Source organism: Homo sapiens, chromosome 7, assembly GCF_000001405.40.
Source record: "Homo sapiens chromosome 7, GRCh38.p14 Primary Assembly".
In the NCBI taxonomy this organism is placed as follows: domain Eukaryota; kingdom Metazoa; phylum Chordata; class Mammalia; order Primates; family Hominidae; genus Homo; species Homo sapiens.
In genome coordinates this window covers 155,048,746-155,120,645 of record NC_000007.14, presented here as the reverse complement: position 1 = coordinate 155,120,645, position 71,900 = coordinate 155,048,746, and the positions used below count along the sequence as shown (strand labels likewise).

At 44.9% G+C, this 71,900-nt stretch overlaps 1 protein-coding gene and 1 long non-coding RNA gene across 2 annotated transcripts, besides 3 other annotated features; one reads left to right on the top strand and one right to left on the bottom strand.

Annotated features, from left to right (window-relative positions):
* Positions 33,254-50,322, bottom strand: HTR5A (5-hydroxytryptamine receptor 5A). The gene is made up of 2 exons (NM_024012.4): positions 49,006-50,322; positions 33,254-36,491 (listed from the first exon to the last, which is right to left on the bottom strand). Exons 1-2 carry the CDS (start codon positions 49,744-49,746, stop codon positions 36,159-36,161), a joined length of 1,074 nt encoding a protein of 357 aa, NP_076917.1. The 5' UTR covers positions 49,747-50,322; the 3' UTR covers positions 33,254-36,158.
* Positions 48,947-49,773: an enhancer, noted in NCBI's record as "H3K27ac-H3K4me1 hESC enhancer chr7:154862583-154863409 (GRCh37/hg19 assembly coordinates)". NCBI's record gives its function as "activates a minimal SCP1, AML or CMV promoter by ChIP-STARR-seq in naive H9 embryonic stem cells {active_cell/tissue: H9 hESC(naive)}" and the evidence as "EXISTENCE:reporter gene assay evidence [ECO:0000049][PMID:30033119]".
* On the top strand, positions 49,089-53,579 carry HTR5A-AS1 (HTR5A antisense RNA 1). Its single transcript, NR_038945.1, has 2 exons — positions 49,089-49,612; positions 51,401-53,579. It is a non-coding gene; the product is annotated as an HTR5A antisense RNA 1 (long non-coding RNA).
* Positions 50,361-50,450: a silencer, noted in NCBI's record as "silent region_18843". NCBI's record gives its function as "represses an Ori minimal core promoter by ATAC-STARR-seq in GM12878 lymphoblastoid cells {active_cell/tissue: GM12878}" and the evidence as "EXISTENCE:reporter gene assay evidence [ECO:0000049][PMID:35858748]".
* Positions 50,561-50,630: an enhancer, noted in NCBI's record as "active region_26890". NCBI's record gives its function as "activates an Ori minimal core promoter by ATAC-STARR-seq in GM12878 lymphoblastoid cells {active_cell/tissue: GM12878}" and the evidence as "EXISTENCE:reporter gene assay evidence [ECO:0000049][PMID:35858748]".

The following is a 71,900-nucleotide window of genomic DNA, read 5'->3' as shown; positions in this document are numbered from 1 at the left end:
TGACCTCACCTGGCGGGAGGCTGATTAGTCTCAACCCCCTACAGGCAAACGATTGGTTCAGAAACAGGCATCTGATGGAATTGAGGTCAGTAAGGAGGGATGATGGGTTTGGAGGTGTCTTCAAATTCAGAGAAATTCATTCTTCTCTCTTTTCTAAGAAACGCTCTGGAAATTCTTCTTTCCATAAAAACCACTGTAGCTGAAAAGGCAAAAAAGAAAGTAATTTCTACTTTGTACACAAAAGAAAGAGACTCTAAAATCACATTAATACTGAATTTACTCTATGTTTGTATTAGTTGCATCAAACAAAAAATCGAATGTGCTGTCCCATAGCGTCCAGACATTAGCTTCAACACTACTATTGACAATTTCCAGGTTTGCTCAAGAGTAACTTCAAGTATTACAGGACTGCCAGGTCCATACCCCTGCTGCACAGTAACAGCCAATACACCAAGACAGTAGGGTTTACAGCAGAGAAAGAGTATAGTGATTGCAGGGTGGCCAGATGAGGAGATGGGAGAAGACCCTCAAATTTGTCTCCCTGAGGAGTTCTGGCTGGGGGGTTTTAAAGGGATCATGGAGGGCGAGGAGTTGGAAAAGTGGGTTCGTTGATTGGTCAGGGTACGGGGGATGAAGTCATCGGGATGTGGAAGTTGCATTCTTGGATGAGTCAGCTCCTTGTGGAGTCCTTCACGGCAGCTGGTCTCAGTAGTTTCACTGGTATGCAGGATCTGAAAGAATATCTCAAAGGCAAGCCTTAATGTTTTATAATGTTCAAGATGTTATGTATAGAGCAATTAAGGGGAATGATAATCTGTGACAGAGTCTATGTGATTCTGGGGCAATAGGCACCAAACAGCTATGAGGAAGGGGCCCAGGGAGCCTGCTGACTTCATGATGGATACTGAGTGTGCTCCAAGCTTGGCTTATTTTCATTTCTTCCCCTTCCTTTTTCTCTGATTAATTTTGTAAAATGTATAGGGGCAGTTTCACAAGCTGAACAGTGTAAATATTTAAGGGAGGCCAGAGCCCTCAGATAATAGCCACATGGAAAGCCCTAGATTGTCACTGTACACGTTCACCTGGTGCAGTCAGTTCACTGCTTCCTTTTCTCCCAGGAACAACTTTCTTTAGGTGAAATCACTGCATCCAGGAAGAAAAACAACACGGATTTACAAAACAATCTACAGCTTTTGAAGACTAAGATGCATTTATGGCCACTCCCCTGAGTTCCAACCTGTCCAGGTTTGTAGCAGATGGTGTTTTAAACCAGCAGTTTTAAACCACAGGTTCACAAATAGAATGGAAAGGTGGCTTTTCACTCTTTCCTTCTTCTGGATGGAGCTCTTCTGGTACATTGCCATTCTCACTGCACAGCCTCTGAGCGGCTGCAGCTCGTTGCTGCAGTGGCTCCACAGTGATCACCATTGGTGACAGCCACCTGCCCCTCTGTTAGTTGGGGCATCCCTGTGTCTACTGTGAACTCCAGTTGCTGGAAGCCCCTACCTTCTGCCACTGCTGGTCTCAAGTCTACACCTTAGCCCCTACCTAACCAGGTCCCAGAAACAGCCCCAAATCCTTGGCACTTTTGGTTGTCCCAAGTCTCACAGCTGCCACTTCATGATGACAAGTGAGCCCAGTCGTGTTGGTGCCCATCTGACTCCTAGGGCCTGCTGGCTCTTGCTAGAGGGTCCAATTCTCCATCCCCAAGGGAAGGGTCTCCACCAGAGGGTACTGCAGCCCGAGGACACAGTTGAGGATTTGCCCATGCCAGCAACCACACTGAACTCTTCATATTCATGGTCTTCAGCTTCATTGTGAATTCGAATGACCTGCGGCTGCAGTGAGAAATGACTGTCTGTAGCCAGCAGGTCCATGCCCTGCCCATCTCTCCCAAAGCCTGCCCTCCACATCACCGCATGCACCATCTGCTAAACATCTCTCCCAAAGCCTGCCCTCCACATCACCATGCACCATCTCCTAAACATCTCTCCCAAAACCTGCCCTCCACATCACCGCATGTACCATCTCCTAAAAATCTCTCCCAAAGCCTGCCCTCCACATCACCACATGCACCATCTGCTAAACATCTCTCCCAAAGCCTGCCCTCCACATCACCATGCACCATCTCCTAAACATCTCTCCCAAAGCCTGCCCTCCACATCACCATGCACCATCTCCTAAACATCTCTCCCAAAGCCTGCCCTCCACATCACCATGCACCATCTCCTAAACATCTCTCCCAAAGCCTGCCCTCCACATCATCGCATGTGCCATCTCCTAAACACATTCATATAATAATCTCTAGGGTGAGCCTCTAGACCAACGGTTGGCAAACTTTTTAAAAAGGGACAGATAGTAACTATTTAAGGCTTTGAGTGCCAGGAGGGCAAAACTGAGTCTACTGGGTAATTCCCTATAGAACCATTTAAAATGGAAACATTTTCAAATGTAAAAACCATGCTCAGCTCACAGCTCATTCCTGGCCCTGACGACAAGCCGCCCAGCTTGCTAACTCCTGGCCCCCAGGCGAGAAAGTGGAAGTAGCAGGTCTAATAACTGTCTCCAGTCCCTCCCCAATGTTTGCTCTAAGGATTGGAAGAAGCACAAAAGTGATGAGATGCTGAAACTCTTTTTTGACTTTTTAAAATTTAAGTATCAGTGTACATGATTCAAAATTCAAATAGATAGTTGCTTTTGATAAAAATCTATGCTCCTCCACTTCTCCCCAGCTCTGGCTTTATGGCCCAGAAATAACCATTACGAGCTGTGAGCTGCCCCGCCCCCAACCCCATGAGTGTTTTGTCTTCATCTCTATGGACCGGCTTTTATTATTTCTCCATTGCTCCATTTCACATTTACAGACTTCCTTCTCATCAAGGATGAGAATTTGGTTCACTGTTAGCTCCTTATTGGATGCCTAACTCTTAGGTTACCAACTACAGATGATGTCTCTCTAGCCTCTTGTACAGAAGCATGAGGGTTGTCATACTCTGTCTTACATCTTCCTCCCCTTCCTCCTTACCAGAGTTGTTAAGGTTGGCAGGTCACATTCAATTCTGCAGCCATCATGGTCTTCTCTCTGCTGCCTGTTAGTTGATTCTAAAAGCTGAAAATCAGTAAGTTGAGTTTGCATCCTGAGTACAAGAAAGTACTGTTCCACGCCAGATCAAACAGTAAACTGTGATTGTATTAACAGTTTTATTTTTCCTGGAGTCTGATGGAGTTTCCCCCTTCCTTTGTGTTCTTTTAGTCTCATCTTTAAATCCTTCCAACCTGCTCAGGATCCCACCATCTGCATAACCCTCCCCACTCTTTCTAATAGAAACGTGAAGTCATACTGTTCCCACATGGACTTACTGATTTCTTGTCACTCTCCATAACATTATCCTGCAACCCCCCTTCACGGCTTCCTTTTAGATTGGATCCACCCTTTATTCCAATAGAGGAGTTCTTATTTTTCCTTGTTTTGTTCAACAGATAGCCTCCCAAGGTATTTGAATATAAGAGAAATAAACTTTGATTTTGTTTCAAGATTATTTCTTCTGTTTTCACATTTAACTTCCTTATGTAGCCAAACTCATTTCAGATTAAAACAGATTCTCCTAAGGGTTTAAGGAACTGCTTCCCAGTCTTCCAGGATCCAGTGGTGCAACTGAGAAATTGAATGACAGCCCGATGTTTGTTTCTTAAATGTTATTTCTGCTCTGGAAAATGTTGGGATCGTTCTTATGTTTGGGGCTCTAATTTTATGAGGATTATGTTTGTATAACTCAGTATTGACGTATTTTTGGCCCTCCTTGGCCCTTTCATTCTGAAGGTTGTGCTAGTTAAACTCTGGAAATTTCTTTGTCATTTCTGATGGTTTACTGCGGTTTTTAGTTCCCGCTTCCTGGAGTGCAAATTCGTGGATTCACCATCTATAAAGCTTTCTTTTAATCTCATTTTCCTTCTTTCTGTTCTCCTTCCTGGGAGACTTGATGTCATTTTCCATTCCTTCCAATCCTTCTGTAAGTTTATAGTTTCAAGAATCTTAATTTCTAAGAGCTCTTTCTCATGCTAGCTGTCTTTTCTCAGTATGCCATTCTTGTGGCATAGATGCAATATTTCCACACAAGTGTGAGGATACGAGTTAATATTGAGTTTTGTTTTCCAAAGATGCCATCTATTCTTGGAATTACTTCTCTGCTGGATATTTTTTGCTTGTTTATCTCGGCCTCACTGTCTCACCGCTAGCTCTCTGAGTGCCTGCTGATTGTCAGTTGTCTGTCAGGAGCTGCACAGGCTGTGTGGCACTGGCAGCCACTCCGTGTAAGCATGCAGGACTTCCTGACTGGCCAGTTCCACTTTAGGGTAAAAGGTGAGGACCTGGCCATTACATGCGGGGAATGCTTAAATGTTAGAATGCGGAGAGAATGTGATTTCCAAAATGGATTTAGATACAGTAGAGGTTGGAGAATCACCTGAGGCCAGGAGTTTGAGACCAGCCTGGGCAACATAGTGAGACCCTGTCTCTATTTTTTTTTTAAATTTAAGATTAAGTGAAAACTAAAAGTAAGAGCTAGCTTTAATGTTGATATGGTTTGGATGTGCCACCACCCAAATCTTGTCTTGAATTGTAGCTCCCATAATTCCCACATGTTGTGGGAGGGACCCAGTGGGAGATATTTGAATCAAGGGGGCGGTTCCCCCATACTGTTCTCGTGGTAGTGAATGAGTCTCACGAGATCTGATGGTTTTATAAGGGGAAACCCCTTTCGCTTGGTTCTCATTCTCTCTTGCCTGCCACCATGTAAGATGTGCCTTTCACCCTCTACCATGATTGTGAGGCCTCCCCAGCCACGTGGAACTGTGAGTCCATTAAACCTCTTTCTCTTTATAAATTACCCAGTCTCAGGTATGTCTTTATCAGCAGCATGAAAACAGACTAATACAAATGTGCTAATTTAATAAATGGAATATTAACTTATAAACTTCTGAGTAGTGTTTTCTGTGCACAAATGCTACCCTTGAGAGTGCCCTGAAAGTCACATTTAAATTATTTGTTGTTATTAACCCCATTCTACAAGTGGGAAGACAGACTAGATGGGTAACTTAGACAGAGATCAAGTACCTGGGACGTGGAGGAGCCAGGATGCAAACCTGATCTGTCCCACCCACGCCTGGGCTCTGCAAGGCTGTGCTGTGCCAGGCGGCTGCTGGGAGCCCTGGAGAGCCGTGAAAGCCATAAAATCAACAAAACCCACCTTCCATGGAAACAACAATAACAGCAATCAAAGCCCGCTGGAAATATTCCCCAAATGCAGACCTCCCTTCCTTACACTTGAGCCTATTTTGCCCATCCTGTTTTAATTTTTCTAAAAGCTTCCTAGTAGACACACTACAACAGAAAGAGAGGAAAACTACAGCCATTATAAAGAAAAGTGGCCAGACATGGTGGCCCACACCTGTAATCCCAGCTACTGTAGATGCTGAGGTGGGAGGATCGCTTGAGCCCAGGAGTTAGAGTCCAGCTTGGGCAACATTGGGAGACCTCTTCTCTTTAAATTAAAAAAAAAAAAAAAAAAAAGCAAGCAAGAAAGAAAAAAATAAAAATATTGATTGAGGATGCTTTTTATAAGTGAGTAGAATAATACACCAAGTATACTGTAAAGTAGAAAATGGACAATAAGGGGGGAAAAGTACCTACATTTCTATTTGCTCATAAATTCATAAAATATTCCCAGGTAAATATGAGCAATTTATTTGAGGTTAGGAGTTCGAGACCAGCCTGGCCAACATGGTGAAACCCTGTAGCTACTAAAAATACAAAAATTAGCCAGGCGTGATGGTGCACGCCTGTAGCTACTTGGGAGGCTGAGGCAGGAGAATTGCTTGAACCCGGGAAGTGGACTTGCAGTGAGCTGAGATCGCGCCACTGCACTCCAGCTTGGGCGGCAGAGGGAGACTCCATCTCAAAAGAAAAAAAAGAAAGTGAAACTTAAAAGCTGTACTATAAGTCAGAGATGAGGTAAGTGGGACAAAAAGACAGATCCCTTTAGCCCTGACAGTCTCTGGGCACACAGAAAAGCCAGGAGCAGGGGACGCACAGAGCCTGGTGCTGGAGATGAACTCCTCCCAGCTGGAGACCCCAAGTTCTGCACAGAGGAAGGGCAGGGGCAGAGGCAGCTGCCCTTCAGGCCTATCAGCACCACAGCAGAGGGGACCCACTGTTCGAAGGACAGGCTGCCTCTCCAGGGACAGATGCGCAGAGCAGACAGGAGTGGAGACCAGCAGAAAGCTGAATGTATACATCAAGCTTTTCTACTCTTTCCTCTAATAATTTTAGGCCTGATTTCAACTTGCCAGAAGAGAAATCGCTATAGACAAGAGACTTCATGGAAAACTAACTGGTCATCGGGGTCCCAGCTCAGCCTGAGCGGCTGCTAGATCCGCTCACCCATCCCTCTCCTAAGTTGGGAGTGCTCTGTTGCAGTACAGGGTACTGCCAAGCTGGCCTGCAGAGGGGGTCTCCGTGCCCAGTCTAGACAGACATGATATTCTCTGCACACACCCAAGGTGGGGTCAGATCAGTCGCCCCTGGGACAGTGGGGTTTCTTTCACTAAATACACACAGCATCATCATAAAATTTTACACAGAAAAGGGGTCAACATAGCTGGCTGGCATTGAGTCCCTAGGTTCTATTCAGTAAAATGTGTAACTGGGTTTTTTTCTTTGATTTTTGAGACAGGATCTCATTCTGTCACCCAGGCTGGAGTGCAATGGCACAATCTCATCTTACTGCAACCTCTGCCTCCTAGGTTCAAGTGATTCTCCTGCCTCAGCCTCTCAAGTAGCTGAGACTATAGGTTCCCATCGCCATGCCCGGCTAATTTTTGTATTTTTAGTAGAGACGGGGTTTTACCATGTTGGCCAGACTGGTCTCAAACTCCTGACCTCAGGTGATATGCCCACCTCAGCCACCCAAAAGTGCAGGGATTACAGGCATGAGCCACTGTGCCTGACCTGTGTTTTTAACATATCTCTAATAACACCCTAGTCATACAACACCCCCAGGTAGTCAGTCCTCTTAAAGTGAATACGGGTCTCCATCCAGACTTTCAATAAGCAGAATGAGATCTAATTAATAATATCTAAGAGTTCTGGAGGAAAAAAAAAAGTCTTTAACTTCTTATGTGCAATCATTAGAAAAGGTGTAACACTCCCATATACTCTGTGTTTATGTTAACAAGATACACTTCAATCTGTCTTTCAGGGGTGAGGCTCTCTGGTTAAGAGGGCAGGGTGCTGCTGTCGAGAATATCACCCACAGCATCATTTAGAGAAAGGGGAAAAGCTAGACCCACAGTGCACCTGCAGCCAATGCCCTCAGTCCTCATACCAACCTCCGAATCCTGGGTGAACGTTTCTGAGTTTGTCCCCAATTAAGGGTCAAGAGCCCCTTCCTGACAGCTGGGAGTGCTCTGTCCTTCCACTGTCTGCAGTTTTCTGGGACAGTGCACTTGACTTGAGGGAGATGGCTCCCCAGCCACTTCCCTGCCTCTCCTGGCTGCTGCGGTGGACTCCCTGGCCTGGCTGCCACAGAGACAGCCAGTTATAGGGGCTTGATGTCTGCCCTCCTTGGGCGCTGGGGGCCTCCACCTCCAATCTTGTGTGTGAGACCCTCATTGCTACCATTTCTTCCTCATACTTCACTGATGGCCACCCAGAGTTCTATCCCGAACACAGTGAGATTCGCCACCATACACACCACAAGAAACAAAAAAGGAATGAGGGAAAGAAAAGTATGAGGCTAATGGGCTTGTACCATATGACTTAGTGAGTTGATAAAAATTTAATAGTTGGTCATTTGGTTTTCTGTCATTAATAAGCCACATGGAGAAATCAACGGGGCAGTTTGGCAGTGGCCTTTAAACATCTAGTTCTAGAAAAGAACTTTCACCTTTTGGTAACTTATGATAATGTTCATTAGCATGTTTTTCCCCTAGACTTGAAAGTATGTGAAAACATCACCCAGTGAGCAGTACAGAGATCATTAACTGTACATGAATTCCAGTGTAAACTTGTTTCTCTGCCTTCAAAACCAGTTGACTGAGAACAGATTTAAAAGCTTAAAAAGGAAGATAGATCACAAAGATTTAAAATAAAGGCTGCATTTTCAACTGAATTATTAAGTGTAAACCCACCTTATGGGAATGCCCCCCAGAGACATTTGGAATTCCTGGAGAAAAATGTTGGGGAAACAGTTGCTTCTTCAGAATCTTAGCGTGGTTTCATATTTCTGTGCTTAAATGGCTTCAAAATAACCTGGGATAGAAATAAAGTATCAAGACACTATGATCTACTATTTATATTAATTCAGGTCAGCCCATAGGACAGGTTTAGTCTTGTACAGCAAAGTCCTATTAACCCCTTTTTCATTTTCTTAAGTCAAGAATATTTGTGTTTAAAAAAGTATTGGGCGAAAATAATGTTTGCAAGCAACTAGAGCTAAATATTTGTTCTCTGCTGTCTTTTCCCCCAGTCGTATCTGCTGAGACTCCCCTGAGTAGTGCATCTTTCGCATACAGGTGCTGATTTGTGGACTCACCTGTGTCTCAGGTGAACTTCCTCCTCTCCTGATCAGGACACCCCAACCCTCCCTCACACTGGGGCGAGCATCAATCTCACAGCATCCATACAGGTCTGCAGTGACCTCAATTATTGCCTCCTCCTCAGAAGGAGTTCGACTGAGGAAGCAGAAGGCAGGAGAGACCAACCAAGGCAAGGTTTAGAGCAGGAGTGAAAGTTAATTAAAGAGCTTTAGAGGGCCAGACGCAGTGGCTCACACCTGTAATCCCAGCACTTTGGGAGGCTGAGGTGGGCAGATCACAAGGTCACAAGTTCGAGACCGGCCTGGCCAACATGGTGAAACCCTGTCTCTACTAAAAATACAAAAATTAACCAGGTGTGGTGGCATGCACCTGTAATCCCAGCTACTCAGGAGGCTGAGGCAGGAGAATCGCTTGGACCAGGGAGGCGGAGGTTGCAGTGAGCCGAGATCATGCCATTGCACTCCAGCCTGGATGACAGAGAGAGACTCCATCGCAAAAAAAAAAAAAAAAAAAAAAAGCTTTAGAGCAGGAAGGAAAGCACACTTAGAAGAGGGCCAGGCAGGCAACCTGAGAGAGAAGTGCACGGCTTGACCTTTTGACTTGGGGTTTTAGACACTGGCATACTTCCAGGGTCTTGTGCTACTTCTCCCGCCTCGCCCAACTCCTGAGACCTTATCAGGAAGCTGCTGATGAGTTTCAGGTGTTTTCTATCTATTAGGAGACTGCCTTTCCCTGGTGCTGGCTGCAACCAGTTATCAGTTTAGAGAAACAGTTAACAACTGCCTGACCCTCACTTGATGGTGGCCCAACATCCCGGGTGTGTGGAGGGGAGCCCTCACCTGCCCCGCTCCCACCCGACTAGCTACCTACTGTGAACATTCTCTTCTTCCAGTCTCTTCCACACACAGAACTCCTCCCCTTCTTCAAGCACAGTCCCTCGCCTACCAGTTGGTTTTGTTTTGTTTTGAGGATATGGGGCATTGAGTTATGAGATCTTGTGTTCTGCAACCCTTAATACCTGCTTAACCAGTTGTTAGGTTTCATCAGAATTCGTTGCTATGCCTTCTCCAAATCCTTCAGGGCTCAGAGCCTCATTCACATATTTGGAGGTGAAGTCTTCACTGCATGCCGGTGAGATGGAGAGGGCAGGAGCTACGTCTTTGAGAAAGCTCACGGACTGAGGAAATGGTGCTACCACAGGGGCTTGATGATGTTTCGGAAGCATGGAGGAGGATCCCAGAGAGGAGCCTGCTGGGGAGAAGGTGATTCCCCGGTGGTCTTGAGGGAAGATTTGCCCACGCAGACACTTTACATATTTCACACTACACTGGCATGTTCTCATCCCCTTCAGAGCTGAGTGCAAAGGCAGCGTTTCCCTACCTGTGCATTGCAGGACACCATTGAGATGCCTAAAGGGGGAGGGTCCGGGGTGGGATGGAGGTTTTGTCTCCAATACACTTAGGCCAGGGTTTCTCAGCCTCTGCACTGCTGACCTATAGGGCCAGATGGTTCTTTGCTCTGGGGGCTGTACTGTGCACTGTGCAATGGTCTTTGGTTTCCCCGGCTTACACCCACTAGACGTCAGTGAAGCACACCCACCTTCCCTTCCAGTCACTGCCCTCCACTTGCCCTCAATTTTGACAATAAAAAATGTTTCCAGGCCTTCCAAGGTCCCCTGGGGCCATTCCATTAGGGTCTTATTAGCAGTCCTTCAAGACTCACAAGGTAAGCTTTTGTAGGTCTTCTCAGAGACGTACGAAGGTCTTTTTACTCTGCACCTCTTTCTGTTCACATAATATGTATTAGCGTTCTTGCAAGTTGGGGTTTTATGGAACATGCCTTGGAAAGGCTGCCACTCCTTTTGTGGGGGGTCCTTCTGGAGGGGTCCCACGCTGAGAAACAGAATTGTGCGCGTTCCGTGAGCAGCACCAGTCAGAGACTTCCTGAAGCAGGTGCAGCCGGGAGCGCTTCTCTTCCGCTCTAAGCTCACTTTCCTACTCACTCTGTTTCTTTGATTATCTGCTTCTGAAGGTGAGTGTTGGAAGCAGAAATACGCCCCGGAGATGGAGACATTGACATCTGCATAGGTTTTAATCTTCCCGGGGCAGAAAACATGGGAGGAACTGGTCTTGGCAAAGTCCTGGTGGGTCCCAAGCCCCCAACTCTACACCTGCTGCTCTCCTCCACCTGCAAACTCCCTTAGGGACGCTTCTATCTCCTTTGTCCTCTTCTAAGTCTTCAAATGGTGTTCTGAAATGCCGTATTTCTCTTGGAAAAAATGTGGGGCCATTCCCCTCCCCTAAGTCCCAGCAGACAGCCTCACATCCATTAAGGAAACATGGCGACATTGTCAGCTCACATGGTCTCTTCCAGGCTGAACCCTGCACATTCCTCACACACAGTGTGTCCCAGCTGGACTTTTATGTGCAGTGTCAGAAGATGCTTTTCCTCTCCTTGTAGTGCTTGGGTCCAGGCAAGCAAGAGATTTGGGGCTGACAAGTTGTTCCACTTGGTAAAAATGTACTTTTTCTGCCTTACATGAAACATCAGTGAAACCAGATGCATCCCCTTGAATATTTATGGTCTCACAGCTTCTTCTATTAATAATTCATCACACACGGTAGTGTCTACCCATCAACAAGCGCTACACAGGCAAAGAGAAGGAACAGAGAAAGTCCCCCTCCTCCCCTCACCCTGGAAGTCCCTGAACCCTAACCGGACAGATGGGGAGCCACATGTCTTGCTGGGCTCACCCTGTGAAAGATAATAAAACACACTTTGTTGGAATTTTCCATAACAAGCCTTTATTACTTTAATAAATCACGGGGGGAAATCAACAGGAAAAAGCACTGCTTTTCCAGCCAAATGCCTAAGAGGAACATTAGGCTTCTTTTGTCATTATGGGGCCAAATATTGTTGCTAAATTAGCCTGTTTGAAATACAAAAAGAAGCTTTTAGCCTCATACAAGTCAGCTTTGTCTTCAGCTCATAGAACTTTCAGGATTATAAACGCCTTTGTTTCGGATTATGTTATATTCACCGTAAGAGTGGCAGACAATATTGAACTGAACAGATAAAGTCACCTGGAATCTTAACGCGTAGAGACAAGCTTTGTCACCTTCATGTCTTGCTTTGTAACCCAGGACTGGCGAGCCTGCCTGTATAAATATGTACTGAAAAGCAAAAACGGTCTCATGCTCTAAGTTCTTGTTTTATGAATTGCTTTTAGTACAAATAAATTATAGTCCTCATTTCTTATCATGTATACACACGCACACACACGCACGCACACACGCTCACGCACGCACATGCATGCACAGGCATGCACAGACACATGCACTTGCACTCATGCACGCACACACACACTTACACACGCACACACACACGCACACACACACACAACGATGACTTCATGGCATTTCATTGTACGTATTATTCTGTGACAGCTCACCTAATTCTCTACTGGTTAATATTAAAGTCACTTCTACCTTTTTCCTATTATTTAAAACAAATGCTGTGATGAGCGTTCTTGTATTGCCATGGCTTGTGGCTAATTTCCTTTTTATCTCCTCCCTCCCTCCCCTGTCCTGCCAGGAGAAGGTCTGTGCACACAGATCTCTCCTTGTCGCACAACCTCACTCCAGTCAGTGTGGAGCAGCAGGTGACAGAGTCTCAGGCGTTCTGCCGACACTTCAAGTTTTTCCTTCTCTGCTCAGACACAGCATCGGGAGCCATCAGTATGGACTGCAGGAGAGCCGTCCCCAGACTGATCCCTGCGGGGCAGTCTCCTGCTCAAAGAAACAATTGGGAAATTAGTCACAGAATCAACCTGCAGGGGACTCAAAGCCTCTGTGATGGGATTTATTGCACTGGAGATTTGAAAGCTCAAAAACCTAGTGCATGAACATTGGATTTTGACGTTATAATAAAATAACCGCCGGGTTTTCCCGAGGTTAGAGGCTCTCCAGGTTGTTTTCTCGGGGATCTGTCACAAGGGGAGTGTTGGAGCATTCAACAGCAGAGGCAAGCCGCACAGCAGGGTCACACAAGCCCAAGGAAGGGCTTGGCATGCAGCTGGCTGCCCCTGCCCTCCTGCACCACACTCCCCACTGTGGCATCTGTTGCCCCCAGGGACACTGGGCCATCCTTGGTTCCTCAAGTCACAGTCAACCGGCTCTGGCAAGCTCTCTGGTATCTCTTCTTATAAGGACACTAATCATAACTCAATCATATTAGGACTTCTTCTTAACCCTAATCACTCCCAAAGACCCCTCTCCAACTACCATCACATGGGGGTTAGGGTGTCAATGTATGAATTCTCAGGGGAGCATGGTTCCTAACAGTGGGGTTTGCACCTTAGGAGAAATCAGTGTTCACACAGACTACGGGATATAGACACAGAAGAGATGAAGGAAAAGCTGTATTTGGGTAAATTTTGATTCTGTCTTTCCTTGGAGCCAGCTCTAATGACCTCTAACACAAAACAGTTTTCAGTTTGTTGTTGAATATCAGTAGATCAGGTTCTTTCCTTTTACTTCTTTAAATTGTTGGCTTTTATTGTCTTAAAGACCCCTGTGCAGATGTGATTAGTTCAAAAACAACAAACCCAACATTTTAAAAACAAAGATTCAATGTGTTAAATTCTGATTCATTAAGAGCTCCTTTAGCTCTGCAAACCCTGTGAGCTAGGCCGTTGATAAGCTATTTGTTAGAACAATGGGTCTGTAAGGCGTGTCCTAATCTCTAATTAGGGCCTCAGCCAGCAAGGATGTTCTCAGTTTTTGGAGAACATTATCTCAGCTTCGGTGCCTGGGGCATAAACAGGACCTACCGCCATATTGTTTGTTGTCCTCCTACCTGCAGGAGGGAACTCAGAAAATAGAAGCCATTTAGTTCCCAAGCAGAAACCAACCTACTTTTTCCATACCAGGAGTGAGCTGCTTTTTCCATACCAGGAGTGAACACTGGCTTCCCATGGTCATGAGGAATATACAATTATGGTTCTTTTAGACCAAAATGGGTTTCCTGGAGTTAGGCACCCCGACGTGGGCGTGGCCAGAACGCAGCACCTCTAGGTGACCAGCAATGGCAATAACAGCCCCTTCAGCACAGTATGGGCTCCTGCTGTTCACAGGGTCTGCTTGGACGCCCCTGACCTTATTTCCTTTGTACTTCTTAGCGTGGGGAGGAGTTATCAGGTTTCTTGGAACTTGGGAAGAGAAGTAACCGTGGCGGTGAGTTGAAAAAATAATTATATTTTCAGAAAAGCAATTATTCCTCCCAGACATTCTGATAAGTCTCCTGAAGCATGTACAGGTTTTATTACAACGATTATTTTATTGTCTTGTTTTCTGAGAAGCTGCCTCAAAATCTTCCAAGGACCAAGGAGGGAACTGGTTAGCACCCTGAGGCAAAAGGTTAGGGTTGGCAAGGTGCACAGTCTTTGGCATGAGTTTGGTGTTGGCCAGGCTGGATGCTGGCAGCACGACAGTTTGCTGTTGGATGGCATTGGTGGCTTTAATGTTGGCTCTGCTGGAGCTCTGGACAGAGGCAGCAGATATGACCATGGCTTTCATCGTGCTGTTGTTAGCGAGCTTCAAATTAATGACTTAGGATCCTGCCGTCTTCACAGAAGACACTGGGAGGAAAGCAGCTCCACAAACAGATCCCTCAGCACAAATCAGATGGTTCTTCCTACCAGTGTTGGGAGTGTGGCCTCTGCTACACGTCTCATGTCTCGCTGTCCAGGCACTTCTTCATTGTACGCAAGTTAAAGGAACCTCAGCCAATGTCCAGGCAAAATGGGACTGGGGAAGATAACTAACAGAAAACAAACCCAGCCATGAGGATGAATCCCCCAATGGTGCCGTGTCAGACAGAAAGTGCAAAATGTGCACAAAAATTTGAAACTGAAGCTGCCTTAAATACTCACATGCGGACACACGGCATGGCCTTCATCAAATCCAAAGGGATGAGCTCAGCCTAGAAAGAGCCACAGATGCTCCATGAGGAAAATCCCTGTCCACACTGGAATAAAAAAGACATTTTTGTTGCAAAAAGTTTGCAGTATAATAGAGTTAACAGTACTGCCTAGGCTGTTGCAATATATTCTCTTTCAACTTACCTTCCTTCTTCACCTCGTCGTATATATCCTCGATAAGTATTAAAACAGTATTTGAGTTTAAAAGAGTTTGTACATATTTAAATGAATAACTTTTTATACTCTTTGTTACATGTTTGTATCAGTATTTAGTGGAAAACGATTTGAGTTGTTTTGGGTTAGAATTTTTCTTTTCGTACTGTTTCTTTAAAACAGAATTCTTAGTAACAGGGGCAGTTCCTAAATTTAAATAAACCATTTTGTATGTTTGGATTCTGAATGGGTTAACTACATACAGGCTAAAATAATGCCTTTTTTAGTGTTTTTAATTTTTAGAATTCACTACATAAATTGTAAGTAATTGTGGGTCTCAAAAACACTAGGAACTTTTTTTAATTTTTATTTTATTATTATTATTATTATTTTTTTGAGATGGAGTCTCGCTCTGTCGCCCAGGCTGGAGTGCAGTGGCGCGATCTCGGCTCACTGCAAGATCTGCCTCCCGGGTTCACACCGTTCTCCTGCCTCAGCCTCCCGAGTAGCTGGGACTACAGGCACCTGCCACCATGCCTGGCTAATTTTTTTTTTTTTTTTTTTTTTGTATTTTTAGTAGAGACAGGGTTTCACCATGTTAGCCAGGATGGTCTCGATCTCCTGACCTCATGATCCGCCCACCTCAGCCTCCCAAAGTGCTGGGATTACAGGCTTGAGCCACCGCACCTGGCCAGCACTAGGAACTTTTAAGTGTCTTAGCACTTCCTGGATGTGCCTGCCCTGAGGGAGTGAGTTCTCATTTGAGACAACTGCACTCCAGTGTGGGTGCGGCTTTGATTTCAGGCCACGCCAAAGGGTGTTTAAAGCAGCCTTGCAGGTCACTCCTTTCCCAGCCGTGGATAAAAACTGAAGCCAGGAATCTACTAAGGAATGCTGATTTCCTCAATTCCATTTTGAGGAATGGGGAAGGCTGTTCTAAAGGAAAAAAAATGGGGCTGGGTTTCTGCACAGATCTGCAAGGCTGGCTTTAAGAGCACGATGGGGCAAAGTAACAAAAGGGCTTGACTACTGTGCAAGTTACAAATACGTAGTTAGACCAATAGATTTATATAGTCAGGTTTTTGTTGTGTAATTTATTAACTATTACAGAAACACAACTAAGAATATCAAGTATTTCTCTGGCTCTTGACAGAAAAAACATAATCAGTTGACTTAACCCTTTGCTGTCAAAAGAGTTGGCGTTTCCTGTTCTGTGTGCTACTGCCAAACGTTGTGTGTCATGCGCGTCCAGACCCCTTAGAAAGGAATTTGGGCAAGATAAAAAAATCAGAGCTTAGTCCTCAGGTCTCATGGCTCAATGAGTTTGAAAGCAGCCCACCTGGGATATTGGTGTTCGGTCTAGTAAGGCCACACTGAAATCACCCCAGAAAGAGAAGCTGCCTTCCCTGCGAAGGGACAGCCCCTCAGTCGATGGTCCCTTCACATTCCACTCAGCCTGGACTTCAGGAAAACTCTGGGCTGGGGGCTGTGAGTGGAATAAAACCTTTTCCTGTACACATGCTTCACCTCCTGCCCTCTTCAAGTCCACGAATAGTTGATTTTGGGTGAAATTGCTGGGGATGTTTTTAAAATGGCTTTTATTTCTATTTGTATAAACAAGCAGAAGTCAGGTTCCTATTCCCTATCCAAGCCTTTTTGGGAAGTTTTCCTCAAGCCCCAAGTCTTCATGTGTTCTCCAAGGTCAGAGTCACCATTTCTTTGGAGCAGACCCAGAAGAGTGAAGTCTCCACCTACCTGGTCTTTTCCCCCCGAGGGATAAACCTGGGCCTAGCACCCAGCTGCTGTCAGGGCAGAGTGATTATGAGCCAAGGGGAGGCGGGTCCCTGTAATACTGCATGACTATGTCTTCGTGGGTGGGGGGGCCTCTGGCCCTGCCCATCACACACAGCTGCTGGGAACGCTCTGGCCAGCATTTCCTCACTGCAGTGAATTACTTTGTTGATTTCCAAATTCAGTCAGCCTTCAGGCTGACTGGCCTATGTGCCCACTAAGCCACATGTTAAGTCCCATGTTCTCACTGCATGGACACTTACCACCACAACTTTGGAACTCTGAAGTGCTTTCCAAAAGCAGTCCCAGGAGGAGACACCAATCCTGGGCGGGTTTGTTTGGCCTGGCGCTAAGCTGTCCTCTCTACCCACGCTGTAGTGGGGGAGGTCCTGGCATCGGTGAGGCTAGTGCCCTGCCCCACATCCCCTCAGCCACCTTGAGTCCACCCCATGCTATAGCAGACAGTCCACGTGCACACCAGCAGCTTCCCTGTCTAAGTCCTGCCTCTGTCTGTGGCTCTGCCTATTTTTATCACACTGGGGTGCGGTGGGGTGGGGGCAGTTTGATTAGCCTGCCCTGGAAGTGACAAGGATTAAATGCCTTAAGGGTACAGAGTTATGGATAAATAGCCCATATTCCATGTGTCTTGGCAGGTCAGTTCTGAGCCATATTCTACACAGTTCCTCACAGGGTCCCCAGGGAGACACCCAGCTGCCCACATGGGCAACGTGCTCCTGAGTGCACCCTGTAATAGGTCTGCCTCCCTCCCTCAATCTTTCTTCCTAGGATCACTTCCCAAAAGCATCTAGAGGCCAGGCACTGTAGCTCCTGCCTGTAATGCCAGCACTTTGAGAGGCTGAGGCGGGCAGATCACCTGAGGTCAGGAGCTCAAGACCAGTCTGTCCAACATGGCAAAACTTTGTCTCTACTAAAAATACAAAAAATTAGCTGGGCATGGTGGCATGCACCTGTAGTCCCAGCTACTTGGGAGTCTGAAGCAGGAGAATCACTTGAACCCAGGAGGCAGAAGTTGCAGTGAGTTGAGATTGCACCACTGCACTCCAGCCTAGGCAACAGAGCAAGACTCCGTTAAAAAAAAAAAAAAAGTGCATATGGCAGCCAAGCCCTTGTCTCGTGGTCTAAGACAAAGACAATTATCAAGCCAAGCATAGCAATCACTTTTCTTTGATGGTGATTGGCTTAGTAATGGGCATGTGACCCCCATCCAGCCAGTCAGGGGAAGTCTGCTGAGCAGTGGGAAGAGATGTGGGGAGAGTTTTCTCACTTCTGAAAGAGATTGTCCCACTTTTCTTGTTCAAGTCGCTGTTGAGGGGACTCCAGCAATGCTGCAGCCACCTTGGTACCTCAAAGGGAAGCAGTGTCCGGATTCAGCAGAGGTGGAGAATGTGTGAAAGAACAAAGCTCTCTCGGCATTCCAGGCTTAGGGAAGAACAGAGGCTTCCTAACTCCAGTGTGGGGAAGACAGCAGAACTCCCACTACTTCAGAACACCAGAGGCTGCAGTGACTCTTTCAGTCTCAGAGAATGGCAAGGTTTAGCTTGAAGAAGGGACGGAGGTGGAGGGGATGCAGAAGCCTTGGTGAATTTGTGTCCAGTTCAGTTACGTCTGGACTGAGCAAGCACTCCTGGAGAATCCGAGCTTGGGCTGTGACTTTTCACAATGACTGAAAACATGTCTTACAAACCTTGATGTCCTCATGAGTGAAGATTATAGTTGAATGGGTAAATGAGGCAGGCAGAATCATGGCCTCCCAAAGATGTCCAGTCCTAATCTCCAGAATTTGGGATTATGTTACAGGTGAAGGGGAATGGAGGTTGCCAATATGAACATAGGGAGATGATCATGGGTTATCTGGATGGGCCCAATCTAATACACAGATCCTTACAAGTGGGGCAGGATGCAGTGGCTCATGCCTGTCATCCTAGCACTTTGGGAGGTGGAGGCAGGTAGATTGCTTGAGCTCAGGAGTTCGAGACCAGCCTGGGCAATATGGTGAAACCCCCTCTCTACAAAAAAATACAAAAATTAGCTGAGAATGGTGGTGCATGGGCCTTTAGTCCCAGCTACTGGGGAGGCTGAGGTGGGAGGATTGCCTGAGCCTGGGAAGTCAAGGCTACAGTGAGCCTTGATTGTGCCACTGCACTCCAGCTGGGGCAACAGAGTGAGATTCTGTCTCAGAAACAAACCAACCAACAAACAAACAAGAAGTGGATGAGGGAGGAGATGAGAGCCAAACAGGTGTGACTGTGGACAAAGGCAGAGGGAGGCAGTGCCACCGGCTTGGGAGATGGAGGAAGGGCACCAGCCAAGGAATGTGGGCAGCCTCTGGACCCTAAAAGTGTCACAGGGACAGATTCTCCCCCAGAGCCTCCAGAAAGGCATGCAGCCCTGCAGAAAACTCCATTTTAATCTAGTGAGGCCTGTGCTGGACTCCAGAACTGTCAGGTAATCCGTGTGTGTTTTGAAGGCACCAAGTTTACTGTAATTTGTTATGGCAGCCTTGGGAAACTGACACAGCGCACATGTCCTGCAGTGAAATGATTGGAAAATCCTCTCGTCTTTTCGTCATATGGAGGACACCATAGGACGGACTAGATCCAAGACACATCACATATGTCTTGAGCCCTCTGCTGCAGACTGAATGGTGGGCCTGCCAAAGTTTTGTTCGGTTCACTAGGTTGTGGAGTTAGCCTCTTGTGTTAGCATACACACAAGCTTTAGATAATTGTAAGGCTGGGCGGCTTCCTTCCTTGCTTCACCTTGACTAGAAGGTGGTTCCCACCTTCAGGGAGGGGACCATGTTTCTGATCCATGGTTTTCTTTCTCAAAGAGGGGACTGATTTTACTCTGTTTTCATGGATGGAACAAACTGAACCATGATTCTCATGCCTGAGGCCGACTTTATCTCCCAAATTTGCATTCAGAGATCCTATATTTTCCCCACTTTTTAAGTGAAAGTTCGCATATTGATATTTGCAGTCGAAAGCATTGTTCAGTGAAGTGGCAGCTTTCATAATTCCTGATTCACAGTAGAACTCCAGATTTCTCATGTAATGATTTGTCTTCCTTTTAAAAACCACGTAAAAGGATTTTTTTCATGAATTCTACTTCCTTTGCCATCAATGTTTATGAAGCTACAGTAGGGTAGGCCCTATAGGAAATGTGATTTGTCACATAAAGAAAACCAAGAACACGTCCTGCATGGGCAGCAGAAGCGGAATTACACAGGGGCCCTCCCCGATAGGTCTTCCATCAGAAACTCAGCTGAGCAGAGAGCTTTCATAAGGGTCTCATTTTTACCTATTCCTAATGGGCTTTGATGCCTCAGTCAGCATCCAAGTTCCATAGCAGCCCAACCCCTCGCTGTGGTAGATGCAGCCGCAGAACCTGATTCAAGAGAGGACTGACAGCCCACTGCGAGGGATGCAGGCAGCAGGCAGTCTGCACCGTCAGCATCCCCAGGGTCTTCCCAGCTGTGAGGTCCTCAGCCTCTAAGGTCATGGCTATCCCTGGGCAGCCTCTATTTGCTGACCAGGTCAGCTGTGGGGGTAAACAACGGCTGAGCCATATTGACCCAACACTGCACACTTTCATAGGGGCAGCTGCCATCCCTTCATGCAAAACTGAGGGGACACTAGGGGCATGCTGGTTGTGTCTTCAAACACACCATCCCCTTATAACCAGCAAGGACTGCTGGGCAATCTTGCCAGAGACCAAGTCCAAGTTGACCCACCCACCAACATTGGCATAATAGGTACATTAGCCTGAGAGTCACAAGGATTCATTCATCAGATGTTCAGCTTTAATAAGAGCTCAGTAGAAGGCTAATGGCTGCCCCCCTTTTAAAGAGGGGTGCACTTAGTAGCTATGTCAGGAAATCAATGAATCCAAAGTATCAATGCATGCCTCTGAGTGGAGGCTGCCTCCCTTCCCCAGAGAATTCGATCAGCAAGACCAGCAGTCACACAAACTTGTAGCTTACTAAAGAGGACATTAGAGTTGTATAGACCCAAAGGTATGGAGGGGTGCCACAGCTCGCCAGACAGCTTCACTATACCACTCACTGGATTGGACCCCACTTAGAGGTGCTGGTTTATGAGTTAGCCAATATAAAGAACCAAATAGAATGCCCAAGAGAGGCATATTTCTGTCTCCAGTTCAAAGAATCCCCCCACAAAGCACTGGGCTTTTTTGGAGGTGGGTGTGAGAGACACAGAAGTTTTCCTTAAGGGCTAGAAGGCTCGAAAGCTGTGGATATGCACACACAGTCCTGGGAAACTTTACGTGTAGGTAATTATCAGCCACCCCTGTTGGTAGAGGAATGACAACATCACAACTGGGTTCTTTTAGAAGGAGCTTCTGTCTCTTGACCTGCAGGGCAGCATCTGTACAGTGGGAAGTATGGGCATGAGAGGGCATGGAGGCTCCTGCTGGATCCTAATGCATCCCCCAGCCCCTAGGGGCAAGTGGCAGCGCAGCTTGTCTCACTCGCAGCCTTCCACCTGGAGCTCCTCCCCAGCTGGGAGGATCCCCTCTGGCACTGTAGGGATTGGGATGTTCAAGCATATACTACATTGATTATTTCCACCTCCTCCTCCTCCTTTTCTTCCTCCTCCTCCTCTTCCTCCTTCTCCTCCTCTTCTTCCTCCTCCTCCTCCTCCTTCTTCTTCTTCTTCTTCTTCTTCTTCTTCTTCTTCTTCTTCTTCTTCTTCTTCTTCTTCTTCTTCTTCTTCTTCTTCTTCTTCCTTGAGACAAGGTCTTGCTCTGTTGCCCAGGCTGGTGTACAATGGCACCATTATGGCTCACTCTATCCTTGACCTCCCGGGATCAAGCAATCCTCTGACTTCAGCCTCCCAAGGAGCTGGGACTACAGGCACATACCACCACACCTGCCTAATGTTTGTGGGTTTTTGGTTTTGTTTTGTTTTGTTTTTGTAGAGACAAGGCTTTGCCACATTGCCCAGCCTGTTCTGGAACTCTTGGGCTCAAGCAATCCTCCCACCTTGGCCTTGCCACCTCAATTTCTACCATAGATTTAAGTCTAGAAGCAACAAGAGTGGTACATCGAATTGGCACAAAAGGTACACCCACAGGTCCCTTTAGCTCCCCTTCCTACAGAGGGTTTTGGCCAGGCCCATTTCCTCCTGTGGGAACACAGGCAGAGGAGTTTAATATGCACACCTGGGATGTGTCAACAGTCATGGGGACCTGGAGCTCAGGGAGGGAAGATGCCAGCCCGTGGGGCTGCTGTGGTGAGTGGGGGGGGCTGCTTTTCTTTGGTTTCTCACTCTGGGGTGGGCATCGCCCCATCTCCCTTGTCTCTCCCAGTGCAACCCCAGCATCTGGCAAGTCCATGAGCTCAGGGTGGGGACCTCCTGACTCCACAGTCACATGGCCTTTGTTTGGGACCTTGAGGCTTACTGTTCATGGACACAATAGCATCTCTTTCTCCTCCCTCCAGAAGAGACAGCAACCCCTGAGCACCATTTGAGCAGCTTATCACAATCCTAGTTCCCACTGCTCAGTCTTAATCTGTAATAGGCAGGCAGTGGAGGACCTCCTTCAGCCCCAGCCTAGCCCATCATTTGTTACCAGATCCTGGGGAGTCTTCTCACATCCCCTAACCCATGTCACAATGGCCCTTGTCCCCTCTCTTCAGAAAGCCACCTCTGTATCCTCACTGTAAACACTATATCCTCACCTCCCATCCTCACTGCCCAAACTATCAGCAACCAGAAAGGGTCTTATTATACCCCAGGAAGCCAGCTGGGGACTGTTTCTGGCTGCTGGCAGAAGACATGAGACTTGTGTGTCACAGACAAATGAAGTTTTTTGCTTTTTTTTTTTTTAAAAGAAGTAATCAATGTGGTATATTGCAAAAGTAGTAGCCAGAATTTTATGTTTCTGTCTTCTTCTGCAGCTCTAATACATTCCTAACATAAACTTACTAGCTTAAAGAGTGAATATCTGGCAGCTTTTATATATCCCATAAGTAGAATGATGATAATTTTCAGTGTTTTGTGGTGTTTAATATAAATCATACTGGCTTATGTTTTACAATAAGGGTTGTCTAGTAGTAAGGAGATATTATCTTAAATATGTTTTAGGTTTTCTACAGTCGTCTTTGAACTATTGCTATGGTTGAATGTGTCCTCCTGTAAACTCAGGTGTTGCCAGTGTGATGGTATTAAGAGGTGGGGCCTTTGAGAAGGGATTAGGCCATGGGGGCTTCTTCCTTGTAAATAAGATTAAGGCCCTTGTAAAAGGGGCATTATGCAACGTTCATCTCAGAAGGCACCATTTTGGAAGCAGAGAGCAGACAGTAAACCCACTGGTGTCTTGATCTTGAATTTCCCAGCCTCCAGAACTGTGAAAAATAGATTTCTGTTCTTTATAAATTAACCAGTCTGTGGTGTTTTGTTATAGCAGCACAAACCAAGACAACCACTAATGCAGCTGATTTGTATAAACAGTTTACAGTCAAGATTATTTAAATTTATATGTTAGGGTGTGTCTTAAAGCAGGTGCAGTATTTGCTGTTGAGATACACTTGTTTACTTAGTGTTGTAAATTGTATTGTGACTCAGGGGTTGTAAAGTCCTTGCTGCTCTGTAAAAATGAACACTAGCAGTATGACAAAATAAATAATTTGCCCTCTCCCTCTCCCACTCCCTCTCCCTTTCCCTCTCCCTTCTCTCTCTCTCCCTCTCTTTCTTCGGTCTCCCTCTGTTGCCGAGGCTGGACTGTACTGCTGTGATCTCAGCTCGCTGCAACATCCTTGCCTCGGGCTCCCATGATTCTCCTGCCTCAGCCTGCCCAGTGCCTCGGATTGCAGGCACATGCCGCCACGCCTGACTGGTTTTTGTATTTTTTGGTGCAGATGGGGTTTCGCCGTGTTGGCCAGGCTGGTCTCCAGGTCCTGACATCGAGTGATCTGCCCGCCTTGGCCTCCCGAGGTGCCGGGATTGCAGACGGAGTCTCGCTCACTCAATGCTCAATGTTGCCCAGGCTGGAGAGCAGTGGCGTGATCTCTGCTCGCTACAACCTCCACCTCCCAGCCGCCTGCCTTGGCCTCCCAAAGTGCTAAGATTACAGCCTCTGCCCGGCCGCCACCCTGTCTAGGATGTGAGGAGTGTCTCTGCCTGGCCGCCCATCGTCTGGGGTGTGAGGAGCCCCTCTGCCCGGCCGCCCCGTCTGGGATGTGAGGAGCCCCTCTGCCCGGCCGCCCCGTCTGGGAAGTGAGGAGCGCCTCTGCCCAGCCGCCACCCCGTCTGGGAAGTGTACCCAACAGCTCCGAAGAGATAGCGACCATCCAGAATGGGCCACGATGATGACGGCGGTTTTGTCGAAAAGAAAAGGGGGAAATGTGGGGAAAAGAAAGAGAGATCAGATTGTTACTGTGTCTGTGTGGAAAGAAGTAGACATAGGAGACTCCATTTTGTTCTGTACTAAGAAAAATTCTTCTGCCTTGGGATGCTGTTGATCTATGACCTTACCCCCAACCCGGTGCTCTCTGTAACATGTGCTGTGTCCACTCAGGGTTAAATGGATTAAGGGCGGTGGAAGATGTGCTTTGTTAAACAGATGCTTGAAGGCAGCATGCTCCTTAAGAGTCATCACCACTCCCTAATCTCAAGTACCCAGGGACACAAACACTGCGGAAGGCTGCACGCAGGGTCCTCTGCCTAGCAAAACCAGAGACCTTTGTTCACGTGTTTATCTGCTGACCTTCTCTCCACTATTATCCTATGACCCTGCCACATCCCCCTCTCTGAGAAACACCCAAGAATGATCAATAAATACTAAAAATAAAAAATAAAAAACTAAAAAAATAAATAAATAATTTGCATGTGTCCTATCCATAAAATTGTATCTAATGTATACTATGATATTTTTAATTTGCATTATCTAGAAAAGTTTAAAAGTCATATTAATTTACAGATTAATGTGAATTCAAATGTATAATTTATATGCATTCAGCCAAAATCAATAAAATGGGTAATAGATTGTTTTAAAGTTCCACGGGAGCAACAAGTGAGCTTGGGTGGATGCTGCCCATGCAAGAGATTGGGTTAGAGGAGAGGATTATTGAGCTTGGAGAATCAACTGCCTTTGTGTCAAGTGGAAGCAAGCCTGCTCCTTGTCCAGGGGCCAGTGTTATCTTTTCTCTCAAGGTTGTTCACTGCACATGCTACCTTGAGAAATGGCCCAAGTAAAGAGCATAAGAGTTAAAGAAAGAGGAAAGAAAAACTAAAAATGGCTCGACAGTCAAAGACAGGTTGATTTCAGAGAATAAACCTGAGAGGGACTTCTGGCCAATCTAGGTCAGGACCGTTCTCTCTTACAGACTAAGGATATTTAAGGGTTTTGGAAGGTGGTAGCTTATCGTAGGTTCAGAATGTTTCTACATGAGGGAAAGTCTATTGCGAGGTTGGAATATCTCTGGTCGGAGGGAGGCATCTCGGGGTTGGCGTGTTTCTGGCCGGAGAGGAGTTTATCTTAGGGTTGGGATGTTTCTGGTTATGTTGACATTAGCCATTAGGCTGATGTTTGGGGGCTGGATTTAGGCAGTTTTTAAATCAAGGGGAACTTAGAACAGTGGTGTTTGTCCAAGATGGCGGTGCTCATGCTTTGTCAAAGAGAAAGAAGGGTCTTGCATTCCTGGCATGGTCAGCAAGCATGTGCAGGTGGCTCAGGGACCATGGCACATTGCCTTGCCCAACAGGCAGTAAAGTACAAGACAAAACTGGCACAGGAGTGGCTAAGACGACAGTGGAGGAACAGGGACCTGCAGGTTGGGGGAGAGGTTGTGCCACCACCACGAGGCAAGATGACAGCCTCTGACTCTCAGGATGGAGAAGGAAGATACCCAACCCGTGGCTCCCCGGTGAGCACATTGAAAAGGTGGCCAAAGCAGGAGCAACCCCAGGCCAGGATGCTGTGCTCCAGGGGAAGCACTCTGATGGCTCCAAATACCAGTCACGGAACTAGATACCTTGTTTTGGGTTAAGTTTCATTCTGTGCCTGTAGTCCACATGCAAGCTTGCTATGCAGGAAGTCTACCTGGTTTAATGTAGTAAATCTTACCAACATCAGCACTGATCTCAACCCCATCCCCACATCTGTAGAAGTTTCAAGATCACCAGGTGGCATAATAACAACATATGAATGTGCTCCCAGAATCTTAGACTCATCTTTCAGAATGTGGTCACCATGGTCATGTAAGTGAACTGAAGTTATTTGAAGTCGCAATACTTCAGATAGCTCTCGCATTCCCACAGAACCATAACTACTCACATCATTAAAAGCAGTGGGGGATGGGAGAAGAAAATTCCTAGTGTTGGGGTAGGAGCATGGGGACTGCATGCTTGCGCATAGTAGCAGCCAGACGGCACTGAGGCCTCGGGAGCTTGAGTCCTCTCCAAACCACTAGGTGCAAAGAACTCTGCTCAGAACACCACAGTTCCCTAATGCAAAGAGAAGCGAACCTCAGGATTACAGAGCTAACACCTTGCCCAGTTCACAAAAACAATGACTGTTTGCCTTTTGATGATATGAAAGGATGCAGGATTTAGCAGAAGGGCACCCGCTGTCTCTATTAATTTCCTGTGGCTGCTGTGATAAACTGCCACAAGCTGGGCACAGAAATTCATTCTCTTCCAGCTACATAGAATTTGTGTCTCTGACTTTTTAGGGCAAAAGCAACAATTTCTACAGTGCATTTTTGGAGCAAGAAGCCTTGCAGAGAGCCTGGAGTCCATCTTATACTGTTGTCGTCCTAAGAAAGCCTGAGCCAGTGTACAATTATATAATGCTCCCTAAAGCTGTAAGGGAAAATCTCAGTGACACTAACCCCGTCAGGAAAGTTCTGGGTATAGCAAAACAAACTCTGAGGGAAAAGAGGCAGGGTCTCACTCTGTCACGCAGGCTGGAGTGCAGTAGTGACATCACAGCTCTCTGCAGCCTCCATCTCCTGGGCTCAAGCAATCCTCCTGCCTCAGCCTCCTGAGCAGCTGGGACTGCAGGCAAAAGGAGAAAACTTCCTCTAGAAATAGTTCCTACATTGACAGCTGCCCGTGATAGGGGACTTCATTGGCTCTCGGGCTCTTCTAAGCAAGGCTGGCCAGGGTGGCACCCAGCTGGGGATTCGTTCAGTCTTAGATTCCATTTATTCTTCTGCTTCTACTGGAAAAGATTTAAGGTAAGAGAAGCCAGTATGAGGTGGAAACCTGTGTTCTTTGAGAAGGCTTTGTTCTAGGAAATAAATGCTTGCTGGAAGATTTGACCTGAGCACTGCGGTTAGAACTCTCTGTTCTCCTAAACCACAAGACATGTGAGTAGCCTGACTGCACATTTGAGACCCTTGACTCATTTTTCATAGGCAGCTGAGACAAGATAAGCTGGCTTAGGGAGTGATAAAGAATGAGAGTATTAAAATCTAATAAAAGACAGCCCTGATTCTTGGATAAGACTATCCAAAAGTTTACAGTTTGATTTAGGCATTGAGGCATTTAATACAATCCCAATAAAAATGCCACCAGTATTGTACCTGGAGCTAGACAAGCTGATGATGTTTAATTGGAAAATATTATTTAACAATATTAGAAAAGCCATGCCATGAAGAACAATGAGGATGATTATATGAGATGTTTAATTTCATGTGTTGACCTGACTGGGCCACAGGATGCCCACATATCAGGTTAGGCATTATTCTGGACGTGTCTGTGAAGATGTTTTCTGATGAAATTAACATTTAAATTTGTAGATACATGAAGCAGGTCACCTTCCTCAATGTGACTGGGCCTCATCCAGACTGTTAAGGGCCTCAGTAGAACAAAAAGGTGGAATAAAGGAGAGTTCCCACCTCTGCCTGACTGTCTTCAAGCTGGGGCATTGGTCTTTTTGTGACTTCAGTCTCAGACTAAGATGGAACTTACACTATCAGCTCTCTAAGTTCTCCAGTTTGCCAGCTGAACCTCTTAATCTCTCTAGTTGTTTAAGCCAATCTCTTATAATAAATCTCATAGATAGGTAGATAGATAGATACATACATGCGTAGGTAGATAATATAGCCATAGCTATAGATATATTAAGACATAAATATGTAATATGATACGTATAATTTTGATTCTGTTTCTTTGGTGAACACTGAAGTCTTATCCATTCCTGCTGCTGTAACAAAATCTCAGACTGAGTAATTTACAAGGAATAGAAGCTTATTTCTCACAGTTACAGAGGCTGAGAAGTCCGAGATCAAGGTGCTAGCAAATTCAGTGTCTGGTGAGAGCTGCTCTTGGCTTCCAAGATGGCGCCTTGAACGCTCTGTTCTCACATGGCAGAAGGCAAAGGGGCAAAAGAGACAAACATGGTGGTAGAAGAGATGGAAAGGCAAAAGGGCCTGGCAATTCACTGAAGCCTGTATTATCAGGACACAAATTTCACTCATGAGGGCTGCACCCTCGTGACCTCATTGCCCAAAGACCCCACTTCCTGGCAATATCACCTGGGTTATTAGTTTTCAAAGTATGAATTTTGGAGGGACCCAAATATTCAAACCGTAGCACCTGACTAACACAAAGATCAACTAAGTATCATAAAAAACTCTAAAGCCTCTGTTGGTATTTTTTTAAAGTGTCATAATTGTGCATGAATAGGCAAACAGCCGAGTGGAGGGGAATACAGAAATCCAGAAACGGAGAGAACGTTATGATGTTAGTGACCATAAGCTGATGATGTTGTGTGACAGGGGCTGAAGCTACTCTGCTGTAATGAGAGCTCCTGTGTATTCTACCTTTTGGTTCATTTTATTTATTTATTTATATACATATTTTTTGAGATGGAGTCTCACTCTGTCTCCCAGGCTGAAGTGCAGTGGCACGATCTCAGCTCACTGCAACTTCTGCCTCCCAGATTCAAGCAATTCTCCCGCCTCAGCCTTCTGAGTAGCTGGGATTACAGGTGCCCACCACCATGCCCGGCTAATTTTTGTATTTTTAGTAGGGACAGAGTTTCTCTATGTTGGCCAGGTTGGTCTCGAACTCCTGACCTCAAGTTATCTGCCTATCTTGGCCTCCCAAAGTGCTGGGATTACAGGCGTGAGCCACAGTGCTGGCCCTACTTTTTGGTTCATTTTAAACTCACAGAGTCTAGGGTACACACACACACACACACACACACACACACACACACACACACAGAGTGATCTCCAAGCTGGTTTTTGTTTTTTTTTAGCATATTTTCTGGACACTAAGAACCCATTGACCCAGTTCTCTCATATGCACCTGTTGGTCCTATTTAAATGGATCAAAGAGCTGGGCTGTTATTCTTGTTCTATCAAATGTGGTTTTGGTTGCACTGACAGGCACTTTCCTCCAGCTGCACTTGCAAAGCATCACAGGGCACAGCCAGAGTTATTCCTCTAGCCCTTCCCCCTTCTCAGCCTCAATTAAACATTAACTTGGATCTAGAATACATAAAAAAAAATTAAGCTCAACAAGATAAACTGAACCCTGTCAAAAAGATTCTAAAATGCCATATTTGGTTATATCAAAAGGCAATCCCTTTTGTTGTAAAATAATAAGGGAACATACTGGTGTCAATGGTGTGGGTTATCATTGCTGCCAGGCCAGGGGAGTCTTTTTACGCTTTGTTTGTTTTGCCTGTCTTCCTTTTCCTGTAGGCCAATTGTAGGAATAACTTTACCAAGTGGGAAAAACATCCAACTATCTTAAGGAGCAGGAAGGATGAAGAAAGCGAAGTGAGAGTCAGGCCCTTTTATTTAACTCCATCCCCCCATCTTCATCCCATCGTCTTCACTCCTAGACCAAGGACCCATTGCACCTTAACGGTGCTGGGACAGGACAGAGGCACCCTCGGTGAGGTGACAGTGAGCCCGTCGGTGGCCAAACAGGAAGCTGGGGGCTCATCTGTCTTTGTAAATCAGACCACCTCCTCTTTCATCTACGTGGAAACTGACTTGTCGCATGTTGGGAAGGTAACAAACCAATGGGGCACCGACTCTCTTCCCTTCTAACCCCCGAAGTTCAGTTTCCAACTGAGCTGAAGGTGGAGATGGGATCACTGGAGCAGCTGTTGCTGTAAATGCCACAGTCTCAAAGTTTGTTCACCTGCACACAGAGGGCTCGATATTCTTCCTTCCTGCTAACAGAAACCTTTGGGATACAGCCTGAGGTGATAGCTCTGTGCACAAAATATGACTCACTCAGTGAGTTGTGGGGGAGGAAGCCTCAAATTAGGTGGCTTCCGGGGTCTCAGCAGCTGTGGGCAGGGCCCTTCACATTAGGTGATGTGTAAAGGCCTTGTAATGAGTTGTACCTTCCACTCCTGAGTCAGGAAAGCTCCTGTTATGCCATAGGCTGAGACATGCGGGGCTGTGCCACTTAGGCCTCATTTTGATGATGACCCCTGGCTGATTTGTTTGCAGCTTTGTTATTACTACTGAATGTTTGATTAATGGAAATCTTCTGTATGCATACATACATATGTGTATATGTGTATGTGTGTGTGTGTGCATGTATACACACACACACACTCTCTTCCTTTTAACCAGGGAGAGACACCCAGGTTAGTGGCACCAAATAGGGGAGCAGGAGTGGCACCAAAGAGTGGAGCAGGAAGGAATGAGAGAAGCAGTCTGTTTCCATGTGGCCACTAATGCTTTGTGTGTCTGTGCTCCAGGCAGCAGCCTGATCCAGGGTAGGCAGCCAAGGGCTGAGTTCCTCCTGCCTTGCCCTCCCACCCATCACACATGTTGGCGAAAACTCTCAGCAAATAGAGTTCCAAGTGCTCTCCAGATACATGAATTGAGTTTTTATAAACAGAAGTGTATTTTAAATCTGCTACCTTAGTACTAAAGTGATGCCTTATAATTTGATGAATTATATTTGTGTATTAAATTAAATTAACCCAGTTTATATAAATCCATATCTAGTTTGCATGAAACAGAATATAGCAAAATGGAATTCTATATCCTTTCTTTTGTATTGAATTTATCCTCTCTTTTTAGTATTAGATTCGAGTTTCATATTTAGTTTGTTTTACATTAAAACAGCAATAATCCTTCGTTATCTGATAGTTTCTGTGATTTAGAAATTTGGGAGTGGCTTAGTTGGGTTCTGACTCGGGATCTCCCATGTAGTCAAGTGTAGTCAAGACACCAGCTGGGGCTGCAGTCATCTGAAGGTTTGACTGAGGCTGGAAGACTCGCTTCCAAGATGAAGCACTCAATGGCTGGCAAGTTACAGACTCACTTCAATTTGCTGCCGTGTTTCTCCTCAGCTCAATATCCCCTCCTCATCCTTTTTTTCTCATGCAAAGCCCCATTCCCCCTCAGCCTATTCTTACCACATGTAGATGTCATTCTAAATACCCAAGATGACCCCCAGGAAGACATCTGTTTGTTATCAAAATTCTTACTATTTTAATTTGAAGTATTTCCATTTAAGGTTCTAAGCACAAGAACCAAGAGAGGTTTTTTTATTTAAATCTTCACAACTATGGGGCTTGCCAAATGTCAAATTCTGTCCCAAATTCTAGCTCCCACCCATTCCTAGTTAATTACTGGGAATGTTAATTGTAGTTAATTCCAGCTCCCACCCGTTCCTAGTTAATTACTAGGAATGTTAATTCTAGTTAATTCCAGCTCCCACCCATTCCTAGCTAATTACTAGGGTAATTAACATTGGTCATTTAAAAATTGCTTCCCTTCAGCAGGGCACGGTGGCTCATGCCTGTAATCCCAGCACTTAGAGAGGCCGAGGTGGGCGGATCACAAGGTCAGGAGATCGAGACCATCCTGGCTAACACGGTGAAACCCTGTGTCTACTAAAAATACAAAAAAAAATCCGGACATGGTGGCGGGCGCCTGTAGTCTCAGCTACTCGGCAGGCTGAGGTGGGAGAATTGCTTGAACCTGGGAGGTGGTGGAGGTTGCAGTGAGCCGAGGTCACGCCATTGCACTCCAGCCTGGGCAACAGAGCGAGACTCTGTCTCAAAAAAAAAAAAAGAAAGAAGAAGTTGAGTGTAGCCTTAGTGAACATTGTTTACAAAGTCTGCGGTAGTGTACAGGAATGTCCTAGGTGTCCTAGGTCCTCACATTCACTCTCCACTCACTCCCTCGCTGATTCACCTGGAGCTACTTCCACTGCAGCAAGCTCCATTCATGGCAAGTACCCTGTACAGGTGCACCATTTTCAATCATTTTTTACTGTACCTTTTCTACATTTAGATATGTTTAGATACACAAACCCATTACCATCGTGTTACAGCTGCCTACAGCATTCAGTACAGTAACAGCCTTCACAGGTGTGCAGCCTAGGACCACGAGGCTACACCGAACAGCCTCACATGTATAGCGGGCTGTCCCCTCTAGATGTGTGTAAGTGCACTCTGCGACGTTTGCATAATGTCGAAATTGCCTAATGATGCATTTCTCAGCACATCCTCATGGTTATGCGTCCTGCGACTGTACATTAATCTCAGACCCTCCCCTTATTTGCACCAGTGGGCAGAGTCGTCATCTCCCCTACTTCCCATCTGCCATCGCTAATCCACCGGGGATTGCTTGTTAGGTCACCTGGGATTGGTGCAGTGTAGATCACGGTTAGGTTGTTCCTGATCTCTGGGGCAGATTTGGTCTGGGAACTGGTGCCACACGAGGTTGACCTCCAGTCACCAAATATCATAAAGGAAAAGGACACTGTTCCAAAGGTGTCCTGCGAAAGCTGGTGCTTTTGCAGCTCTATGTGGGCTGTACTTGGTGGAGATGCCAGAGGGGAGGAAGGGGTTGTTTTAAGTCCCTGCCATCATCTGGCTCCTGCCAATCATTTCTTATCCTTTAGGGGCTGTTTCTGTGTTAAAGTACGAAGACCAAGAGCTGGAGTTTGGAGTCAGGTCCTAGGGTTCTGATCCTGGCTCTAATTTTCTAGCCATTTCATCTTGGATGAATAATTTAATTTTTACAAGACCCAAATGACTTTTGTGTTAAATCTCCATAGTGCCTCCAAGGGTTATTGTTAGGACCAAATAGGGGTGGCTTTGAAGGGCATGGCACAGTGCCCTGTATGGGGTCAGGGCTTAATAAACATTGACGATTATTTGCTTGGTTGTGGGGAAGCTGATTAAATTTGCTGCACGTTGTGGTGCATCTTCCTTGATTCCTTCCTCTTGCTTGCGGAGCCTTGAGCCAGATCTCAATGAACACAGCTAGCAGCCAACCCAAGCTATCGCAAAGGAGGCCATGACAGAAGGGATAATGAGTTTGAAAGATACACCTGATGGAAAGGCAAATCCCTTTCAGGAGGAGAAAGAGGAAGATGGAAGGCTGGGTGCAGCTGGACCACAGCACCCGAGACTGCTAGAAAAGAACTACCTGGGGCTGGCAGTCCTGACAGAGCCATTTAATCAGCTGACAGTGGCCAGGCTGGACCTTCATCCTCCTGAAGCTGGCCCCCCCACCCCCGGCACAGTGGGGACGGTGGGCACCAATGTCCTGACAGGGGTGCCTCATGAAGGCAGGAAAGACAGCTACAGACCACAGACGGCCCCAGTGAACCATCAGTGCCCAGCCCATGAGCAGCCCAGAGCAGGAGAATCTCTTTCCTGATACAGGACAGAGGCTTTGAGAAGGCCACCCATTCCCCTTTTCCCGGATGCCAACCAAATCCCTGCTTGGCAATCACTTTCACTCAGCACTTGAGCTGTGGACTCAATCTTTATTTTCTCTTTAATAGAAATATGGCAAAGTGTTGTCTCTACAGCCTCTTTGGCTGTGAGCAGGGAACTGCAAATCCAACAGACAAACACGGAAGCAAAAATGCTCCTCATGAAAAGAAGAGAGAAATAACAAGCTTTTTTTTTATCAAGAATTAATCCCTACAATATGGTCTGATGTCAATACAGACTCAGGGACATCTTCCACTTGTCTTTCACTACCGCACAATGAAAATATAAAACTGATAGTGACCTCAAGAGGGCTAAGATCACTCATAAGGAGAGGATTATCTCCTTTGTACTTTGTCTTTAGGCAGGAGGGCAGAACTGTGCGTTTTGTTCGACATATTCTACAAGAGCTGAAAGGAGGGCTTTGGATTGGTTCACCTCAGTCACCCTACAGAGAGGGCTTGCAGGAAACCCTCCAGCCTTCTCTAGGTGCACCATCTAATAAAGGTGGTTGTTGCAATCTGGCACGGGAACACAATTAGTTATTTTGAGCAATTACTTCTGTTTATGATTCATATAAATTTCTAACCTGATAAAATATTAGCAGTCAAGCATAAATGAGAGTGTTTCACAAATATTTGATTTGCATAGTAGAGACTCAAAGTCAATGAATGTCTACATTTCTTACCAGGGTATAAACAACTTTTACTATTGAAATGGAAGCAAAATAATTCATTAATTGCCACTTCTTCCTTCTCTTATGTGGAATGTTTCTTGCTCTAGATAGTGTATGTGGAGTATGTTGTATATAATGTATAATTTAAGTGACACCTGAGAGGTGTTAAATACATATTGAGTGATAAGAATAATGAGGCTTATCCATCTTATGAAAACATTAATAAAACCCTCAGCTGGAGATTGAATTAATATTATAATAACATCGTTCTCCAACTGGGGTATACAGAATCCTTGGAGAGTTGGGGAGTGTTTGAAGCCACCAGAAAAATGTGGCACATCTTCCTCAAGCTTCGCTTTACTGAAGAGTATGAACTTTTTTAAACAGTAAGACACTCACGATTTATGGATTAAAAGTTTTCACATGGATTTTCAGGTAGAATAGACTTAAGCGTTTACCCTTGATTCTAGTGTTACCTCTCCAGACTCCTCATGTCTGAATTTTTCTTCTCTGCCATGGGGTACTTAATAAGGTTTTTCAAACACTTCCCTTCCCTTATTCAAACACTTCCCTTATTCAAAACACTAGAAAACAATAGCATTTGTTATTCTCTCTGATTTCGAGTAATAATGGGGAAAAGTAACTTGAGTAAGTGAAGAGTCTGTATTTTAAATACTTGTGGGTTTAGCACTTCAAGTGATATATACAGATGAAAAATCTAAGGACGTTTCTAAATAAATTCTTCAATTCTTATCACTAAATTTCTCAATGAATCTGCTTGAATGCATAAAGATCTGCATTTAGCATATTAATTGTGACTTCACAGGTGTCTAACATTTCTTTATCTGCTCACATTCTTTTGATAAAGCTAGTCTTTGCAATAAAGACAAGACTAAACTTCAAGCCAAGACCACATATAAATTATCACAAATTTCCTATGTTTGAACTCTTAATTGATATAATTTATTATATACAATATACTACATGAATTACAATAATTCAGAGATTATTATATCATTCTTTAATTCATGCATTTGAAGAGTCAGAGACATAGCAGACCACAGGCAGTTTTATTGCCTAGGATTTTTTTTTAAGTTTTGTGTAATGACACTGGTTTTACATGATCATCCAAATGCTGCATCATCACTTAACTGCCTCACCTCATAAATTATACTGTCAATTTGTAGAGGACTGGGGCTGCATTTTACCATTGTTCTGTCTTTTTCATTGCCTACTAGCCTCGGCCTCCTAGCAGGAATTCACATACCAACAAAAAATAGCAATTAGCAAATTAATCAAGGATGCCCTTAAAGTGCCTGTGTTTGGTGAATGTGCCTTCATAGTCATTGGTCATGAAATGCTCAACCTTACAGCAGTTGTTTTACTCTAATCTCATGATTTGAGGATAAAGGTCTTTGACTAGAAACACTGGAATATAGTCCACGCGCGTGAAACCAGTAGCAAATAAACAAATCTGACAGATTCTATGAAACCAGTAGACTTTCCTGTTTATAAACTGTTGCTTCAAAATGAAAGGAAGTAGTTACCCTCAGTGCCTGTTTCATGTCAACGGATTGCATTTTGGAGTAAACTAGCTAGCTAGAACACCTGCCTCTTTCATAGTTGTGTGTGTGTGTGTGTGTATGTTCGTGTGTGGTTGCCACAAACAAAACCTTAAAGCTAAGATTCCCTGCTCTCATGGATAGGACTATATACTTTAATATATTTGGAGACAGTGTTTTGTGGTCAACTCTTGGGTCATACCCCATCAGTATTAGGATATATGTACTAGGACCACAGAGAATATTTGAAATGGGGACTGTGCCAGAAAGCCTGGAACTATGGTCTCCTACCCTCAGAGGTCTACATCATGACTTGTTCATTCTTTTCTATTCAATCTCAACCTGCCCATATTGTTTTACCTCCTCCTTCTTATTTGCCTTGACTTCTTTAAGACAATGTCGATCACCATGCCAGAGTGAATTTGGGGAGGAAAGGACACTTTGCGGGCAAAGACCATGACTGTCAGCACAGAGAAAGGGATAGTAGATAAGTTAGATACATCATGTCACCGTAACTCTATGAGGAGTCATATTCCTACTGAGGAGGTGGAAAAGAGGCCAGTGCAGTTCTGAAGATGACCCTGGAGAATGGTGAGGATTCATCCCGTCCACATGGCTGTTGGGTGGGGATGGGAAATGGATGAACTGGGAATTCCACTGAATTATGGGAAGAAACTTTTTTCAATCCTGGTCCTCTCCCTCAGTGTTGCCTAGAAAAGAAGTTCTTGAAGGCGCTGTTGTAGTTCTTGTTGAAAGCCGTATAGATCAGGGGGTTAAAGAAGGAGTTGGAGTAGCCAAGCCACAGGAAGATGCTTTTCCAGATGGCGGGGATGTCACAGGAGCAGAGGGGACTGATGAGCTCGGTGAGAAAGAAGGGGATCCAGCAGAGCACGAACACGCCAATGAGGATGCCCACCATGAGGGCGGCCCGCTGCTCCTTCTGCTCCCGCCACGTGTCCCCTTCTGGCTGGAAGGTGACGGTGGCGTGGCGGACCGTGAACACCATCTGGGGCTGTTTGGCAGAGTCCTTCACCTGTAAAAGACAAGCAGGAGCTTTATGAGGAGCCACCTCAGTCTACCTGCTAGGCTGAGCCTGGACACTGACAGGCCTGGATTCCGCACATCCACTCAAGGGAAAGTCTTCGATGGATAGGTGTGGGAACCTGAAGGCCTGTGGCACTCGCTCTCAGATATGGAAACCAGGCAACAGAGCTGAGGTGTTTGCTTACCTCTTAGAAATGAAAGGACCAGATGTGATGAAATTGACATCATGAAGATGGACTCCCTATTGCTGTCTGTTCAACAGAGGCAGTGGCAGAAACGAGCAGGCAACATGGCATGCACAACTTAGTGGCAGAGGTGCACACTTCATCAAAAGTGTCCTAAGTTCCTATCAAAATCCTGTACACTTAGGACCACATTTTCTACCATCTTTATAACCTTCTGGGCTCACGTAAGTCCCCTCTATAATGTTAGAACTTTTCCTCTGGCATAAAGCTCCTACTGCTGTGCCCCATAGCATATTCTACTGTTTGAGGCGGTCCAGTAACAAGGACACCTCTCTCTGGGTCTATTCTGTGTCTTCCTCTACCCCTATATTTATGTAAAACTGAGACCCTAGTCTTTTAGTCTCCTGTGGGGTGCCCCCAAGGCCTCCACAGGGCAGGTTCCCACAGAATCAGGCTCTCCAGTTCACTTCCTTCTCTCAAGGAGTGGAATTCCTGGGAAAGGAAGCTCTTCCTCCCTTCTGGTCCTATTTTTAGCTCTTGGGAGAACTGATATAATGAGTGTCTACTGATGAGGCAGCCTAAATATGAAGCAATCATAAATTTACTGAATTAGCAAATTAATTGATCCAATCAAAATGTGCGACAGTTTCTGAGTCATTCATTCTCTGGTGAGTGAGACTGCATTAACATTAAATAGTATTCTTCCCCTCTCCAGCATACTGTGACTCTAGTACATTTAAAAAATATTTACTCAGTTTGTTCTCAAAGAGCATACGATCTTTGAGGCAAAGAATTGTCAGGTTAATCTAACCCACTTAACTAATTCTTGGCAGCATTTATAAAGTGGACTCGAAAGGAACTGACTTACTATCACATGGAATAACAGGTGAAAATAGGAACACTATGGTTAAGGCAATGTTAGTTGATGAATAAATTACCAAATTTGTAGAAGAGCTTTGCTGACATTTATTTGCAAAACAGTATAACATCAAGTCTGTACACTAGATTAAATTTAAAAGAAGATAATAAATAATGAAACCAATGGTCCATAATAGTCCAAACTTTAAAAACACATATAAAATAAGCATTGAAAATCTCACTTTCTGTACCTCTAGATGAAACCAGAGTTACCTTTGGTTACTGATTTATCAAGGCATATCTGGAAATGCATTTGAGGGGATTCATTTATAGAAATCCAAACCATATTTAGCTTAATTTTTCAGCATAAAGGAAAGAGGGAAAGCTACCAGTTTCCTTAACAGAATTCAACCCCCTAATAATATCAGGGAAGCTGTTTTCCATATTGTCCCAAGACGGCAATAAAACAAGAATTCTAGCTGGACTCTTCAACCCTCTGGAAAGTCTCCTTCCCCTTGGCACATTTTTATGAGTGACAATGGGGACACTGGTAACACTGGTCATACTTGAGACATGGTCACACTGTGGAGGCTTATCACACTGGTCACATAAAGGATGCTGGTAACACTGGAGATGCTGGTTATACTGGAAACACCATGGATTCTGATCATACTAGAGATGCTGTTCACACTGGGGATGCTGGTCACACTGGAGATGCTGGTCACGCTGAAGATTCTGTTCACACTGTGAATGCTGGTCACCCTGATGACACCATGGATGCCATTCACACTGTGGATGCTGGTAACACTGGTAACACCATGGATGCTGTTCACACTGTGGATGCTGGTCACATTGGTGACCCCATGGATGCCATTCACACTGTGGATGCTGGCCACACTGGTGACACCATGGATGCTGTTCACAGTGTGGATGTCGTTCACACTGTGGATGCTGGTCACGCTGGAGATGCTGTTCACAATGGGGATGCTGGTCCCACTGGAGACACCACGGATGCTGATTATACTGGAGATGCTGGTCACACTGAAGATACTGTTCACAGTGGTGATGATCACACTGGTGATATCAATGACACTTAGGGCTTAGAATTTTTTTAGAGTTTAGTCATAGAACTCCACGTTGTTCAGAAAAGCATATTTTTCTATTACCTTGTGAAATGTTGATTATTTTACTGGGCCATCTTTGGTGCTGCATTCAATGCCAACTCACTTGACAGAAGAAAGAGTGACACTGATTTAAAATGGTACCCCTGGGACAATAGAGTCTCCAGCTGCTAGGAGGGTCTTGGTTGTTTGTGGAGTTTCAGGTTTCTAATGCCCTCAAATGGTGGAATTGTTTTCTTACTCTATGGCCCTTGGACTTATGTACTCCTTAGCTCTTTGCTCTCTTCTAATCCATGATTGCAATAAAGCACTTAATTGAATCTGGACAATAACGCTCTATTAATTACTACATTCAACCTGATCATTAGTAAACTCACAGAAAGAGAGGAAATAGGGTTAAAAAGTGAATAGTTAAGCCAAATTAATTTTTCCTAATAATCTCTGAAATGCACATAAAGTACATAGCTCACAATTTAAGATTCATATATAAATTTTTTTCTAAATGAACACTTAGCCTCATCTCCCCCAATAAACAAATTCTTTGGGGACAGGTACATATGTGTTAGAGCTTTCATCCTTCCAAAATGATTGCATGCTAAATAATTATTTACTGGTTAATCACAAATCTGGTATGTTCTTTTATTTCATCCAACCACTCTGCTTTGCCTGTCTAATAATGTCCTAGATAGTCAATGGATTACCTTCAATAATGGGTATTGAAGTTAAGGTATAGACTCTTACCTTGGAAGTGTGGTTTCAGGTGATTTGCAAGTTAGACCACATCACTGTCAGAATGAGAGATGGGTCACAGGAGCTCAATGGAACAATAAAAATGTTTAAGCTAAAAATGGCCTTACACATCAAGGAAGCCTCCACGAGGGTATGAATCAAAACCCTCCACAAACTTAGGACAAGACTGATTGTTCTATAACTGATAACAAGCAGACGTTTTTCTTGTTTAAACCTCTTCAGTCAATCAAGGATGATGCAGTTTGGGAATATACACTTGTAAACCAACTAATCTGTGTCAGCCCTCACTTCTGAAAGTCAGCCAATTAAGGTCAGACTCACCCCAATAAACACACTTCTGAGCACCAATCATCCAACAGAAAACCCCATTCCAGCAGAAAATCCCATTCCAACAGAAAACGCCATCCAACAGAAAACCCCATTCCATCAGAAAACCCCATCCAACAGAAAGCCTCATTCTGAGTAAACTCCGTTCTGCAGCTGATGTCAGCCTGCTGCTACTCTGAGTGTCCTCCAGTCTCTGAACCCCACACTGCCCCGAATCATGGATGATGGGCATTCCGCTCTGCTCTGGGAGACTGCTGACAAGCATAGCTTCCTCTCGCTATTCTGAGTCAAAGATTCAGCTTTGTCTTTCTATCTCAGACTCTGAGCAGTAGTGGCATCGCCCCTGGACAGTTCTGGAGGCTCCATTGAAGTCATTTTGAAGACTCTCCGTGGGATCCTTGGGCCACAAGTGCATTCACTGGGCCCCAAACTCAATTGCCCTTTGTGTCCACAGCCAAGCACATCAGTCTCAACAAGGATTTGAGTTCTGCCTAGTTTCACTGGGCTCTTATTGCTCAATGTATTTTGTTATCCTAGGATTTGTGACCAACTATGTCCTTGGATAAGTTCGCAAGGCTGAGGTGTTTGTATCATGTAACTAGATCTTTGATTGAGAGATCTACCTATCTACCATTAGGTAATTGTCTTAGATCTATGTAGAAAGCTTTAAACCTCTTGCCATGAAGGTGTATCATCTGGCAAATATTGTCATGCCATTAATCTACTTATCCTATGGCCTCTTGCCTTGCTTGTGTGTTGTCTACATGTGCAAAGTCTTGTTGCATGGGTTTTTGTTTTGTCCTGGAACTCCTTCTTCTGTTGAATACAGAAGGAACTATTCTATAAGGCATTGGCTTGATAAGTTTCCAATCTAATTCAAGCTGGACCTGAGGGCTAATGATTTGAAGACCATTATTAGGCCAGTGACCAATTTATGAAAAAGCAATTGATCAAACTTTGCTTGGGGTCCCCTACAAAGCTCGTATGAGGGCATTCCTGACTTGTCGACTTGTGAAAATATATCACTTTGTCCTGTTGTTTTCCAGCTTAATGATAGTTGTGCGGACAATCATGTGTCCCCTTCTCCATCTGTTTGGTCCAGGACCCTGAGACACTATTCACAAGCATGAACTGTTGACCAACCACAGTTGCCTCTTCCTCATGTGCCACGGCTTGTTTATGTCCAAATCTCAATCCTCTTTTTTAAGAATTTCTATTTCCTATTTAAAATTGCATTATGATCCTAAGTCTTGCAATTTTCTTCACAAATGCCAAACTTTTTTTACTTAATGAAAAACATCTGATGAATGAAAAATTAGTGAGTTAAGATATTTAAGAGAAGCTCTAGAAAAATTAGGAGACAAACATCAAATGGCTAAAAGTCAGCCTCTTTAATTGGTATTTTGAGTCCTTAAAAGAAAATCCTAACTAAGATAGTCTCAAAGATTTTGTAACCTTCCCAAACCTATCCTCTTTGCAGATCTCTATCTTGTATTTTTCTATTCAGCTTTATCTGACTTCCTAAATGAACCAGGGTTTTCTCAGGAAAAACACAATCACATTATAAAATTACCAGAAGAAAAATCAGATTTATAGAATTTAATTAAAACCTTTGTCTAAAGCTAAGAGCTATAATTAAGAAATTTTCTAGGCCAGGCATGGGGGCTCATGCCTGTAATCCCAGCCCTTTGAGAGGCCAAGGTGGGAAAATCATTTGAGGTCAAGAGTTTGAGACCAGCCTGTGCAATAGAGAGACCCCATCTCCACAAAAATTTTAAAAATTAGCCAGGTGTGGTGGCATATCCCTGTGGTCCCAGCTACTCAGAGGCTGAGGTGTGAGGACTGCATGAGCCCAGGGTTTCAAGGCTGCAGTGAGCTACGGTTGTGCCACTGCACTCTAGCCTGGGCAACAGAGCAAGACCCTGCCTCAAAAAAAGAAAGAAAAGAAAAGAAGGAAGGAAAAGAAAGGAAAGGAAGGAAAAGAAAGGAAAGGAAGAAAAAGAAAGAAAAATTTTCTAAACTTTTGTTATAGAATTTATAATTTTGTTAGAATATCAAACAAAATTTTTATTTTCTTGAACTATAGATGTGTACTAATTAGTTAAATTAACTAAAATCCTCTTAGATAAGAAAAAATGGTAAAAAAAAAAAGAAGCACAGAAAATAGAAGAGTTATATAACCCAGTTGTGAAAATTTAAATATAAAAATAGAAAATATATTATGTAAAGTAATTTTAGAAGGCTTTCTTTTAAGGAGAGGTTGAATAAAGATTCAAAGTAAACTAAATGAATCTGGGCATGGTGGCTCACGCCTGTAATCCCAGCACTTTGGGAGGCCAAGGCAGGAGGATTACTTGAGCTTGGGAGTTTGAGACCATCATGGGCAACATGGTGAGACCCTATTTCTATAAAAAATACAAAAATTAGCCAGGTGTGATGGAACACACTTGCAGTCCCAGCTACTCGGGAGGCTGAATAAAGATAGAAAATAGACTTCAGAAAACCTTCAAGCAGCATATTTGTGTATACCCAACAGCTGAAGTATAGTCTTGTCATATCTTTCTATAAATGGGCTTAAACCTGAATTTGGGAATTTAATAAGAAAAAATAAACTGAAATGTGAAATTGCCAATTTGCAAAATATCCAATATGGGGCTAGACATTTCCAGATAGGCTTAGAAAGTAAATGCTATAAATCAATACAAGATATGGCTTTCTAGATAAGGCATCCAAAAGGGCCTCTGTTCTCAAAGATTTGAGAGCTGAGATAAGGATCCCTGTATATATTAATATATTGCTAGCAGGAGGACCCTTGAAAGAATGAACATCTCGTGTTGGCCAAAAAGCAAAATGACAACTATATACAATCTATCTAATAAAGCCACTCCAAGGAAGTTATTGTCACTCAACAATTTCTTTGTCTTTTTAAACTTCCAAGGAGAATTTTCTGTAACTAGATATACAACTATATAATGTTTTTGTTTATGTGGGTGTCAATATAACTACCAGTAACCCCACTATTACAGAACAACAGATCATTCCATGTACATTTTTAAAGTTGTCTGAAAAGCAAAAAAGAAAATTGTAGCAAGTTTTTAAAAATTAAAAACAAACAAAAAATTCAATAAAGCTATTGGTGGCTGGGCACAGTGGCTCACACCTGTAATCTCAGCACTTTGGGAGGCTGAGGTGGGCAGATCACCTGAGGTCAGGAGTTCGGGACCAGCCTGGCCAACATGGTGAAACCCCTGTCTGTACTAAAAATACAAAAATTAGCCAGGCATGGTGGCACACACCTATAATCCCAGCTACTTGGGAGGCTGAGGCAGGAGAATGATTTGAACCTGGGAGGTGGAGATTGCAGTGAGCTGAGATTATGCCACTGCACTCTGGCCTAGACAACAGTGTGAGACTCTGTCTCAAAAAAAAAAAAAAACAAAAAAAAAACCTATTGGTTATAGGTTATACCAGATAGTGAAACAAGATAATGAATGACAAATTGACAAATTTCTGGCTATATAGTAAATTTTTCAAAGGCTTGAGAGAAAATCAACTTTACTTAATGGAAGAATTCAAGTAGTAACAATCTTTAACAATTCTGTGTGCCAACTTATAACTGATATTTTCAGATCATTATCAAAAGAATACTTCTTTAATCTATGACATACCTGCAATAAGTAGGATCTGCTTCCAAATAAAATGTGCTGCAGCCCTTGTTCATGATGAGATTATACCTGATCTGACGTGAGAATGCCTACACTGCATGTAATTTTAAAAATTACTATAGAAATACTGATGGTTCTAGAATCTCTATGGACAAGAGACTCCACAACTAGAAAATTTAATTGAAGTAGAATGCATAAGAGTTAAGAATGATTCTTCCTAGGTTATCATGAACATTCCTTTTCATGCGAATATGAAAATATGGGGCCATGCTCTGGGTGGATTAAGGTGACAGCATAGCACCTGTCAAAGAACATTGCTTATTTTAAGTTCACCGCTTAGTTCAGTAACCTGGAGGCTTTGCCTTCTTGTCTCAGAGAAATTACAGGCATCAATTCAACTAGTCAACACATCTTCAGAACATTTGGTATTAGGCCTTTAAATCTTATATACCACATGTAATAAGCCCCAATTGCTAACAGAAACTATCCAATATTTTTCTACTCATTGATTGATAATGGTTCATGGTTACTTTCTCCTTCTCCTGGTGTAACATGCATCACCCCGCAGCTAGGAAACCCTTAGACAAGGAAGGGGAATCCCATAACTGCATTTCTATAATTAAAGTGTCCTGGCTCCAGACAGAACTTGGATCCTCTAGTACCAAATTCCAATGAAATATTGTTTGTTGATGGTATGCTAAAAAACAAAAATAACAATACCATGTTTGATATATAATAAGTAGTCCAGTCTCTCCCATAAAATTTAATTTCTTACCCAAAGCCAAGTTGTTCAATGCTTAAATTATGGACCTTTCCAGTAGGTCCATATTAAGTTAAAAAAATGAAACAGAATGTATGTAGACTAATAATTAGTATACCTCCAGAATAATTCACTAATTTAACATACTATAGAAACATCTCCTTCAGGTACTCTAAAAATGGACAACAAATGTGAATTATTTGATGACTTGATGCTACCCCAAACCATTCTAAACTGAGGTCCTCCAGGGAACCTCCAGAAAGAGAAGTGTGGACATTGCCATTAAACCAAGAACCTCGGGACAAACAGATGACCATGTGAATTAGTGACCATCTTGGCAATACTTACAGATAACGTACCTACAGCTTCACTAAGATTGATCACCTCTCTTCTATAGTTCCTGGGTCCTTTATCCTATGCTGACGTTAAGTGTCTCAATGTCAACTGAGAAGAAAAGTTAATTGCTCCATAGGGCCATAGGTTAGGCCATTCCAAAATCTGGCTCGCCAATGCCCTCAATGGACTATACCTCCTTATGAAGAGTCCAAAGGGACAAAACTCTCTCAGAGAAGGCTCCTGAAGATAATGACCCCATTTAAACAGTTGGATAACTAGAGGGTTTTTTTTTAAAGTTGTCATAGTAAATAATGCCTGCATTAGCTGACATAAAATATTATATAGCCTAAGCTCCCAGGCCACAACAATTAACCCAAATAGTCATGATGAATAGAATAGCCTTCAGTTTCCTTGTGGCCAGTCATGGAAGAGTTTACCCTATAGCTACCATTTCTTGTTGTACCTGGATTAAGACAGAGGCAAAACAATCTATATTTAAGCTAGAAGAAAAAGGAACATAGCTACCTAACAGATACACAAGAAACTTTTGGGACTTGCTTTCCTGATCAAAGCTGGGAAGTCTTGGGTCAAGGACAGCTCCTCAACAAAGAATTGACTAAGAAGGCACTGGAACTAAGAAGAAGAACTTGGGAGATTTTCCAGTCTCTTCTTACAATATTTATAATTATTCTTGTTTATCTGGTAGTCCTTCAGCATCTGTTGTTCGGAACTTTACATGCTTCTGCAGAGCTCTGTCCTGACAGATGATTCAACAGATGATCTAAAAAATAGCATAAACTCATGTTGATCAACGTGCAATGTGAACATCACATCTCCACAGATGAAACTTCATCATTAAGAGGACCAAAAACAGTGGTGACAATCTGGATAATCACGGAGATCTCTCCTGCAGCTTTGGCTGAATGAGGACCAACACAGACAGACTGAGAAGAAAATGTTCCCACGCACTTAGGAAAAGACTGAGTGCTCTTTAGCCCGGAACAAGTTTTAGACTTAGTCTACTGATCAAGGGCAACTCATCTCAATCAATATATTTTAAAATTTTCTTCTCTTAGGATTTGTAACCAAGTATGTTCTCATATAAGGTCACAAGGCTGAGGTGTTTGTGTCAAGTAACTAGATCTTTGATTAAGAGACCTACCATTAGGGAATTGTCTTAGATCTGTGTAAAAGGCTTCAAACCTCTTGACATGAAGGTGTACTGTTTGGCAAATGGTGTCATGCTATTCATCTACGTATCCTACTGATGCTTGCTTTGCTTTTGCTGTTGTTTGTCTACATGTATAGAGTCTTTTTGCATAGGTTTCTCTTCTAGGTGTAGGTCGCTGCAAGGATCATACAGGAATCAAATATATGAATAGCTTCAGTATCATTGGTAGCCTATAATTTTGAGAGTCAGAGGATTATTAATTTTGTTAATTATATATAGAATGAATAAGGATGGGAGGGCAATTAGGGTTAGAATAATAGAAGGTAAAATAGTTCACACTGTCTCTACCTCCTGGATGTCTATAGTACCTGTGTAGATTATTGGTGTTAGCCCCTCAGTTCTGAAAGTCAGGCCACCAGAGATGGACTCATTTCAGTAAATACGCATTGGAGGAACAACCAATCAGCAATAGCTTCTCATACAGAGGGTGTCATCTACCCACATCTCAAAAATCCACCAATCCGTGAGGCTCCATACCTCCCAAAAGCGCAGTTTCAGGTCAGCATTCTGCTCTTCTTAGGCAAACTGTGCCTAGACAGCACAGCCCCCGCTCACTCTAGTAAGGAAGGCATTTTTCTTTGTCATTTTATTTCAGATCTCTAGCAGTGGCTTCCTCTTCCTTTGACAAGGGCAAGTCTTATCTATCTTGTGTTGCCAGATCCCAGCTCAATGTCTGACCTAGGTTAGGATTTCATGGCATGTATTTGAATAAAACTCAGCAGATAAAGAAACAAGAGAGAAGTGTTGTGGTTTCCCCAGGGAACAGCTAGCTAGTGGTAGAACTCATTTAGAAACTTTGACACCCACTCCCATTATCACAGAACAATCAGGAGGCCTGGTTTGTAATTAACCCTTCAACATAACATAAGGACAGAGGCAGCCCCATATTATATTTAGAGTACTGGATTATTTTGGGTCCTTTTGCTAAGCCAAGGGGCCCATTTAAAAAACTGATCTGGGAAAAGTAGAGAGAGAAGAGAGTATATATATATACATATATATATATATATATATATATATACATATATATATACATATATATATACACACACACACATATGTATATATATGTGTGTGTGTATCTATATAAAAAGCACAAAGATGTTATAATGCTTTGCTTCTGCTATCACCAAAGCAGAGAAATGAGAGTGCCCTTCATCCTTTTACAGGAAGCCTTGGGATGGAATTGTAATTAACTTTCTCCTTCTAAAGCTGTGTTTAGGGCTGACTGTAAATTATATTTGCCTGAATAAACATCAGGGGAGAGGAAGATTCATAAAAGGAGGGCCCTTGGAGGTGACCAGTCTTCTTGTTCCTGGTCTGGAATTTGAGTGGACCCTCATACACATGGAACCTCACTTCAGGTAGTTTGATGGAAGCTTCAGTGTTCTTACCCATCAGCACTCTTTGTTCAGCTTAGAAATCTAATAGATCAGAGTTACCCAAATTCAGTACGATTGACATTTTGGTCTGAACAATTCTCTGTTGAGGGGCTGTCCTGTGCATTGTGCAATATTTAGCAGCATTTCTGACCTCTCTATACTACATGCCATTAACACCCCATCCTCAATTCTTTTTTTTTTTTTTCTTGAGACAGAGTCTCACTCTGTCGCCCAGGCTGGAGTGCAGTGGCGCAATCTCGGCTAGCTGCCAGCTCCGCCTCCCGGGTTCACTCCGTTCTCCTGCCTCAGCCTCCCGAGTAGCTGGGACTACAGGCGCCTGCCACCACGCCTGGCTAATTTTTTTGTATATTTAGTAGAGACGGGGTTTCACCATGTTAGCCAGAATGGTCTCGATCTCCTGACCTTGTGATCTGCCCGCCTCGGCCTCCCAAAGTGCTGGGATTACAGGCGTGAGCCACCGCACCTGGCCCTCAATTCTTAATCATCCAAAATGTCTCCAGACAGCCCAAATGTTTCCTGGAGGGCAGTATTACCCTTCGCTGAGAAATGCTGATATAGGTAAAAGAACAGGTAGCCTCTGACCCCTCGTTTTCTTCTTTCCTCTAGGATGATGCCCTCTCCCCTTTTTCCCTAGCTACACCTCTGGTCCCTCTAAGTTTGACTGACTGGGGATGGTTAGAGTTAGCTACTGACTCTAGAAAGCATATACAGAGCTCAGGGTGGATGTCTATTTCCCTCCCTAGACCACACTCTTCATGGGCAAAGACAACATCTCTATCATTCGCTTACCTCTTGCACCAAACCCATAGTATGCACTCCATATGCTTCCTTAAACTACTTTCTTGTTTCAGAGCCAACAACAGAAAATGGGGACTGTGTAGACTTCTGGTCTAACCTAAATGTGTGAATTAGATTCAAGGAATCTTCCTTGGTAATGAAGGGGGAGCAGCCTGCAGAATCATGAGTCGTAGGGTCAGATTATTAAGAGTTAACAAAAAAACAGGAGTGGGAGAAGATGAGAAAAGCTCCCTCGCTGTTGCTATAGTGGTTGTCATGCAGTAAATACCTCTCATAGAGAGCTAGGGAATTCTCTTTCCTGGATTTTTAATTTCCTTCCGCAGCTTTACTCATGTTCAGGAAGGCAGACAAGTGGTCCTCAGTCACACCTACAACCTAATAGGGCTGTGGGGGATAGACCCATAAAGTAACACCCTAAGGCAGTGGAAGCAGATAACAAATGCAGGCTCCGGGACTAGTGCAGTCAACATCTTCAGTCTTACGTCAGGACGGGAGGATGCCACAGAATGACAGTAACCTAGGTGATACCATATTTTTAATAAACCGGCTGCTGTAATTTGCAAAGAAAAAGAATAGACTAGGATGAAATGCTAACCTGCATCACCTGACTCATGGCAGTCTTCTTATCAAATCATGCTCCCATCCCTGCCTCCCCTCCTCCTGGAACACCCCCATTCTAAGTGCTGGAAGCTGCTAGTTTTTTCCAGTGTACTGAATCAGCGTACCCCAGATACCAGCTTATTCAGATGTTCTAAAGGGTGTTATAGATCCATAGAATTTGGGGGCCAAAGGGGACCCTGCAGAATGACGCAGTCTGAACTCCTCGTGTTCTGTATATTTAACAAACAACCCATTAGAGAAGGAACATGATATGATTAGCCCTGTGAGAGGGAACATGTCAGAGCAAAGTACATCTCTGATGCTTTCTTCCACTCTCCCAGTTTACTCCCCCCACTCCCAAACACAAAAAGTTCCATTTTCTACAAGTGTGGGGGTGGGGCAGGTGGCCTGGGGATATAGCCTGTACAGATGCAAGTCGAGTATTTTTAAGGATTGCTGAGATACCCACCTCCACAGCTTCGGATATGGGTGAGACGCTATTGGTCTTCCTGGAGCCCACGCGGAACTTGGCAGCCTTGTAGATCTTCCAGTACACGAAGAGCACCACACAGAGCGGCAGGTAGAAGGCGCCTACGGTGGAGAACACGGCGTAGGAAGGCTCGCGGCTTACCTGGCACTCCTCGCTGCCCTCAGAGTACGTCTCTCCCCAGCCAAAAAGCAGCGGGGCCAGAGAGATGACAGCGGAGAGTGCCCAGGTGAGCGCGATCATGACGTTGGAGACGCACTTGCGGGTGCGGAGCGTGTATTCCATGTGGCGCGTGATGGACCAGTAGCGGTCCAGGGCTATGGCCGTCACGTTCCAGATGCTGGCCGTGCAGCAAAGCACGTCGCACGCGATCCAAAGCTGGCACAGCCTCCGACCTAGCTGCCAGCGGCGCCCGGACAGCTCGTGCACCAGGCTCAGCGGCATGACCAGCGCGGCCACCAGGACATCCGAGACGGCCATGGATGCCACCAGGTTGTGGGGCACGCGGTGGAAGGTGCGTACACGGAGGATGGTCGCCAGCACCAGCAGGTTCCAGGCGAACGTCGCCGCCACCAGAAAGCCCAGCAAGGTGAGAATAAGCACTCCGAAGACCGAGAGCAGGGGCGAGCTGGGGCGCAGGTCGTCTTTGCCGAGGCTGTGGTTGGTCTCCAAAGGGGAGGGGGTGGAGAGGGAAAAGGAGGTTAGGTTCACAGGTAAATCCATCTCTGGGTCAGGAGACCGCCCTGGGGTACTTGCAGAAGGGGTGTTCAGGAGGACTTAAGGCGGCCACTGTGCCCAGAGCCAATCCGGATGTTTGCAACCTCTGGCCAGTGGGGGAGTTTCTGGAAAGTGCCTGTGAATTTGGCCCCAATTTCCTGCTAGTGAGCATCCGTTGGAGATGGTGTGGCTGCAAGCGCGGCAGGTCTGAAGCCCTCAGAGGCTAAGGAAGCAGAGGCGAGGGGCTGCGTGTCGCAGCCAGGGCCCGCCTAAGCTGTCAGGAGCCCAGGGCTCCTCGCCTTGGTGGAAAGGCTGTTTGGCCGCCCAGAGCCGAGCATCTCCCAGATCGGGGAGAAGCTGGGCGGCCAGCAGCGTGTGGGTGCAGGAGAGGGGCTGGTGCGTCAGAGCAGTCGCTCTCACCGCGTTGTCTCCCTGCCCACCCTTCTCTCTAGGCAGCCGGCTGCAGCCTTAACTCCGTGCTAGGGAAGCCAGTTTTGGGGGAACCTGCTTTCTGGGACCTGCCTTCTGTCCCTGTTGCCCCCGCCACCCCTTCGGAGGCTGCAGCTCCGGAGAGCGAATGCTGGCGCGCCCACCGAGACCTGCCTTATCCAAGTGGAGATCTAGCCCTACGTAAGCCATCAGCTGATAAGGCCATCTCTCCCCGCCTCCTGGCTCAGAGCGCGCGGCTTTGGGGCTGTCCGCGGTGCTGCTGCGCTCCCCGCGCCTGGCGGCTCCCAGTGTGCGCCACCACATGTGGTGCTGTCCGCGGTGCTGCCACCTCGCCCCGCCCGGGAGCAGGAGGGTTGGCGCTGTCCACGGTGCTGCCTCTCTTGCCTGAAATGAGTTTGCCACGTTGAACAAGTTGACCAATGAACTTTCCTCAAAACGTTCCCCTAGCCACCCCCACACGTCCCTCTAGGGGTGGACTGGAGGCCCTAGACACTGCTTTCTCAGCTTTCCATAAGTATTTACTCTTCCTGCAAGAGTTCTGAATTAGGGGTCTAAGATAGTTTCACTAACTTTTGTTCTCCGGAAGATTTTAGCACGTGATTGCTTTCTTCTTACCCAGCTCTCAGTTGCTTCCCTTAAGGGTTGTTTTCCTTAAAGGAGGAGAGGCGAGATAGCAGTTGCTGCTGTTCCTAGAGATGGTTGAGGTGTTGGAGCTAGAATGCTTCACCTGGCTCCAACAGGAATGGCTGAAGAATGCTTTATCTCCTCAGAGTCATAAGGCAGATGGGTAGTCTCCAGTGGTCCCTACTAAATTTGCTTCCTGAGAAGGAAAAATTGGGATACAAGTTATTATAAGAGCTCCATCTCACTCAAAAGAAAGAGGTAATTTAACTCTCCCCTCACACATGCACACAAAACAACCACAAACACATCCACAGAAACTGAGAAAATATCAGAAGCTTCTAACCAGAAATTATGATTGAAAGCACCTCATAAAGAGGCACATGATATAGCAATATAAAAGAAGTTGAAATTTTAAAAATGATGGACAGAAATGGCAGGAAAAAAGTAAGGTGTTAATAAGCTTTGTTTTTAAGTATATAAAATGAGTGTCGTGAAATCCTGTGCATTTACAAGTAAATTTAGTCAGAAAGTTTTAACTATTTAAAGATTAGCAACATGTTTTCATATAAGATTTTGTTTCTTGCAGAGTAAAACAAGTATCAGGAGAATGCACTGAGAAAAGAGAAAGTCCTCCACTGGAACCTAGAGGACGGGACAACATCATTAAATACCGGATTATTCACAGGGCTGTTTCAAACACCACTTAAAAACAGCTGATGGTGACTGCCTGCATGCAGAGCAACTGTGCATGGCCCCAATCTGGAAGCAAGCTTGTGCTTCTTTAAGGCAAATCACCTTCTTGAGGTCATGGAACTAATGGGAATGAGATGTAAACTATGAATCCTCTTCTTTGGAAAAAGTTCTGCATCTAGTCTCAGGGCCTGTTATCTGGAGGAATGGATGAACTGTGTTGCCCACAGGCGGGCCTCAATGGATCTCTATGAATCTTGAAAGGCATTATGGGCTTGTGATTATATTCCCTACTGATTCCCCAGGCCACAGCTGTCTGTATTGATAGCTAAGTGAGCAGCAGAATAGTTAATAAGGACAAAGCCAAGGATGACTGAGGATAATTTGTGAAAAATAGAGTGTCATAAATTTAGGGACTGAATAGAATATTCCCACAAAGGAGAGATCCAATGGAGCATTTCCAGAAGGGACAAACCCTGTTCAGAAAGTCTGGCTTATCTCTTAAAAATACACAAATAAAAAATCATAATATTTCAGCTTCATCTTAAAGCATAGCCCCAATTTTATCTTGAAAAACACTGAAAAGGAAAAGAATCTGAAAAGGTATAAAACTCCCGTCTGCCATATGGTACCTCTGAAATGGCAGTATTGGGAAATATACCTTCCTGGGTTGTCACCTCTTATGGGTTAAACTGTGTCTCTCCTTCCCCCCTCCCTTACCCCCTGCCAGATTTATATATGGAAGTCCTAACCCCTAGAACCTCATAGTGTGACTATATTTAGAAATAAGATCTTTAAAGGGATGATTAAGTTAAAATGAGGCCATAGGATAGGGCCTCATTCAATCTGACTGACATCCTTATGAAAAGAGGAAATTTAGACATGCAAAGAGACACCAAGGATGTGTGTGTGCATAGGATAGACCACGTGAGAATAAAGCAAGAAGGTGGCCATCTACAAGCCAAGGAGAGAGACATTAGAAGATACCAGTATTGGAAGATTAGAAGATATCAAGATTGGATTTCCAGCTGCCAGAACTAGGAAAAAATAAATTTCTAGTATGAGCCACTCAGTCTGTGGTATTTTGTTATGGCAGCCCTAGCAAGCTAATATACCATCCGACAAAAGATACTAGCAAAAGATACAACCACATAACTGAACGAGGTGCTATACTGGAGAAGAGGGAATTATAGACATATAAACAAATCATGGGACATCTACTAAAACCTTTCCAAAAGGTAGTTTGCAGCCATCTAGCAATCATTCGAGTGCAGACTCAGTTGTCTATTGAGGTTACTTACGGTTTGTAATCAAGTCATGTCACTGGCTTATAGAAAAATACTTATTTTAGATTTTTCTATAATGGGAAGGTATGAATCTATTTCATTCAAGTAGGAGCTGATTTTTTGGTTTGTTTTTGCTTCTGTTTTTTGAGACAGAGTCTCACTCTGTCATCCAGGCTGGAGTGCAGTGGCACAATCTTGGCTCACTGCAACTTCCATCTTCCGGGTTCAAGCGATTCCCAGCTAAGTTTTTTGTATTTGTAGTAGAGATGGGGATTTTACCATGTTGTCCAGGCTGGTCTCGAACTCCTGACCTCAATTGATCCATCCCCATCAGCCTCCCAAATTGTTGGAATTACAGGCCTAAGCCACCACACCCGGCCAAGACCAACGAATTTTAATGTAACAGCATAATAAACATGCATGATACAATTTCAGATTCCACATCACAACAAATCTTTAAGGTGCTACCACTCATTGAGTTTTAATATAGCATCACAGAAAAAATATCCATAATTATCTGAAAATAGTATTAAAGTACTCTATTGTCTGCTGTATATCTGTATGAAAGTGGATGTTCTTCACAATCTTAAACTAAAATAACATATCCCAACAGATGGAATGTAGAAACATATGATGTTCTAGCTGTCTTGAAGAGATTTGCAAAAATGTTAATGCTATTCAGAAATATTTTATGAAAAATAATTATTTTTCATAATGAGGTATCACTTATATAGACATGTAATGGGTTTATTTTATTTTTAATAAACAAATACACAAATATGTTGAAAATGTCTCTAGTTTATTTTCCAGTAAATATTAATATATATAACCCATGTAAACAAAAGCTCTTTGGGGTACTCAATTTTAAAGAATATGAAGGGGTCCTGAGACCACAGTGTTTGAAAACTGCTGTCATCAGAACATCACGCTGCTCCACTGTGTTGATGTGGGATGTCAATAAGACAAGACAAGCAAGAAAAGAAGTCTCAAGTTTGTTAGAGTCCTCTGTAAAATACGTGTGCTCCAAGATGTGAGAAATAATTTTGTCTTTGAAGAATCGGACCCCAACAACGTCATTGATGATGTTAGGGCTTCAGTGGCCTGGAGTGTAACAGGGTATTCCTTTCATTATAAAAATATACGTATTGCATCTGGTACCTCCCCCGCTGGAAAGGAAACCTAATACTTGGTCAGCACTTTGAATGCCAGAGGCAGCTGCTCTGATTCACATCCTGGTGATGTGGAAAGGCTGCCAGGTTCGGTTGGGGCTAAGAGCAGGAAATGGCTCTAGCAGAAGTCCTGGCTGCAGTGAAAGCAGCCCAACTGCTTGGGCTTTATGATTTGCAAAGCTTATGTTACTAGGAGTACCTGTAATGGGAAAAAACTCCATGAGGATTTTATGATAAACACCAGTAAAAGAGTCACAGTATAGACCCTGAGGGTTCTGGAGGAAAGTCACTCCGTCTACAACAGGAAACATTACACTGTTGGAAAAGCAGTTTGTGTGAGCCAGGGCTCTGGCAGAAATAGAGCATCTGAGCATGAGACATTAAGTGACACTGGAACAAAATATAACCATCAAGATGTGGAATTTTGCAGACCCACCTACAAGATTGGGTGGGCTCAGCAGCAAAACAGCATAAAACAGAAGTGGTGCAGAGCAGAGCTGGAGGGTGCAAGCCAGCTCCACAAGAGGTGGCCCAGACCACCCTGCTGTCTGTCATCACTGTACAAGCACCTACCCCTCAGCTCAAAGCCCTGGCCACATGTCCAGCTGATGCGGCACCAGCAGGGCCAAGGGGAATTCACAGGTGGGTCAGCCTGATGTGTTGGTGCAAGTCAGCAAGAAGACTGCTGCTGTCTCATGTCTACTCTGGGTGGCCTTGGGAGACAGCAGTCAGGGGAGACCCTTCCAAGGGGCAGAGCTCTAGGTGCTGCACTTGATCTTCCATTTTGTTTGGAAAGGGGAGCAGCCTGAAAGAAGATGATACAGACTCATGAACAGTGGCTAAAGGTCTGGAAGGTGAATGACTGGAAGGAAGGATGTCTGTGAAAGAGGCTTGTAGATGAACCACAGGGAATAAGGACAAAGTGTGGATATGTTTTTATCACTTTTAACATCCTCCAGAAAGCATACACTGCAGCATAGAGCACTGGAAGGGGATCACCAGCCACCTTGAAGAGCGGCTATTCATCAGCAGGGATGGATTTGCCTCTCCTGCCTGCAGGGTCTCAGCCAGGTCACTGTCCAAGGACCTTTGTAAGTTTCCATCCTCTGATACAGGATTGCATTTAGCATCCTTGTGAACCAATGGCCCCACTTTACAGCAATGAGCACATGGCCTCGGGTCCCATCACAGACCACTTGTTGCAAGTCGAGCTGCACTTCTCCCCGATTGAGAAAAAAGAAGTGTTGAAGTCCTCACCCCTGGTATCCGTGAATGTGACCTTCTTTGGAAATAGGGTCTTGGCTAATGTAATCAAGTTAAAATTGCACTGGATTAATGTGGGCCCTAAATCCAATGACAGTGACCTCATAAGAGAGGGATGTGTGAAGACACAGACACAGAGAGAAAAGGCCATGTGAAGACAGAGCCGAGTGATGCCACCACACGCCAACGAACACTGAGGATTGCCAGCAACACCAGGAACAAGAGAGGCAAGGAAGGACTCTTCCCTGGAGCCCTCAGGGAGCATAGCCCTATCTGCTGACACCTTGATTTCAGATTTGTAGCTTCCACACTGTGGGAAAATTGATTTCTGTTGTTTTAAGCCCCACAGTTTGTGGCACATTGTTAACAGCCACCCTAGGAAATTAAGACACTATTTTACCCAGAAACTGCCAGCCTGATGGAGAGGGGGGATGGCCTCTCAAATGTGCTAGGGAGATACTACTAGGAGACTCTACTCTGCAACACCATCCCTCTATAGATAGCGATACCATCAATCAATGTCTTTTTATGGGGCTGTCCTTAAGGTAGACTATACGGACAGGCCTGGAAATCATGAAATAGAAGCACATCGTCATGCTTCCTGTCACATCAGTGACCACCTGGCAACGTTGTCCTTCTTGTCCATGCGACTTTAGGCTCTGTGAGTCTAGAGGTTCTGGTTCCTAGAGAGACAGAGCTCCCATCAGGTGCCATAGCAATAGTTCAATGTAACTTGTTCACTTTGGGCTGCTCATGCCAAGAGACTAGCAGGCAAGGACAAGAGTCAGCAACGTGATAGGGGTAACTGATTATGAGGAGGTGGCAGGTTGTGGCTACGGAGGGAGCAGAGAAGGATACTGCATTAGTCCATTCTCACGTTGCTATGAAGAAATACCTAAACTGGTAATTTATAAAGAAAATAGGCTTAATTGATTCACAGTTCCACATGCCTGCAGAGGCCTCAGGAAATGCATAATCATGGCAGAAGGGAAAGCAAACACAACCTTCATCACAAGGCGGCAGGAGAGAGAAGTGCCAGCAGGGAAAATGCCAGATGCTTATAAAACCATCAAATCTTGCGAGACTCACTCACTGTCACAGGAACAGCATGGGAGAAACCTCCCCCATGATCCAATCACTTCCCACTGGCTCCCTTCCACAACATGTGGGGATTATGGGAGCTACAATTCAAGATGAGATTTGGGTAGAGACACAGCCAAACCGTGTCAGATGTGTTTGGCAGCAAAGTGATTAGCATGGACATGTTATTCTCCAGAATGTAAATACATAGATGTGGCAATCATGGCATGAAAAGATCTTGGTAACCAGTGGGTCAGATCCCTCCGGGATGAGGGCCTTACCTCATGGATGATTCTGACATCAAGGTCAACAGAGATGCTAGCACAGGTGCAAGAAAACACAGGCAGCTAGTGGAGAAGGGAGATGATGAGTATCTGTCACAGACTTGAGACCAGCTGCAACAGTGAGGGTCGTGCCTTGTCCCAACAACCAGAACCCTGGATGGAAAGAACTCACTGTGAGAAGCAAGTGGGCTTGGAGGTATAAGGAGTGGACTGCAGTGGATGCTATGGTAATTTGTCCAGGTCCCTCCCTCTGCACCGATTCTTCCTTCCCTAGATTCTGAGTATCAGCTGTTGATGGCTTATAGCTATGTCCCTCATTGGGAATTGAGCTCTGCTGCATAAAACAGCCTTGCCGATGTTGTCTCAGTGTTGTCTCATCCCAGCAGGTGACCTGAAGCCAATGACAGACTGATGCAGGGATACAGAGTCCCAGCTCCCTTGCCAATCTGGGACAGTTCTGATAGGCAACTCCTGCTCAAAGCCCCTGAAGGATCGGTTGAGGTCTCAATTGTAAACACAATGAACACCTATTGCAGTATTCAGCAAGTCCAAATGCTTAGACGAACACAAAATATGTAGCCTAGGAGAGCTCATCTTCTGAAGAAGAAAATCAAAATGCATGTGCCACAAAATAACGTTTCAGTCAACAACAGACCACATACACAATGATAGTCCCATAAGATCATGATGGAGCTAAAAAAATTCCTATCACCTAATGAGTCATAATAGCACAACATGTTACTCAGCTGTAATGCTGATGTAAGTAGTAACATTGTATAGCTTCATGGCATAGGAGCAATAGGCTATCCCATGCAGCCTAAGGTGTAGTAGGTTATCCCATACAGATTTGTATAAATAAACTCTATGATGTTTGCACAACAACAAAATCACATAACAGTGCATTTCTCAGAACATATCTCTATTGTTAAGTGACACATGACTGTACCTATTTATTGGATAAAGTTACTCACTAGCCTAAAGTGAGTAAATTATTGAGATAAGATTACTTGAAGTATCTTATTCTAGAATAGAAATTATTTGTCTCTACTTTCTTATTTGTCTCAACTTAGAAATGTCCCACGATGTAAGAGGCTAAACATGAATCTTCAAAGAGTCATATTCATAACATTAAATTATTATCTTGGGAAGTGTCTAACAGTGGGATGTGTAACATTTCTTGTTAATAGCCAAGTATCTTTTACACATAGACTGAGTGCACAAACCACAGTTATTCTTGGTTTGCTTTTGCCCCTAGCATTCCTCAGGTATCTGAATTAAAGTGAAAGAAAACAGAAACACGTGGGGAGAGGGCTGGGGAATAACCAAGGCCCTTTTTCTCCTGCCTCTTTTTAACCAGGCCAGTAAGCTGCATCCACAGTTTACCAGGCGTGTTTCAGAAAGCTGCTTTTATAATAGGCATTTCCTCCTCTTTGGCAGTGGGGTGAAAGCAAGAACGAGTTTGGCATTTTGTGAGGTCAAATCTGTCTTCAGTTACTAGAACCATCTGGCTTTTTGGAGGATGGCCCCAATACTCAAATGGCTGAGTATACTGTTGAGGGAAAGCCATACAGAGAAATACATTTTTACATACAGCTCTTTCTTGCAAAGAAAAGAACGCCGGTCCTTGAGGACACCCTGAAGCCCAGAGCTTGCAGAAGTCGCCCCCACCCCTTCCCTAGCTCTTTCTCCAGTCTGGAAGCTGTGGCAGGTGCCTCTACCCCACTCCACCCCCAGGCAGCAGCCACTCCCTCAGGCCCTCCTCCCTCCCCTTCTCCTGGCTTCAGGAAAGAACCCAGGGTTAAGTTGTAGCATTACCTGGCTAGGCCTCATAAGGTGGAAAATGTCTATAACTGAAGGGTTTGCAAGGAATGTCTACAAGATTCCAGCAAGAATGAGGGGAGGGCCCCAGGGACTAGATTTTGAGGGAGATTGACAAATGTCATCTGCTGGAGCAGATATAAAACTGAATAAGGAAGAACTTTTAGATTTGGGAGCACTCTCTCAGGACATGTTTATGGCAGCACAATTCACAAGTGCAAAATTGTGGAACCAACCCAAATGCCCATCAATCAACGAGTGGATAAAGAAACAGTGGTGTATATATACCTGATAAAATACTACTCACCCATAAAAAGGAATGAATTAATGGCATTCTCAGCGACTTGGATGAGATTGGAGACTATTCTTTTTTTTTTTTTTTTTTTGGTTGTTTGTTTCTTTGTTTGTTTGAGAGGGAGTTTTGCTCCTGTTGCCCAGGTGGGAGTGCAATGGTGTGATCTCGGCTCACTGCACCCTCCGCTTCCCAGGTTCAAGCGATTCTCCTGCCTCAGCCTCCCAAATAGCTGGGATTACAGGCACCTGCCACCACGCCCGGCTAATTTTTGTATTTTTAGTAGAGACACGGTTTCACCATTTTGGCCAGGCTGGTTTCGAACTCCTAATCTCAGGTGATCCTCCCATCTCAGCCTCCCAAAGTGCTGGGATTGCAGGCATGAGCCACCACTCCTGGCCTGGAGACCATTACTTTAAGTGAGGTAACTCAGGAATGGAAAACCAAACATCGTATGTTCTCACTAATATGTGGGAGCTAAGCTACCAGGATGCAGAGGCGTAAGAATGATACAATGGACTTTGGGGACTTGGAGGGAACAGTGGGATGCGGTAAGGGATAAAAGACTACAAATAGGATGCAGCGTATATTGCCTGGGCAATTGGTGCACCAAAATCTCACAAATCACTACTAAAGAACTTACTTATGTAACCAAACACCACCTGCACCCCAATAACCTGTGGAAAAATAAAATAAAATAAATAATCCTAAATAAGGAAGAACTTGTAGATTTGGGGGCACTCTCTCAGGACACAGAACCAGCAAGGACACCATGAGGTGGGGCACTCACCACCAGTGTGGCTATCAGCAGCCTGGGGAAAGTGATGGGTAATTAGTTGTGGAAATCCTGAGCTGCCTTGGCAGATGGGAGAGGAAGGAATAAAAGGCTGAGGGAAGTGGGCTTCTGGGACAGATAGATTATGTAAGGCTGGAAGATTCAGAGGATTATGTTCCTGGGGGGCCCAGAGGAAGCCCCCTTCACTGAGGCCATCAAGAATGAACTAGTGAAAAGCTCAGTGGTAGATCTCCTCGGAGGCCAGGAATGATGGTAAGAGGCGGATCACACGCAAATATCCATGCAGACGATGTTGTGTCAAGTGACAGGGGCCAGGCAGAAACACTTGGTCACCAGAAGCTAGAAGCTCACAGTGACCATAATGCCAACGAGGTGTGCCCAAGGGTGCTTGACTCCTGGGATATGGGGGAGGACTAAGAGAGTATGGTACCCCCAAGGCCAAAATAAGCAGGTCAGCAGCCAGGGTGCTGCTTTGACTTCAACCCAAATCAAAGAAACCTAAAAGACACAATCCCTTACAGACTGAGACCAATTTCCAGATCAAGAACCCACTGACTAAAGAGGAGGCTGGGTTCTAGCAGGAAGGACCCTGCAATATCATGTCTAGTATATGCCATCACAATTCCCCTAGTCCTTTCCCAGAGAGACCCACAGCCATCTCCTTAAGTGGCTGAATACAATCAAAAGCAGAATGCCCACACATGTTGAGGATTAGTGGGCCCAGGATCACCCAGTGTCATTAAAGCTTTCTAAATTCCCCTCACCCTCAGCTCTCACCTTAGCAGGTTACCTGATGGTGTCCATTGAGCCTCAGTTCCTGAGGGGTCTGGACCCTTGGGAATCATACCTGCCCCAGCCAGCAGCACCTGCCTGTTGCTATGTACAATGAGGACCAGGAAGCGGAGTCCTTTTCCTTCCAGCCCCGTGACCAGAGACCACCAATCCACACCCTCACATCAGGCCACAAGCCGTGGATTACTAGGTTCTTTGGTTGCCTCTACTTCACCCCATTGATGAGGAAGGGATACCCTGCCCAAAACAGTATAAGATGGCAGAACACGTGACACCTGGCCCTGGACAGGTATGATCAATGGCAGTTTCTCAGTCACATAGACTCAGCCCAGGGAGGAGGACCGTGGGAGTGAGGCCGCACTTGGGAGCAGAGTGCACTGGTCGGGGGAGGGGGAAGCAGGCTTTGTAGTGACAGGGGGTGGGCGAGTTGATAAAGAGGGTATTGTGGTGGCTCATTACAGGAGAATGTGAACAGCCTGTTTGAGTAATTCCAACAGTTTGCTGGAAGGTGGAACCCATTAGGTTGAGGGCCAGGTGGGATGCAGCCCACCCACCTGATGGGAGAACTACCTGGGTAGGAGTCTATCCCACAAGGGGGTGGAGATTGTGAGTATCTTGGGAGAGAAGAGGACCTAGAAGTTTAGACCTTGGAGCCATGGAGGCCCAAAGGTGTCAAGGCAGCATTTGAACTTTTAGGTCTTACAATACGCCAGATGCCCTGCTTAAATAACTTCAACCATTGGGAAAAGTTCCTCTATCTGCAGTCTTTCAAGGGCATCCCTGAATGTGGCTGTAACACAGCTGTCATGCATTTGCACCCATATAATGAGCCAAGTGAATCATCAGCCAAGCTCAGGTTTCTCCTCCTCCTTCACTGATCATATGGGAGCTCCAACAAGGCTGTAGTAGGAACTGGGGCAGTGGCTCTGGTGGAACTGTGGTGGGCAACGAGGGGGTTTGGGCTACCTGCTCATGCAATCAGGCCCCTGAAGCTATTGTGGGTCCATGCCTCAGCCTACCTTTTCTTTCAGGCAAAGCCAGCAAAGAGATTTACTTCTGGAAATTTTGTCCCATGGGAAGATGGTCATTGATTCCTGTGTTTCAGAATCACACCTAATTGGGGCCTTAAGGCAGCAATGGTCCTCTGCCAGCAGGTGCCAACACATGCCACAGACTCCGCAGTGAAGAGGCTGCACCTTTTTTTCTATTAACTGATCAATAGTGGAAACGCCATGAGGCAACGGGTGTGAGTGGAGGGAGAGGCTGTGAGTGATAGAAGCAGGCAGCAGGGGGGCCTGGGCCATCTGCCCATAGCAATTGCTGAGCATTCTGATGTGCTCAGTGCCCAGTCTCCCATGCTATTTCTGTTTAATAATTGAATGCTTCTGTGCATGCCACCTTGATGATTCTGGCTTCTGATCGATCCACCCTATTTGCAATGATTAGTTAGGTTACTTTCACTGCAATTTGGACTTACTGAAGAGCTCTCTGTTACTCTCTCCTTCCCTTAATACTGGCAGCCTTATTAGTTACTTAGGGTTGATGCACCTGATAGCAATAAAGTAACTTAAGCAGATCCTAAGAATGACCCCGTATGGCAGATGCACCTGAATGTGTATTCAGAGTGGTGAGCGAGGACAATCTGGAGATTCGTTCCTTGGCTATGAGGAATATCTGAGCGCCTGACCTGTCCCACAGAACTCAGGCAACTCAGGGGTTCAGGCCCCCTTGTTTTGGGTTAAATGAAGGTTTCCAGGTGGAGATGTGAAAGGAAAATCTTGGGGCCCAAAAATCACTAAGCTAAAGGGAAAAGTCAAGCTGGGAACTTCTCAGGGCAAACCTGCCTCCCATTCTATCCAAAGTCATCCCTCTGCTCACTGAGATAGATGCATATCTGATTGCCCTCCTTTGGAATGGCTTATCAGAAACTCAAAAGAATGCAACCATTTGTCTCCCACCTACCTGTGACCCGGAAGCCCCCTCCCTGCTTCGAGTTGTCCCCACCTTTCTGGACAGAACCATTGTACTTCTTACATATATTGATTGATGTCTCACATCTTCCTAAAATATATAAAACCAAGCTGTGCCCTGGCCACCTTGGGCACATGTCATCAGGACCTCCTGAGGCTGTGTCACGGGCAGGCATACTCAACCTTGGCAAAAAGAACTTTCTAAGTTAACTGAGACCATCTCAGCCATTGGGGGGTTCACAGAGGGTGTTGTGAAAATGTCCTGTAAACTGCATGCTTTCTGTGGGCGGCAGCAGTTCTCCTCCCTGCCTGCAACCATGGGCCACCCTGTATGTAAGTTCCCCTCAGTAACCGCAACTCTCATTTGCTGGCTCTGGGTCTCATCTTTGGCCTCTTGAACTTGGTGCCATTCCTATTGAAATTAATAGGAGCCCGGTGCAACAGTTATCTGGAAAATGGGCTAGAGAAATGTAGCCCCGATTCCAGGACGAGCATTGTACCACTTTCTTCAAGGTGGTATCCTTTCACTTTAGAGGGGATATTCTAATATACCCCATGCTACTAGATGTCCTTCCAGAAACATCTCTTGGGGCTTATGTCCCGTCTTCTAGCAGGCATATATTTTATTGGGATTTCTGTTGTATTTGCTAATTCCTCCTCAGCGGGTGCAGTTAGAATCACGTTATCAATATAACGACCATCTGGTATTATTTGGGATGTCAAGTTCCTTCAAGACGATATAATATGGAGGGCAGAAGAATTGACAAAATCGTGACATAAGAAAATGAAGGTCAAAGTGGGTTGTTTCTGTTTGTTTGTTTGTTTGTTTTTGTCAACTTGATTACTGCATACCAGGTTCCAGGGTTTATGTTTATTTACTCCACCAGAAATATGGCATCTGGGACCACAGCTGCAATCACCATAATCCACATTGATTACCCAAGACACTCATCTCTGATGCCAGCCAAGCAGATAATTTAAATAGTGATTCCTCAGGAACTGACCCCTTGCATTCTAATCTCCATAATTCCCTCGGGATTACAGGGGTGCTACAGGGAGCAGTTTCAAGGATTTTACTTGGCCCTTCTTTTCCACACCAATTTTTACTTCGCAGATGAGTGAGCTGATGTGGATATTCTGCAGCTGATTAAGCATCTTTATTCTAAGCAGTCAGTAACGGGACGGGAGCAGCCACGATTTGAGTCCGTGTGCTCACTGGGCCTGTAGCAGGATGGACTTGGGCCAAGATTCCAACCTCCATAATCCCCACTCTGACTGGTAGACATGGTGGTAGGAGGAGGCCCCAGAGATCCACGTTAGTGCAGATACAGTTTCTTAATTGAGTCACCCTGCCCCAAGCAAATTATGAGACAGAACATTGGGTATAAGTAGTTTGTTTGGGAGGTGATCTCTGAAAGCAGGAGCAGGGAAGCAGAGAGAGTGGGTGTGAGGAAGGAGGAGCCAATAAAAAGACACTGGAGAAGGCCAAGTGCAGTGGCTCATGCTTGTAATCCCAGCACTTTGGGAGGCCGAGGCGGGTGGATCACAAGGTCAGGAGTTCGAGACCAGCCTGGTCAACATAGTGAAACCCTGTCTCTACTAAACATACAAAAATTAGCTAGGTGTGGTGGCAGGTGCCTATAGTCTCAGCTACTTGGGAGGCTGATGCAGGAGAATCACTTGAACCTGGGAGGTGGAGGTTGCAGTGAGCCAAGATCATGTCACTGCACTCCAGCCTGGGTGACAGAGTGAGACTCCATCTCAAAAAAAAAAAAAAAAAAAAAAAAAAAAGACACTGGACAGCTGGTGTCCACTGTGGACAAGCAGGGTGTACTCCCCCTAAAGTCTATCCCTGAAGGGCAAGAGGCCACAACACTCACCCGCTGACTCCTACACCCCATTGGTTGATGTTTGCTCCCAAGGCGTCAGCCTCACCACCCTGCTTCTGGGAGGCTTCTGAGTGCAGGCTAAGTCCTCAGTCCTCATGGTTGCGAAGCAAGCCCTGAGGCAGGAGGGTGGAGAGAGTGCGGAATGCCATGCTGTGGGGTGCATGAAACTGTCCTGCTGAGCCGCAGCTGAGGTCAGAACCGGACCCCAGAGAACGGGAACTTCCCCACAGCCAGTGCCTAAAATGTCCTACAGGGGTGTGCATTTCCCTTGCACACTGGTAAGGGGCCAGGGGTCTCCCTGCAGACATTTGAAGGGAGGTGTGTAGTTTGCAGGTATGGCCACGTTGTGGGGAATTTCCCCAAAGGGGCCCAGCCTTCTCTTCAATCAAGAGGCCCCAGGACTGGGAGCAGGTCCAGTGAGGGGCTTTGAAACTCAGCTGTAGGCTGGGCACAGTGGCTCACGCCTGTAATCCCAGCACTTTGGGAGGCTGAGGTGGGTGGATCACCTGAGATCAGGAGTTTGAGACCAGCCTGGCCAACATGGTGAAACCCCGTCTCTATCAAAAATACAAAAATTAGCCAGGCATGGTGGCGTGCTCCTGTAGTCCCAGCTACTTGGGAGGCTGAGGCAGGAGAATCTCTTGAATGGGGGAGGTAGAGGTTGCACTGAGTCGAGATCATGCCATTGCACTCCAGCCTGGGCGAGAAGGGCAAAACTCCATCAAAAACAAAAACTCAGCTGTGGTAACTTGAGTCTAATTTCTGCCCACCAGACCCAGAAACGTTTTTATTATTATTATTAAAGTTAACGCCTTATTCGATTGCCCATACATTCTATTCCTAAGGTTCCATAATTGACAAGCTACCTCCTGGGACCCTGAGATCAAAATGCTTTGATTTTCTCTTTCCCTAGAGCCTATTACATAAATCTTGTCAACCATGTCTCTGACAGTTGTTTCCTCTCTGGGACCCCATTATTTCCATTCAAAGCAGGAGCCCAATTCAATGTGTCGTTTTTCTTTCATCCTCTCTATCATACATACAACAGCTTCCAACTATTCCAAGGATGGGCTGGGTGCAGTGGCTCACACTTGTAATCTCACACTTTGGGCGGAGACCAGTGGAATGCTTGAGCCCAGGAGTTCAAAACTAGCCTAGGCAATGTGCTGAAACCTTGTATCTACAAAAAATATACACACACAAAAATTAACTAGGCATGGTGATGCGTGTCTGTAGACCCAGCTACTCAGCAGGCAGAGGTGGGAGGATCAATTGACCCTGGGAGGCAGAGGTTGTGGTGAGCCAAGATCACACCGCTGCACTCCAGCCTGGGTAACAGAGCAGGACCCTATCTCAAAAAAAAAAAAAAAAAAAAAAAAAAAACTTTTCAAGGATGTTTCTGTTAACAATGCATTTCTGATTTTTTTTTTTTACTTATCTATTTTGGAAAATTTCAAACACACATAAAACTAAATCGACTGGCATAACACAATTTCACATACTCATCACCATCACATATGGTTCCCTTCAGATGACACATACTCAGGGGCAAGACTCATAACCTATTTTCATATTTGTTCTCTTAATTTTTGGAAAAGTTGCTGGTTTGTGAAAGACTACAGACATTAGGAAGTGACATTTGGCCCTGGGCTCCAGTGGACAGAAAGCCTCTGGTTCTTCTAAGCGCAGATATTGTGATTATATCTAGGACCCATTCTGTTCTTTACTTAGTAATTCTCTTTTCCATATCTCTTCCTTCAAAAACATTTTTTAATTAAAATATACTTTAATATATTTGGTGTCAACACATGAAAACTTTTTAGATAAAAGATTCAAATGAACAGGGTCATGTAGTCCATGGAGACTTGTTCTCATTAATTCTTATCATCTTCTCCCTTGAACAAGGTTCAGGCATATATAACACACACGCTGTGCCCCTGGGAAAGTGAACAGAAACAGTCCTGATGGGGACAAAGCTCCATGTGACATGACCACGAATCTGGGCAAAATTCTCTCCTTCCACAGCCCAGAAGACAGCATTGTCCTAAGACTAGACTCAGTACTACCAAGACACATCACCGATTCTGAGTAATGAGAACACACAGACCCATGGGGGGAACAACTCACACTGGAGCCTGTCAGAGGGTAGGGCGTGGGAGGAGGGAGAGTATGAGGAAGAAGAGCTAATGGATACTGGGCTTAATACCCAGGTGATTGGATGATCTGTGTAGCAAACCACCATGGCACACGTTTACCTATGTAACTAACCTGCACATCCTGCACATGTACCCCAGAACTTAAAATCAAAGTTGGAAATCAGAGTGAATCAAATATCTTTATACCCTTGAAGTTTCAAAGCAAAATCCACAATTACAAATGTAAGCCACAGAGTGCTTTGGAGTGACCTGTATTTTCTGAGACGGGTGTGTCCAGTAAATAGTAACTCAGCAAGTGACTTATTCAGAAGGGGTGACACCAGAAACATCGCCGGGATCAGGAAGAAAGCTGACTCTTTGGACTCTTACTCCAAGTCTCCTTGGGCCAGATTTCCAACAGTTGCTCAACTCACTTCTCAGGTTGGAAGTAGTGCCTGGCGCAGTGGCTTATGCCTGTAATCCCAGTACTTTGGGAGGCTGAGATGGGCAGATCATTTCAGTGCAGAAGTTTGAGACCAGCCTGGGCAACATGGCAAAACCCCATCTCTATAAAAAATACAGAAATTAGCCGGGCATTGTGGTGTGCACCTGTAGTCTCAGCCACTCAAGAGGCTGAGGTGGGAGGATCCCCTGAGCCCCGGGGAGGCCGAGGCTGCAGTGAGCCGTGATAGCAGCACTGCACTGCACTCTAGCCTGGACGACAGAGTGAGACCCTGCCTCAAAAAAAACAAAAACCGAAAACAAACAAACAAACAAAAAAACAAAAGAAGAAGAAGAAGTAGCATGTTGGTGGGGAATGGGGACTGGCAGCTAGAGGGAGGCAACTGACGGATGGCGTGACATGATAGTGATGGGTGGGAGGAAAAGCAGCAGACTGGTGCAGTGAAAATATGCATGGAGTCCAGGCAGGGTGAATGGCTTTAAAAATGGGTCAAGTTCAGATCCCGTAGGTTGTGAATGTGGAAAGAGTGATTAATCATGGTTCAATAAGAGCTCTAGATGAGCACAGCTTAACTCCAAAGCACACGTTACTCTTTAAGAGGCCAAGCTCTGTAGGGAATGGTTAGAGGATTGCCGTATTAATGTCATGAGTCATCTCCACTCAACTGAGAGGACGCAACTATGAGCTGAGTTTTCCAACCCCTGCCTGGATGACTTGTCTACTTCTGCTCTCCGCATTGTAGCCACGGTGCTGATTCCTCAGGAAGTCAGCACTGACGCGTGGACGGAGCATCAACCCTGCAGCCTGGATTCCAGTCCTGATCCTGACAGATTAGCTCTGTGACCACTGCTAAATGCTCTCCTCTCACTTATAAAACGGGACAATTGTGTCCGCCCTGCCTCGGAGTCGCAGCGTGGGGGTAAGGATCAAATGCTCCTGTGGACAGGAATAGGCATCATGGCCTGAATGGAGCAAAATCTCATCATAGTGTCCTAAGAAACTGACAAAAGCACAATGAACTCTGCTCCCCTGTTCCTTCTAATGAGGTTGATATTGCTTTGTTCTCAAGGTGCTGTGATTTTCCTCAATGCAAAACTTCTGTTTTTTTTTTTTTTTTTTTTTTTGTTTTGAGACAGAGTCTCGCTCTGTTGCCCAGGCTGGAGTGCAGTGGCATGATCTCAGCTCACTGCAAGCTCTGCCTCCCGGGTTCCCGCCATCCTCCTGCCTCAGGCTCCTGAGTAGCTGGGACTACAGGCGCTCGCCACCACACCCAGCTAATTTTTTGTATTTTTAGTAGTGACGGGGTTTCACCGTGTTAGCCAGGATGGTCTCGACCTCCTGACCTTGTGATCTGCCCGCCTGGCCCTCCCAAGGTGCTGGGATTACAGGCATGAGCCACTGCGCCCGGCCAAAACTCTTCTTTAAAGGAATACATAATATGACTCGCCAATGATTAGTGATGTCTACACTTTAGCCACATTTTCCAATAGTGGGGGTGGGTTTCATGGAGTCCATTCATGCTAAGACCCCAATCATATGCTAAGGAGCTGGCCATCTGCATGCTCATATCACACATGCAAGGGGGTGATATCTGCCTAGTTCTTTAAGGCACCCTGATCCCTGACAGCACAACCTGTAGGCTCTTCTACAGGTTGAGCTTCTAACACCACAGATATTAAAAGCAGTCATCCAGACTCACAAGACTTCCCTGATGCTGACTGCCTGGACTGTTTCTCAACTGCTTCATTTTAAATCTTCCCCAGACTCAAGACTTCACTTTTGCCCTAACCGCAGTCTCTGTCTAGTAAATGTTCCTTCCCAGGCTCACACCTTGGCTTTCCCATGAGAATGTCCGTTTAATTCTCACCTGACATTCCTGGCATCCTTTGCTGCCTTGGTGTCCCAGTTCAACTCTCAACCTAGGCTTCACTGGTGCACTTCCATACCAGACATTAGGCAGCCAGGCGTGGAAAATGTTGGAGCCAGGAGCACTGCTTTGGGCGAGTTGGCTCCTTATCCAAGAGGCCCCAAGTTTAACCATCTCTACACAGCAAAGTTGGACTCCAAAAGTATGTTTCAGATTGTTTTCTGAGGGTCCCTAGTGTCCAGATGTGGAGATTCTGAGCAGAACAGGCTTCAAGCGAGCACTCTCGCCAGCAACAAGAGCATTTTAGTTTTTGTCTGTCTATATAGGAGTTCTACATAAGATCTTGTTCTTAAGCTAATTGAAAACCATTTTCCAAAATAATCTCTTGGGTCTCTTCCATCGTCAGTGCCATGAACATGGTTGACCTCACTATCACCAAGCTTCCCCCAGCCAGGCTCACTGGCGGGAACCACAGCCCTGATGCTGACTGTGTGTGACAACTTTGAGTGGCCATCACCAACTTGGGAAGAGCTATCTGAAGACCTGAAGACCTAGCCATAACCAGAAGGCAAGAACAGCCTCCTCAGGCAGCAAAAACCAGCATATGCTACACCCGCCAAGTGCAGGCCCAACTTGTGGTTGCTCTTTGGAATTGGTTTGAAAGACTAATTAAACTAAGGAAGAAAAGAAACACTGACTTGGGCCATGGCTACCATACATAGTGTCGCCCCACCAACATTTAGCCCCCACATAGGCAAGAGGATAGCTAAGACTTCTACCTAGCAGAGTATTTCTCAACACCTAAATCATGCCTTCCTCTGATGACTTTTACATGTTCATTTTCATTTCTCATCCTCATCCCAAATAGGAACATCATCGCCCCTTCATCAATAAATAACTGAATTCTGACTCTTGAGCCAAAGAAAGACATTGCGTCTGTATCTAACTTTCTAACCTTTTGTCTCATTTGAGCTTATCCCATCTTTTCACTGTCCTGCAAGACTCCCATCCTCTCATTCATCACAAGTATTAGGACAATAGTAACTTTCTGATTTTTGCCCCTAACTGTCCCTTTTATCTAGATCTTCCAGGAGGAAGCAAAGTACATTCTTTGAGGCCCATGAAGCAGTGACTAATGCTCATCTGAATAAAAATGGAGTGAAACCATGAGAATGGGTCAAGGCCTCATATTCCACCCCTGAGAATTATGAGATTTCTCCAAGGTTAAGCTCAGTCACTCAGAAAAATAATGTAATGGCATAACTAAGTGAGTGCTGTATATGCTCTGAATGTATGTATGCATCAACCATCTGCTGCTCTATGTATTATTTTGCAGTCATTTTTAACCACGAATGCTGTTGGCTGCAAGAATAGCGGGTGAGCAGTGACTCCAAAACAAGATAATCTCACATAACAAGAAGCCTGGGGACAGGAGACCTAGGGCTAGTGTAGGGGCTTGGTGGTACCATCGTGTGTGTGTGTGTGTGTGTGTGTGTGTGTGTGTGTGTGTACTCCATGCAAATATACATAAAATGCTTGAGAAATTGAATTGTGGAGTATTTAGATTCAATGTCTCCAGAGTCATCAGAACTAATGTATTTCTCATGATACTGTATTTCTCATGTATTTGAAATGATTATGTATTATCATTTCAAAAATGCATTTTTTACTGGAAAAGTATTTGAGGTTTCCATAGTTCTTTTATAGAATTTGGTGTGCTTCACCCAGAAAAATCAATCTATATAAATGAAAGCAGGGCCGGGTGCGGTGGCTCATTCCTGTAATCCCAGCACTTTGGGAGGACAAGGCGGGTAGATCATGAAGTCAGGAGATTGAGACCATCCTGGCTAACACCGTGAAACCCTGTCTCTACTAAAAATACAAAAAAATAAAAAAATTAGCTGGGTGTGGTGGCATGAACCTGCAATCCCAGCTTCTCGGGAGGCTGAGGCAGGAGACTCACTTGAACCCAGGAGGTGGAGGTTGCAGTGAGCCCAGATTGCACCACTGCACTCCAGCCTGGGGGACAGGGCAAGACTCCGTCTCAGAAAAAAAAAAAATGAAAGCAATGGCATTACTATGTAGAATATGACATCTCAAACTTTAAATTCCAAGTGCTTGATGTTTTCCCTGCTAGTTCTACACTGGAATCAATTGTAAAAAGGAGAAAATACTATGGATCAAGGCAAAGACATTTGAACCAGATACAAAAATGAAATAGAGGCTCTGATGCCAGGTAGAGAAAATTTTAGGGGAATAAAAGATTCAGGTGAAAATGCTTCCTGAATCCCTCAGAAATGTGACACCCAGAAGGTGACAGGGACTGAAAACTTCAGCAGCAGTTGCTAGACCAGAACCCCCAGGGAGAAAGTCAGGTTAATCAAGGAAAGACAGGCCCCTGTCTCCATGCCAGGAAGTTATTAGAAAAAAAATATACTTTTTAAAATGAGCGAAAATACAGTAAACACTTCATATGTGACGCACGCATAAATATACGGCAAAGCCCTCAACCCCATGAATCAAGGAGATGCAAATCAAAATTACAGTGCAATCTCACTATTTATCTGCCAGAATGGCTAAAATGGAAAAGACTGGCAATAGAACCCCCATGGCGGTGTGAAGCAGTACAACCACTTTGGAAAACTGGCAGCATCTGTCAGAACCAGAGGTGTGCATATCCTACAACCCAGCAATTCCACTGCTGGATCTATATCCTACAGAAATGTATACATCCATTCACCAAATGGCATATATGGAACTATTTAGAATCACATATTTGTAATAAGAAAAAACTGAAAACTGCCTAAGTGCCCATCAGTAGCAACATAGATAAACCACCGAGCTGCCTTTACTCCATGGAAGGCTGTGTTATAGCAGTGTGGACAGAGAGGCCACACCTGGCAGCAATATGGATGGATCGCACAGACATCATTTTGATCAGAGGATGCCAGACACGAAATACAACCTATTATGTGATTCCATTTGTATTAATTCAATAACAGGAAAATGACCCTAAAGTATCAGAAATCAGGACAGGATAACATTTTTTATCCTGTTGGGGAAACAGTGACCAGAAAAGGAGGCAGGTGAGGTTCTATTTCCTGCTGGTTACACGGGTACATTCTCCCTGTGAAAATTCTTTGAGCTGTACACTTAATGATTTGTGCACTTTATTATATACCATGCCTTATCATTATGTTCTGCTTTATATATTATACTTCAATAAAAACTTCAGCAATAAATGCAGCTCAGTATTGTCCAGTTTAAAGTGGTCTCATTCAGATTCATGACC

Coding starts and splice junctions, on each gene's coding strand:
- HTR5A (NM_024012.4), bottom strand. CDS start 49,746: ATGGATTTACCTGTGAACCTAACCTCCTTTTCCCTCTCCACCCCCTCC. Junction 36,492..49,005: donor CCATATCCGAAGCTGTGGAG/GTGGGTATCTCA, acceptor TGTCTTTTACAG/GTGAAGGACTCTGCCAAACA.